The 72,089-nt window shown below is 42.1% G+C and overlaps 4 protein-coding genes across 5 annotated transcripts; all 4 read right to left on the bottom strand.

The window, feature by feature from the left end:
- Positions 1-1,938: 1,938 nt before the first annotated feature.
- Positions 1,939-4,353, bottom strand: LOC123191435 (2-oxoglutarate-dependent dioxygenase 11-like). Its single transcript, XM_044604174.1, has 4 exons — positions 3,979-4,353; positions 3,342-3,589; positions 2,397-2,718; positions 1,939-2,184 (listed from the first exon to the last, which is right to left on the bottom strand). The coding sequence occupies exons 1-4, from the start codon at positions 4,351-4,353 to the stop codon at positions 1,939-1,941; spliced, it is 1,191 nt and encodes a 396-aa protein (XP_044460109.1).
- A 13,163-nt stretch (positions 4,354-17,516) lies between these two features.
- On the bottom strand, positions 17,517-20,400 carry LOC123184496 (2-oxoglutarate-dependent dioxygenase 11-like). Its single transcript, XM_044596596.1, has 4 exons — positions 20,051-20,400; positions 18,906-19,153; positions 17,989-18,310; positions 17,517-17,778 (listed from the first exon to the last, which is right to left on the bottom strand). The coding sequence occupies exons 1-4, from the start codon at positions 20,339-20,341 to the stop codon at positions 17,533-17,535; spliced, it is 1,107 nt and encodes a 368-aa protein (XP_044452531.1). The 5' UTR covers positions 20,342-20,400; the 3' UTR covers positions 17,517-17,532.
- Positions 20,401-26,584: 6,184 nt separating this feature from the next.
- LOC123184495 (RING-H2 finger protein ATL66-like) lies at positions 26,585-27,192 on the bottom strand. Its single transcript, XM_044596594.1, has one exon. The coding sequence runs from the start codon at positions 27,163-27,165 to the stop codon at positions 26,830-26,832; it is 336 nt and encodes a 111-aa protein (XP_044452529.1). The 5' UTR covers positions 27,166-27,192; the 3' UTR covers positions 26,585-26,829.
- Positions 27,193-28,347: 1,155 nt separating this feature from the next.
- Positions 28,348-41,708, bottom strand: LOC123187213 (mRNA-capping enzyme). Of its 2 annotated transcripts, none has more exons than XM_044599012.1 (18): positions 41,401-41,708; positions 40,979-41,145; positions 40,008-40,146; positions 39,639-39,790; positions 38,418-38,501; positions 38,267-38,329; positions 36,589-36,726; positions 36,307-36,510; positions 35,592-35,708; positions 34,908-34,957; positions 32,720-32,882; positions 32,500-32,622; positions 31,969-32,097; positions 31,774-31,872; positions 30,444-30,533; positions 30,225-30,309; positions 29,814-29,944; positions 28,348-28,764 (listed from the first exon to the last, which is right to left on the bottom strand). In XM_044599012.1, exons 2-18 carry the CDS (start codon positions 41,093-41,095, stop codon positions 28,609-28,611), a joined length of 2,040 nt encoding a protein of 679 aa, XP_044454947.1. In that variant the 5' UTR covers positions 41,096-41,145; positions 41,401-41,708; the 3' UTR covers positions 28,348-28,608. The 2 variants fall into 2 exon arrangements, with proteins under 2 accessions (XP_044454947.1, XP_044454946.1); XM_044599011.1 differs by lacking the exon at positions 28,348-28,764 and adding an exon at positions 29,208-29,722.
- Positions 41,709-72,089: the final 30,381 nt, after the last annotated feature.

Here is a 72,089-nt window from a genome sequence, read left to right as displayed (position 1 = left end):
TGGATCGGAGTCCGGGGATCGTCATCGAGCTGAACGTGTGCTAGAACTCGGAGGTGTCGTAGTTTCGGTGCTTGATCGGTCGGGCCGTGGAGACGTACGACTACATCAACCAAACGCTTCCGTTGTCGATCTACAAGGGTACGTAGATCATACTCTCCCCTCTCGTTGCTATGCATCACCATGATCTTGCGTGAGCGTAGGAAATTTTTTGAAATTACTACGAAACCCAACACTACCGTCGCAGGGCTTCGCCTAAGCACCGCTACAATATAATCGAGGACTATGGTGGAAGGGGGCACCGCACACGGCTAAGAATATGATCACGTGGATCAACTTGTGTCTCTAGGGGTGCCCCTGCCTCCGTATATAAAGGTTCAAGGGAGGGGGGCCGGCCGGCCAAGGTGTGGCGCGCCAGGAGGAGTCCTACTCCTTCTGGGAGTAGGACTCCCCCTCTTTCCTAGTTGGAATAGGATTCGTGGAGGGGGGGGGGGGAAGAGGAGAGAGAGGAGGAAGGGGGGCCGGCCCCCTCTCCTTGTCCAATTCGGACCAAGGAGGGAGGGGCGCGCGGCCCATCTCTGGCCACCTCTCCTCTCTTCCACTAAGGCCCACTAAGGCCCATATACCTCCCGGGGGGTCCCGGTAACCTCCCGGTACTCCGGTAAAATCCCGATTTCACCCGGAACACTTCCGATATCCAAACATAGGCTTCCAATATATCAATCTTTATGTCTCGACCATTTCAAGACTCCTCGTCATGTCCGTGATCACATCCGGGACTCCGAACAACCTTCGGTACATCAAAATGCATAAACTCATAATATAACTGTCATCGTAACCTTAAGCGTGCGAACCCTACGGGTTCGAGAACAATGTAGACATGACCGAGACACGTCTCCGGTCAATAACCAATAGAGGAACCTGGATGCTCATATTGGATCCTACATATTCTATGAAGATCTTTTATCGGTCAGACCGCATAACAACATACGTTGTTCCCTTTGTCATCGGTATGTTACTTGCCCGAGATTCGATCGTCGGTATCCTATACCTAGTTCAATCTCGTTACCGGCAAGTCTCTTTACTTGTTCTGTAATACATCATCCCGCAACTAACTCATTAGTTGCAATGCTTGCAAGTCTTAAGTGATGTGCGTTACCGAGAGGGCCCAGAGATACCCCTCCGACAATCGGAGTGACAAATCCTAATCTCGAAATACGCCAACCCAACATGTACCTTTGGAGACACTTATAGAGCTCCTTTATAATCACCCAGTTACGTTGTGACGTTTGGTAGCACACAAAGTGTTCCTCTGGCAAACGGGAGTTGCATAATCTCATAGTCATAGGAACATGTATAAGTCATGAAGAAAGCAATAGCAACATACTAAACGATCGGGTGCTAAGCTAATGGAATGGGTCATGTCAATCAGATCATTCAACTAATGATGTGATCCCGTTAATCAAATAACAACTCTTTGTCCATGGTTAGGAAACATAACCATCTTTGATTAACGAGCTAGTCAAGTAGAGGCATACTAGTGACACTCTGTTTCTCTATGTATTCACACATGTATTATGTTTCCGGTTAATACAATTCTAGCATGAATAATAAACTTTTATCATGATATAAGGAAATAAATAATAACTTTATTATTGCCTCTAGGGCATATTTCCTTCACAAATAATCATGAACAAATCTTCAAAAGAAAAATCATCGGCGACATCTAGCAGAACTGAAGTAGTAGAAGAAGAATTTTAGAATACATATATATTATGATAAAACGAATGGAGAGATTTAAATGAAGTAACAGATGTCTCAGTGCTTATAAATATATCTGCTTATTACATTGAGGATCAAACTTCCCTCGAAAGAGTAAAGGAAGCATCAAAATTCATTTGACGATAGATTATCTAGTAAATGAAGTAGAGTACATACGCCTTATATTTGGGATAACTTAGCATAATCAAGGGTTCTCTTTCCATCTGGTTTGTTTGACAAATAAAGTCTTGCATACTCTTCTACTCTCATTGTCTTGTATAACACCTTCTCTTCGGTACTGCCCAAGACTGGTGAAATTATTCCATCGTACTTTGGAACTTGAAATGCTGATATGGATAGTCGCTCCTTCTGGGCATTTATGGTGACCCTATGCTCAATGCTCTTATACTTCCCATTTGCCATAATCTGTAACCAATGATTAATTTTAATTAGATAAAATATGAAATTCCTCCCTTATATAAGGCGAAAATAGTTTGAAACTAGTGTAATATGTGCATATTGTTTATGAAACATCTCCCACTACACTACTCAATTGTCTCTCGGGTCAATAAAACACTCTCAATTCTAAATTGTTTGTGTTTCATTCCTAGAATCCAAAATTAGGTTTAAAACCATACCTCAAGGAAGTCACCCACATTTACCAACAATGCATCACCCCGTGGTTTTACTAGGATCCATGCACCATGCCTTCTAATTTGTAGGCCTTGAACTGCATTCACTTCTAGCAGGATAGTTATAAAAGATCCATCAGAATGCGGTGAGAAACCTAAAACCTTTTCGGGTGTGGTTGTGCATGGAGGGTAGTAGTTCATTCTCAGAAACTGGCCCACATGCTTGTCTTCCATTAATTCAGGATCAACACCTATTGTTTTGGCAATAAAGGTGGCAAGAGAATGACTGAGTTTCATCAACTCGGAAGAGTAGTCTTCAATAGAATTCCTGGGATTAAAAAATGTATGTGTTATTTTTAGATATTTGTAGAAATTTAAATAGTTACAGACTTTTAGTGACCTCACTTGGCATTAATTTTTGGGGGATATATTTTGCTAGTGTAAAGTATAAATAGAACAAGCAGACCACATTTTGTTGTTTGTTTAGCCATTGGCGTGCTTGTACTTTGTTGGCCACACCATGAACACTATCAAATCAATTGATAGATACTTATACGAAAATATTACCCTGGAAAAGTAGTTCATTTTATTTTGCAGAAAAGTTTAATGTCATTAGTTTCTCTCTTTTTCATATTTCAGTAAATTGCTCAACATATATGTTTGATCAAGAAATTATTGAATTAAACCAAATGTCCCACTCACAAACATGCCAAATTATGGCAATGAAAGCAACATGTCCCGTTCATTTAAAGACTTAGCATGTTCTTTGTTAACCAAATGATTACGTGTTACAAACCGGAACTTTTAGGAATCCAATTTTGATTCCATTCTCGGGTCGGACATATTTAAATAATTTTCTTAATTTGATGATTTGATTAGAAGGAAATAGTTTTAATTTACCTTTATTATCCATCTAGAAATATAAGATGTTTCAAACACAAACAAACTAACCTGAAATTAGGAGGCTGGTTTGGCCAGTAACTCATATCTCGGGCCTGAGGTGGCTGCGAAAAGAGGCCAAACATGTCTGACCAATCTAGCTTTTGATCATCCGAGAGAACAAACGCTTGACCATAACCTTGAAGATCTCCTACTCGTTGCGCATATGCATTCTTAACTTCAAGGGGCAGCTGAAAGAACTTCTGAATGTCGTGCTTTATACCCGCGATGACCTCAATTGGTATTCCATGATTTACGACCTATAGATTGTAGAGGTTAGACAAGTAGTCTTGCGTCACACATGGACTTCTGTTTTTAGCAATGGAATGGCTGGATCTAGTAATAAATATCTACAAAATTAAGTATACTGTTGAAATTAGAAAAGTTTAAATCCACAAACAGTCAAACACAGTCAAAGTTGTGTGACCACTTTTACATATTTCAACGTATTTCATACTGAACATTTACACACATACACCTCACCTCCTTGCTTACTTGTACAAAAAAATTCAGATATTTTTTAAACCAAATTTTGAATTATGAATTTTTCAGAAAATCAGCCTCCATGGAAGCCGAGATCCAAAAGGCCACACTTGAAAAAGAAGACATACTAAATTATTTAGACTGCTTGGTTAATACGAGACCGTACCTGGAAGAAGCCCCAGTCCTCACAGGCAAATCTGAGCTTGGCGGCCTCCGCTTCCACGGACTCGGCGTCCAGGAGCTTGCCGAGGTCGATCACCGGAACCTCATCAGAGTGCTCGGCGAGAACCGTGTCCCCGTCGACGCCCGGCTGGATGTACCGTTGGATGGTGTCGGCCGTCAGCTCGGCGGCCGACCCCGCCAGAGCCTGGACGTTCCTGACAGGGAGCGACGTTCCAGACTGCGACCATCTGCCCTCGCTGGCGCTGCTGCCACCACTCCTCGTCTCCACCTCCATGATCACTAGCAAGTTACTTCTCTGCCACACGTCTACACTGCACACTCTACTCCAGTTACTCTGCCTGCTTATCTGACCAGGCATTGAGCCGTCCAGGCTACTTATATAGAGTGCAAGATTGTTAGTGCTCGCAACTTGCAGTAATCTTTTTTCTTGGATCTGATCGAGCTCAATGATTCCTCGATCGGCTCGTCTGAGGTTCTCCGATCCATGCAGTTGGACGCACCGATCAATGCTAAAACATGGCCGGCGGCTAACGGCCGAATTTTACGGGGATAGAATACTTTTGCAGCCCACATGCATGACATCAGTGTCCCCTCCAACTCTAAACGGCCTGGTTTACAGTGTTTCAAACGGCAGCAGAAATGCAGTACAGACCACGTCTGCACGCCGGCCCGGATTACAGTGTAAACAAAATGAGATGGAACGGACGTACATAACCCCGGCTTGGAACAAGTGAATGGCAGAGGGCGAAGTTGGAGCGAGCAAATAACCTATGGGTCGGTTCGATTCAGAGTTTCAGACGAACGCATTTGGAGCATACGGCGATTACACCCACGACACTAGGACGCGCGGGCGTGAAGAAAGGATTTTCTACCATGCACCGAACCGGATAGAGATCAGGTGACATGCAAATGGCATGTCACCGTGTGCCTCGCGGCCTCTCATCCACCGCCCAGCCTGCATCCAACGGACAGCAGCTTTCCAAAGCAAAAACAACATTCAGACTTCACAGTTTTCAGCCTAGACACTCTGAAACTTCACAGTTTTAAACTTTATATGATACAGATACAAATCTTTTATATTCAACAGTACAAACCGCCTCTTTTATATTCAACAGTACAAACAAATTTTCAGCCCAAACACGCGACTCATTTATATTCAATAGTACAACCAAGTGTTTTGAACAAAACACAATACAAACATCAACCTTTTAGTCCGGAAACAGTGCAAGCAACAGTCAAAATACTGTTTGCACTCAGATTCACAAGAAATTCAGTTTTGAAATTCAGACATGCCATTCATCACTATTTAGATTCAGACAACCCACTTCATCACAAGTAATTCAGAAGTACATGATTTGAAGTTTCAGTACCACTTGCCAGTGAATTCAGTGAGCTCTTAACAGCCATTTAGTGCCATTTGATTTGTACACTTAGGCCCCAAAAGACGACTATAGTTAGCCCAAAATCTTATACTTAACTATGTCCAAAATACTTCTAGCGAGCTTGCACGCTAGAACAGATCATCATCACCACAAGGCGGAGCCGTCAAGAGCTGGGTGAAACTCATGATACATTGCACTCTTGGGGCTCCATATTTACTCCTTTGGTGTTGTCACACTTCTCCACTAGTACTTGAGGCTGTACATGATCCTTCTTCTTTTGTTGCACACCATCCTTCTTCTTTTTTTGCACACCATCCTTCTTTTTTTGCACACCATCCTTCTTCTTTTTTGGCTGCCAATGAAAAGTATAGTAATTAGTTTACAAATGAAGAATAAAAACATATCATGTACCAATTGCAACATACATTTTCTCCCGTTTTGGTCGGCGCGGTAGATTTCAATGGTATACGCTTCCCCTTGAGTAACTTATCAAGCCAAGTTTTCTTTCTCCTTAATTTTGTGGCCGGAACCTCTTTTTTCTTCAGTCGTGCAGCTCTAAGCAATTCGTCTATTTGATGCACATTTGGGTCAACATTCTCTTTGTCTTTATATGGTTCATCCATAGCACTAGTGGCATTCTCTTTGTCTTTATATGCTAGGTGCAACGGAGGCAAGTGCATTGGCCAATAGCAAACAACACTGTGGGAGCTGGCTGCTTTATGTGCCACATTGTGAAATTGATGAGACAAATCCCTGTACCGAAGTTGAGCTTCAAGTTTTGGATTTTCTACCACTTTCCTTCCTTCCTTATCTTGTATACTTCCATTGCGAGCTTCTCTAGTCCATCTCTTCAAGACATAATGTGTCGGCAATGTCTTTATATTCATCAAATCAAGGACTTTTAGACCATGTCCACACAATATTCCCGTCCTATTGAACATTCCACAACTACATGAAACCGTTTTGGTCAAAGGATCACCTATCACTATGCGCTCCTCCTCAAACTCTAAATCACCATGCAAACTCGCAATAGCAACGGCAAATCTGTTCTTTCCATCCAATACTCTACAATTCTGCTTTTGATGGTATTTCTTTTCCTCACATCAAAGCCTATGTGACCTCCATATTGCACCTAGAACTCCCAAGCCTCATCCGAATTTCTGAACCGCATACCAACTTCGGGTATCCTGTTGCCAATCGATCCCATCGCACAACGCACAATTCTGCCAAATTCCATATTTATTGCTGACAAAAGTTATGAATTATAGAAGTATACTGCTGTACTGTAGTGAACAGAGAAAATAGAAGTACAATACTCGCTGCAAGTCTCCATATTTATTCAGAGTGTGGATAGTGCTGACTGATATTTTCAGAGTGTAGTGCTGCAAGTCTCCATATTTATTCAGAGTGTGGATAGTGCTGACTGATATTTTTAGAGTGTAGTGCTGCAAGTCTTCATATTTATTCAGAGTGTAGTGCTGACTGATATTTTCAAAGTGTAGTGCTGCAAGTCTCCATATTATTCAGAGTATAATTTGTCACTATTAGTATAGTTCTACCAATATACTTTGTTTCCTGCATCCGATCGAGTGCACAAATCATAGCGGAGCGAGACAGCGCGAGGAGCCTGGGCAAAGCTCGTGCATAGCGATGTCAGCTAGCTTTGCCCCAACAAAAATCACTACTAAGCGCACAACAAAAATCACTACTAAGGACAGAGATCAGCTAGCTCCGCCTCTGCACTAATGGAATAAGAGAGAGAGAGAGGGGACCTGAGAAGAGGTCGTTGACGATGATGAACCAGCTCGCGGTGGCGCTCGTCCCGGCTCGCGGCGGCGCTCGTCCCCAGCTCCCGCGGCGGACGACCCTCGTCCCCGACCCGCAGCGGTGTTCGGCCTTGGTTCCCGCGGCGGACGGCGCTTGTCCCCGCCAGATTTTTCCCCTGACCCGCGCTGACCTGGGCATGCCTGATTTAGTCAAAGTCTGAATGTTGTTTTTGCCTTGGGAAGCTGCTGTCCATTGGATGCGGGATGGACGGTGGATAGGAGGCCGCGAGGCACACGGTGACATGCCGTTTGCATGTCACCTGATCTCTATCCGCACCGAACCTCCCGTGCATGCATGCATGCATCACATTTTTTTATGAGCCTGTCTATGCATCAGTCGACGAGACTTCGGCTGACGTCATGCATGCATGTGTAGGCGCTGTATGTTTTCCTTGGTCTCGTTCGTGGTCAGTCCATGCTAGGCTAGAATCGGTGTTCCTTTTCTTTTTCCTTTTTTTTGCTTGCTATAAGCCCACAAGTGTGGTCGCTTAGGGGCTAATCGCGGTGTCCTGCATGCTGGATCCTCTACTATTATATGTTCTCTCCGAAGGCGTGCCAATCCCTATGTTGTGCGGAGCTGACCATCTTCTAGGATTCAGCCCCTTTTTCTTTCTTTGCTCCTTCGCAGAGTAATGCCTTCTCTTTTGGTCCATTTTCCTACCCTTTATTTATCTATTTTTAATACATTTTCAAAAATATTTTGTATTGTTGATATAAAATGAAAATAAATAAAAATAGAAAATTGAACTTGCACAAGTAGCAGTCGCGTTGCACCCCTTGCAGTTAATGACGGCTTGCGATACAACCAGTTGCAACGCTAGTGATGGACATGCAACTGGCCAGTATCTTTGCCGCCTCAGTTACTTGCAACTGGCCATCATCCCCCCCCCCCTTTCCAGTTGCAATCGTGTTGTACTCCTTGCAGTTCCAGTCGGGTTGCGACACATGCAATTGCAACTCTAGTAATGGACATGCAACTGGCTAACATTCATCTCCCCTTCACTTGCAGTCATGTTGTACCCCTTGCAGCTGTAGGAGGGTTGCGACACATGCAGTTGCCACTCTTTTTTTTTTGAATATGTACTGCAAGGCAACAGCCTCACAGCTCTTTATTGAAAACAACAAAGTAACACAGTCCTGTTACAAGTCAAATACAAGAAAAAAAGAAGAAGACAAAAATACTTACAACCCAAGCAAGGTAGAACACACTAACTAAGGGAGGTTAGAGATCCAGGTTAGAAGGCTATCCTTGTATTTACATTTTATCCTATGAGAAAGAAGAGTTATGTCATGGATAAAGTTGTGCCTCTAGGCTCTGAAAGAAGGTCTCTCATTCCTGAAAACCTTGCCATTCCTCAAGAACCAAATGTTCCAAGCTGCTGTAAAGACCACTTCAGTGAAGAAAAGATGCCCAAAATCCTTCCTAGCCTTTACAGCCATGTTGTAGGTTGTCATCCCAGGCTGGGGATCCCAGTGAATCTGCAAGTAATTCCAGACTCTAACACTAAAATTACAAGAGAAGAACAAATGTGCACAGTCTTCATGGATGAGATATGGACATAGGACACAAGTATGATCCTCCACATGCCAATGCCTCCTCTGTAACATGTCTCTGGTGTTTAAACGATCCCTCAGCAGAAGCCATCCAAACATTTTGATTTTCAAGGTGCATGAAGATTTCCAAATCCATTGGAAAATTGGATCTACAACAATATGTTGATGCTCATGCACATAAAAGGATTTAGGTCTAAAGCAGCCTTTATGAAAAGGCCATATCCATGTATCATGATTTCCAGAGCAAGTATAAGCATTTGTTAATTGTTGGAGACATTCAAGTTCAGCAAAGGCTTGTGTAGAGAGGGGCAGATGCAAATTTGACAGAAACTCCTGGGAAAGCACATCAGACACTGAAAGTTGTTCATCAATAACAAAAGAGAAGAGCCTGGGAAATTTTTCACTGAGGCAAGAACCCTTAAGCTCAACCACCCATCTGTCAGTCCAAAAGAGAATAGACCTGCCATCTCCCAACAATGGATTAGCCAGCTGACAATATTTATGAGCCAATTTGAACACATCACGCCACCAAAAGGACCCACAGAGGCTGGTAGTATGAGGGACAGAGCTACCATAATAGGCATTCCAGATGAGACCAACCCAGGGGATGTCATGATGATTATAAAACTTGTGCAAGAACTTCATAAGTAAGGCCTCATTCTGCACCCTGAGGTTTAGCACACCAAGACCCCCTTTATTTTTTGGTAGGCATACCAAGTCCCAAGCGGCCAGAGATTGTCTTGGGGTATCAGAGTTCCCTCTCCATAGGCATTGTCTCTGGATCCTTTCAATTTGTTTCAGAATTCCAGGTGGGATGACAAGTGTGCACAGGAAATATATGGGCATTGAAGTTAAAACAGACTGGAGCAACTGCAACCTACTACCTTGGTTCAGAAAGCATGAAGTGGCAGACAATCTTCTTTCAATCATATGCACAAGAGGCATGAGATCTTGAATTGAGGGCCTGGTAGTCCCCATGGGCAGACCCAAATAAGTAAAAGGCATTACTCCCACACTGCATCCAAGAATTGAGGCCAACCTGTTAGCTTCATCAGTTGACATGTTCATAGGCACCATAAGGGGTTTTGCAAAATTCACAGATAATCCTGTTGTAGCAGCAAAAACATCAAGCATGTCTTTAAGAGCAAGCAGCTGATGATCAATAGCAGGCAACACAATTAGTGTATCATCAGCATACTGAACTATGGGAAAATCCTGGCTGTGAGAAGGGATTGGGAGAGTCAAAATTCCTTTACTGCACATATCATTCACTACAGACTGAAGCAGGTCAGCAGCAAGGACAAAAAGTAGAGGTGACATTGGGTCTCCTTGTATAACTCCCCTCTTACATTTAAAATGGTTGCCAGGTACACCATTAAGAAGCACAGAAGATGAGCCAGATGACAGAATAGATTGCATCCAAGAAATCCATTTGTCATTAAAACCCTTGTATCTTAAAATTCTAAGAATGGCATCATGCTCAATAGTGTCAAAGGCCTTAGTAAAATCCAATTTCAGCAAGACAATTGGTCTTTTTGAAGCTTTACACTGGTGGATGTACTCAAAACACCAAGCTAGACAATCCTGAATAGACCTGGATTTAATAGATCCATGTTGGTTTTTATGAATACAGGAAAGAATAACTTTCTGCAGCCTATTTGCCAGAAGTTTAGTGAGAAATTTCAAGCAGGTATTTGTCAAAGAGATTGGCCTGTAGTCATTCAAACCCTCAGGTGAAAGCTTTTTTTGGGATCAAGGTTATGAGAGAACTGTTGATACACTCCAGATCAAGGTGTCCCTCAGAAAACTCTTTGACCAATTGATGAAAATCATCCTTAATTATGTGCCAACACTTCTTAAGAAAAAGACCAGTGAAACATCTAGCCCAGGAGCTCTGTCAGGAGGCATCTCTTTAATAACACAATCAATTTCCTGCTCAGAAAAAGGCTTGGTCAAATCATCAAGTCCCTGAACCTTCTTGATAATATTTGGCATATCAAAACCCATTTGGGTATTATTAGTGCATCCCATCCTCTGTTTGAACTCCTGCAAAAATAGTCCAGCAATTGATGCATGATCAGAGGTCACTTGCCCATTATCAGAAGTTATACTGGAAATAGAGTTATTCCTATATCTCTCAGTGGCCATGGCATGGAAAAATTTAGTATTTTCCTCTCCCACTTTAATGCTCCTAATAGTACACCTCTGCTTCCAGTAAATGTATTGCAATCTTAGAGTTTCCTCCAAATGTAAGTTAACAGTTTTCCTGAAAGTTTCCTCTGGCCCAGACAAAGGCCTCAACTCCTCTAGGCCATCCAGACAAAGTATGACTTTGTTGCAGTTGGAGATTAGAGCCTTAACCTTAGAGAGACTAATGTGCCAATGTTTGAGTGCCTGCCTGAGAGCTTTAAATTTTGCAGAGATAACAGCAGCAGAAGATCTCTTATGAACTGGCCTACTCCAAGAGTCACTGACACAATCAAGAAAACCAGGCAAATTAGTCCAGTAATTTTCAAATCTAAAAAGTTTGGCCTTGGGAATAGAAGTTTTGATTTGCACCACACAGGGCACATGATCTGAAGCAGTTCTGGCTAGAGGTAAGACCATAGTGTTAGGATAAGAACATGTCCATGAGGGAGTTGTAAAGAACCAATCAATCTGTTCAAGCAAAGGAACAATTTGCATATTTGTCTCCAAATGTAAGTTAACAATTTTCCTAAAAGTTTCCTCTGGCCCAGACAAAGGCCTCAACTCATCTAGGCCATCCAGACAAAGTATGACTTTGTTGCAGTTGGAGATTAGAGCCTTAACCTTAGAGAGACTAATGTGCCAATGTTTGAGTGCATGTCTGAGAGCTTTAAATTTTGCAGAGATAACAGCAGCAGAAGATCTCTTATGAACTGGCCTACTCCAAGAGTCACTGACACAATCAAGAAAACCAGGCAAATTAGTCCAGTAATTTTCAAATCTAAAAAGTTTGGCCTTGGGAATAGAAGTTTTTATTTGCACCACACAGGGCACATGATCTGAAGCAGTTCTGGCTAGAGGTAAGACCATAGTGTTAGGATAAGAACATGTCCATGAGGGAGTTGTAAAGAACCAATCAATCTGTTCAAGCAAAGGAACAGTTTGCATATTTGTCCATGTTTACTTTCTGCCCTTGAGAGGTAGCTCGATTAAGCCCAGGTGCCCAATAACCTCATTAAAAATAAACATGTCATTAATTTCACCACCTAGTTTGTTCCTATTGTCCATCGTGCGCATGAAGTTGAAATCACCCAATAACAGCCAGTTAGCATCAACAGGGATAATTAGATCATGCAACCAATTAATAAAATTATCCCTAGCTGGGTTTTGACAGGGTCCATAGACTGTGACCAGTGTCCAGGTTTGAGAATTATGAACAGAAGTGAACTCCACCACAATACCAAAACTATTGGACTCAATCAATTTACCAGCAAACATAGCAGTATTCCATACTACCAACAACCCACCCGAAGCTCCAGACGACGGCACATGAATAAATTGATCAAAACATCATGGACAACACTTGCGAATGAAATGCTGATCAATGATCTCACATTTTGTTTCTTGGAGGCAAGCAATGGAACAGGCACTTTCGTCGATTTTTTGACGAACTGCACGCTATCTGTCATCCGAATTCAGCCCACGCACATTCCAGCATAGTACTTTCCAATCTCTAACATCATACTGATTCATTACAGACCATAATAAAGCAACAACAAAAGACTGCCACATAATGACAGTACAAGTTCAGCCAAGTGATAGCATAAAAGTTCAGATAAAGCCTAAAATATAAGAGCAGATAGATGGTTTTCACAAGGGTTAACCATAAACCCCACCATTTGAAAAATTCAGCTATCATTAGAGCTAGAAGAATCAGAAGAAGTCTTGCAAGAAGAAGCCTCAAGCTTTCTCCTTAGTGAGCTTCTCAGGTCCAATGCCGAGGCGAAGGCCAACCTGCTGTAGCACATTGATTGGCGTGGGCGGTGGGACAACTCTAGTGATAGACATGCAACTAGTCGACATCCCTCTTCTTCTAGTTGCAGTCATGTTCACTAGTAGAAAACAGGGCTTTCGTTCGGCCCAGATAAGCCCATTAGTCCCGGTTCAATCATGAACCGGGACTAATGTGAGCATTGGTTCCGGTTCGTGCGGCTAAAGGCATTAGTCCCAGTTCAAATGAGCCCTTTAGTCCCGGTTTGAGACACGAACCGGGACTAAAGGATGCGATGCCCTTTAGTCCCGGTTCGTATCTCAAACCGGGACTAAAGATTAGACCATTAGTCCCGGTTTAGACACGAACCCGGACTAAAGGGTACAATGCCCTTTAGTCCCTGTTCGTGTCTCAAACCGGGACTAAAGATCCCATTTTCAAACTCTGCACCCCCCCCTGGATCGCATTTTCAGTTTTGTAAAAACAAAAGAAAATGATAAAAACTTAAAAAAATAAAATTCTTCGAGGTGCAGTTATATTACTACATCTACTAGTTAGGAAAATTAAAAAACTTAAATTTGGACATGTTTTGCAAAAAAGTGTCATGAAAACGTAAAACGGCTATAACTTTTGCATACGATGTCGAAAAAAAACGTATAATATATCAAAATGTTCAGCACGAAAATCCGCATCCGATTTTGACCGCCTATGGCCTGTTTGCAAATTTTTAGAATCCTCAAAATCTAAAAGGAAAAAAGTTATGCTCAAATTTCAGTTTTTTTTGAATTTTGGTTAAATCGGGTCAAACTTTGGTCAAACTACTTATTCAAGAAGTATTAGTGTTACTAAATAATTATTCAAGAATATTAGTGTTACTAAATAATTATTGCAGTTTTTTTGAATTTTGGTCAAATCTGGTTAAACTGTGGTCAAACTATGGTCAAACTACTTATTCAAGAAATATTAGTGTTACTACATAATCATTCAAGAATATTAGTGTTACTAAATAATTATTTCAATTTTTTGAATTTTGGTCAAATCTGGTCAAATTGTAGTCAAACTACTTATTTAAGAAATATTAGTGTTACTAAATAATTATTGTTTTTTAGAATAATAGTTTCAAACTCAAACAGTGAAACGTGTGACTTCATGCTCAAGCTAAACTCCTGAGGGTTAATAGGATTGACATCTTACTATTGTCAGGAAAACAATAGGTGCAGACTTGGAAACGAGGGGGAATAGAACCTGGAAGTTAAGCGTGCTCAGGCTGGAGTAGTGAGAGGATGGGTGACTGGCCGAGAAGTTAGATGATTTGGAATGATGAATGATGATTAGAGATTAGAGGTTAAATGGAGCACTGATGAGGGGTGTTTAGAGATTAAATTGGAAAATAATTCAGAAATTTGAAAAACAAAAAAATTCAAATTTAAAAAAAATCGTAAAAATACGTTCAGTCCCGGTTGGTGTTACCAACCGGGACTAAAGGTGGAGCTCCAGACAATGGCCACGTGGACGGCCTTTAGTCCCGGTTCGTGTAAAAACCAGGACTAAAGGGGAAGGCTTTAGTAACGACCCTTTAGTCCCAGTTCCAGAACCGGGACAAATGGCCCTTTTTCTACTAGTGGTTGTACCCCTTGCAATTGCAGTCGGGTTGCGACACATGCAATTGCAACTCTAGTAATGGACATGCAACTGGCCAACCATCCCTCCCCTTCAAGTTGTTGTCGTGTTGTACCCCTTGCAGTGTAGACAGGTTGCGACACGTGTAGTTGCAATTCCAGTGATGACATGCAAGTGGCCTACATCCCGTCCAATTGCAGTTGTGTTGTACTCCTTGTAATTGTAGATGGGGTTGCAACAAGTGCTATTGCTGGTTGCGCACGGATATTCACAACTTAAGTCATATACACAAAAGGCAATGCAACATGATGTATACAAAGATTAACAAAATATAGAGGAAAAATAAAAATAAAAATAAATTATCAGAAAAAGGAAAATAACTAAAAAGTTAATGATACAAAAAAAGGAAGAAACAAACATAGACAAAAGAGTGAAATAAAAAATAAAAAATGGCAGCCAACAAAAAAAAGGCCACAACCCCTGGTCAGCCCCCACGCAAACCCCAGACCCGACAGAGAAAACGAAGAGAGCAGCCCAGCAGCCCAATCCCAAACTTCGTACGCAGGCTGTTCACACGAAAGCAGCAAACAAATGTAACGATCTGTTTGGTCGACTGAGACTTGGACCCCTCTTTTATTGTTGTGTGGGGCCACTGCTATAGTGTTTTCTCTCTCTCCTAACATACATTTACATGATATTCTCTACTGACTAAGTTTCATTCAAATAATAGATGCCTAATGCATGTTAAAATAAAAGTTTGATTTACATTATGCTTGCACATTTGTATTTTTTCTGACAAGGTCTTTAAAACAAGACCGATATTGAATATATTTTCAGAAGTTAATATTTTGACAACTAAATCACCATGGTTCAAACTTGTTCCATACAAATATATTAATTCCATGTGAAAGAATTAATAATGTTTCATTGTGTTTCGCAAAAAAGAATCTTATTATTTCACTATGGTTGCCCTTGTTCGGTTGCATTTCATAATGTTGCATTGTGTGCCAATGAGTATCAAACTGATTCTTAGTAATCTAAAAGTTTGTAAATATTAATAGATTTTATTGGAACAAAACTTTGAACTTATCTAATTTCTAACAAAACATAGCATAGTTATGTGTACTTTTATAGTGTTTCACCACGTTTCATAATTTAAATTTTAAAATTTATTGAAATATAAAGCGGTCTCATTTCAAAGGTCCCATCATCAAAAACACAAATATGAAAATGGGTCATAAATTATACTTTTGGTTCAAAATATAAAATAGATTCAAACTCGGAAATAAAATGAAAAAGCATGGGATGGTGGAGCATAGGTGGAACAGTGCGCTTGCATGTGGTGAGAGAAAGATCTACCTACTGTGAGCAGTATAAATGCATGGCATCGGATCTCCAAGCAAAACCAACGCGCATGCATGCACGGTGGGAGGTGAGCTTTTCTCCGCGGGCGTGCCCATGCCAAATCAACCCCTATGGTTTTCAGAGTGGGTTCATGCAATTCAACCACGGCTAACAGATTGAAATTCTCGGCATCATTTATTTTCCTTTTGAGAATATGCCCTTTCAGCTTTTTTTCACGGGTGTTGCATTTCTGTACCAATGCAAGTCCAGAACTATGAGCCCAACCCTAGGCTCCATATTGTCATGAAGTCTAGCCAGGTCTAAACCCGACTAGCTCCGGACAAGCACAACTCAAATTTGAAATGTGTAGGTGATAGGTTAGGAGAAGAGGATGGAGGATAAGAAGCAGGTCACGTCTATAATAGTAGCCAACTCCTAATGTCCGAGGAAAGTGGCCAAACCCCTAGGTGTAGCCACTCGTCTCCCCCATCTACCTCACCATGCGCGACAGGTTGTGGCCTCCACCACAAGCTATTCACCCTAGATCTCTTTGATGAAGCACAAGGGTACCGCTTCCCATCGTCAGAAGGTTGTCGGACCAGCCAGTCTTTGGAGCGCCTAACTGACAAGCACGAGTGTGCCACACACTCACTCAAGATCGGGATGAGGAGAAGCATTGCCGAAACCATCTAGAGAAACCACACAAGTTCTCTCCAGGAGCAAGGATGATAGGAAAGAAGTGGCAACATTTGGTTGGTTTGGGCGTCACCGAAGTTACTCCAGGGAGCAACATGGTGGTTGAGATGGGAATGGTTGAAATATTGGTTACTGCAAAGTGCAAACTCTATTGTTAATTGGTTTGAAGTTTGTATCCAAAATTGGCAAAAAGTTGCAAAAACAGCCCAAACTTTTGGATGGCTAGGCAAAATGATTCCCAAGATATTCACAAACCTATACCAAATTGCTGAAAGTTTTATAATTTCATTTAAAGATCAAACTTTATAAAAAAACAGGTGAGGCGTAATAATAATTGAGATTGAAATGAGTTGAGCAACTCCCATAATCAATGATGTGTGGGTTGTCTGTCAACTTTGACTTCCCATGTTGCTACGATACCCAAAATATACATGTTTTTGTTATGTGTAAAGTATATTCCAAAACATATTATCATGTTCATCGGTGAAAACACATGTATATCTAGACGATGCAGCCATTTTTATACCCAAAATATCAAATTTCACACGTTGCTACGTTAAAAAATCCACCAAAAAAAGGAATAGCCAACTTATCTTTGAAATGGGAGAAAACAAAGGTAACTTATGAAGTGACTCGGTCATGAAAGTTGTGAGTTATGACTCTAGCACGGGGAAAATAGAGGTGGCAAGCACAACGAATGCAAACACCTATTCGGGGTATATAACAGTAGGAGAAATCCTCTTTTATGACAATGATTGAAGTTTGAATTCACACTATTTCTGTTATCTTTCAAATGTCATGCCAACAAATAGTTAGCCTACACAGGTTTAGAAGTACTAGCAGGCTTACATGTGGTTGCGCCTCTCATGTCAAGGGATTCACTTGCAAGCAAATAATCATGAACGCATCTTGAAAAGAAAAATCATCAGCAACATCTAGCAGAACCAGAGTAGTAGAAGAATTTTAGAATACATATATATTATGGAACAATGAATTGAGAGATTCAAAGGAAGTAACAAACATCTCACTGATTACTCCCAATGATAAATATATCTGCTTATTACATTGAGGATGAAACTTCCCTCAAAAGAGTAAAGGAAGCATCAAAATTCATTTGATGATAAATTATCTAGTAGATGAAGTAAAGAAAATAAGCCTTATATTTGGGATAACTTAGCATAATCAAGGGTTCTCTTTCCATCTCGTTTGCTTGACAAATAAATTCTTGCATACTCTTCTACTCTAATTGTCTTGTATAACACCTTCTCCTCGGTACTGCCCAAAACTGGTGAAATTATTCCATCGTACTTTGGAACTTGAAATGCTGATATAGATAGTCGCTCCTTCTTGGCATTTATGGTGACCCTGTGCTCAATGCTCTTATACTTCCCATTTGTCATAATCTGTAACCAATGATGAATTTTAGTTAAATAAAATACCAAATTCCTCCCTTATACAAGGTGAAAATTGTTTGAAACTAGTGTAATATGTTCATACTGTTTATGAAACATCTCCCACTACACTACTCAATTATCACTCAGGTCAATAAAACACTCCCAACTCAAAATTGTTTGTGTTTCATTTGTAATGCAAAATTAGGTTTAACACCATACCTCAAGAAAGTCACCCACATTTACCAATAATGCATCACCCCGTGGTTTTACTGGGATCCATGCACAATGCCTTCTAATTTGTAGGCCTTGAACTGCATTCACTTCTAGCAGGATAGTGAGAAAAGATCCATCAGAATGCGGTGAGAAGCCTAAAACCTTTTCGGGAGTGGTTGTGCATGGAGGGTAGTAGTTCATTCTCAGAAATTGGCCCACATGCTTGTCTTCCATTAATTCGGGATCAACATCTATTGTTTTGGCAATAAAGGTGGCAAGAGAATGAGTGAATTTCATCAACTCGGAAGAGTACTCTTTGATAGAATTCCTGGGATTAAAACAAGAATAATGTATTTGTTACTGTTAGATATTGGTACAAATTAAAATTCTTACGAACTTTTAGTGACCACACTTGGCATTCATTTTTTTAGGGGATATCATTTGCTAGTGTAAAGTATAAATAGAACGTTCAAAGCACATTATATTGTTTGTTTAGCCATTGGCATACTTGTACTTTGTTGGGCGCACAATGAACACTTACAAATCAATTGATAGATATTTATACAAAATATTACCCTGTAAAAGTAGTTCATTTTATTTTGTAGAAAAGTTTGATGTCATATTTCAGTAAATTGCTCAACATATATGTTTGATCAAGAAATTATTGAATTCAACTGAATGTCCCACTCACAAACATGCAAATTATGGCAATGAAAGCACCATGTCCGCTTCATTTAAAACGTGGCATGTTCTTTCTTAACCAAATGATTACGTGTGACTAACTAGAATCTTTAAGAATCCAACTTTGATTCAACTCTCGTGACGGCCATATTTAAATAATTTTCTTAATTTAATGCTTTGATCAGAAGGAAATAGTTTTAATGCCATATAGAAATAAGATGTTTCAAACACACAAATCTAACCTGAAATTAGGAGGCTGGTTTGGCCAGAAACTCATGTCACGGGCCTGAGGTGGCTGTGAAAAAAGGCCAAACATGTCTGACCAGTCTAGCTTTTGATCATCCGAGAGAACAAATGATTGACCATAACCTTGAAGGTCTCCTACTCGTTGCGCATATGTATTCTTAACTTCAAGGGGGAGTTGAAAGAACTTCTGAATGTCGTGCTTCATACCCGTGATGACCTCAACTGGTATTCCATGATTTACAACCTATAGATTGTAGAGGTTAGATAAGTAGTCTTGCTGTACATATGGAATTCTGTTTTTAGCAATGGAATGGTTGCATCTAGAAATAAATCTCTAGAAAATTAAGTACACTGTTCAAATTAGAAAAGTTTAATAAATCCACAAACTGTCAAACACAATCAAAGTTGTGTGACCACTAAAATGATGGCGATTTCATGCATGTGACAGCTCCATAAGCATAACAGAGAAACAAAATAAAAAAAACTTAAGATAATAAAAATAAAAAATATAGAAAAACTAAAGGGAAGAAAGTCCGAAAATTATAAAAATAAAGACAATAGAATATCTAAAATATGGTAAGTAATATAATTAAAAATCTAAATATTATAAGTTATTGATAATAATAGAAAATTGTAATATTGAAAATTCTAAAGATGGAAATAAATAAAACACCCGAAGAATTCAATAAATCTCTCCTTGTAACTTTCTGTGCGAGATCTCCTAGTAATTCAATAAATTACTCTCCTGGTAATTTATGAACAGTCATAGCTATCACCATATTTTAGTTGTTCAGTACTGTTACTGCATTATTTGTGAGTTATGTTGATTCCCATTTTGGGGGATATTGATGTGACTTTACCTTCTAAAAATTCTGAAACACTTTAACATTGTCTAATTCCTTGTTTTATATTTTCTACCTTCTTTCATTTTGGACCAACTTATTTTATTTTTCTTAAATTATTTACTATTTATACTTATGTAACTTTCCTTGATGACACAACGAAACCATTAGCAGCTATAATATTTTCTCCAAAAAAGAAGACATACTAAAAAATTTAGACTGCTTGGTTAATACGAGAGGTTGCTTTACAATATATATAAAGTAGGGGAAACCCTTTGTCGTCGAATACGAGACCGCACCTGGAAGAAGCCCCAGTCCTCACAGGCAAATCTGAGCTTGGCGGCCTCGGCTTCCACGGACTCGGCGTCCAGGAGCTTGGCGAGGTCGATCACCGGAACCTCATCGGAGTGCTCGGCGAGAACCGTGTCCCCGTCGACGCCCGGCTGGATGTACCGTTGGATGGTGTCGGCCGTCAGCTCGGCGGCCGACCCCGCCAGAGCCTGGACGTTCCTGACAGGGAGCGACGTTCCAGACTGCGACCATCTGCCCTCGCTGGCGCTGCTGCCACCACTCCTCGTCTCCACCTCCATGATCACTAGCAAGTTACTTCTCTGCCACACGTCTACACTGCACACTCTACTCCAGTTACTCTGCCTGCTTATCTGACCAGGCATTGAGCCGTCCAGTCTATTTATAGTACTATAAGATTGTTAGTTCTCGCAACTTGCTGACTAAAAGTTTTTCCTGGATCAAGCTGAATGATTCCTCGATCGGCTCTTCCGAGGTCCTCTGATCCATGCAGTTGGACGCACCGATCCATGCTGAAGCATGGCCGGCGGCTAACGGCCGAATTTTGCGGGGATAGAATACTTTTGCACCCCACATGCATGACATCATCAGTGTCCCCTCCAACTGTAAACCGGCCTAGTTTAGGGCGCGCTTGGTATAGGTGTAATTCAATACAGAGGTGTAAGATTTACAAGTGTATTTTACTGGGCATGACTGCTTTCCGGCTGAAAATGAAACCGACCGGTGGAGAAGTGTATTTCTTTTACAGGTGTATTACAAAGAAAACGCTAATCCAAACGGGACCTTATAGTGTTTCAGACGAACGCATTTGGAGCATACGCGCACAAGCAGGGGCGTGCCCATGCCGATGCAACGAGCAATGCTACATCAACGGACTGGTTACGGGATTTTATGGGGCTGGGAATACGTAGCAGTTTTTAGTTGGCCCACTCCTGAAAATCAGGGGGCGGAGGGTTAGTATTATGGGATAGGTCCGTACTATTTTCTCCGTAATCATCCGTTGATGTAGCATTTTTTGCGATGCAACCCCTGTGGAGTGGGTTCATGCAATTCAATCACGGTTAACAGATTGGACTTCTCGGCATCATTTTTTTTGTTTTGAGAATCAGTCCTCTCAGCACTTTTTTTTACGAGTGCTGATTTTCTGTACCAATGCGAGTCGCCGCCAGACTATTTTGGCCCATTTGCGAGACGGGAGTCTGTCTCGCCTTCAGCTATCCCACTAATAGGCCAGCCTAGCTTGTGGTTTTTTTACGTGCACCGGAAAATATCGTTCTTCTTTTGCGCACTGTTTTTTTTTGTTTGGTGCGCGCACTGGTTTTATTCTATTCTTTTTTTTTCAGTTTTGTTTTTTCTGCAAGGGTTCTCTATTTTTATTTTATCCCTTTTTCATTTCTCTTCTCTCCTCTCTACGGTCTTTACCTGTTTTCTTTGGTTTCTTATATTTATGTTAATTTAAAAATGCATGTCAACTTTTCAGTACATGTTGTTATGCATACACGCATAATATAGTTTTAAATACACATTGAATGTTTTTCAGAAACATGTTTGGAACATTCCCATAGAATGAATGTTTTACCTTTTAAATAAACATTGAATATATTTTTGAATGGTATGGAATATTTTTTTCAAATTTCATGAACATTTTTCTACATTGTAAAAACTTTTTATAAATGTCACGAACATTGTTTTGAAACACATCAATTTTTTTATAAATGTCATGAATTGTTTTTTTAATGGTGTAAAATATTTACAGGTATAAATAATTTTTAAATGCGACGAAAATTTATGAATAGTCCAAAACAAATTGGGGGGTGGGGGTACCAATTTTGTCATTAGTTTTGTCATATTACTCAGTTGTGCCACTGGAAATTTTAACTACTCAAAAATGTCACCATTTTATTTAGTTGTGTTAAAAATGACACTCTGCAATGTTACTGTCCAGTCAAAAGCCATTGACTGCGGTGAAGTGACCAAAATATCCCTGGACCCCACTTGTCAGCATCCTCTCTATAGCTCATTGTAACCTATGAGTGCTAGTTTTCAGCACACATAAAATAAAATTAGAAGGAAAAATAGCTTTGCACGCGGGTGATCGAATCCCTGTGTGTTGTTATTTTTTCTTCTAATTTAGTTCTCTGGGTGCTGACAACTAGAGCCCACGGGTTATAAGGGAGCGCTAACAAGTGGGGTACAAGCATATTTCGATCACTCAACCAGGTCAATGGCATTTTGACCGAATGCTAACGGTGATGAGTGGCCTTTAAGTGCATACGCTTAACGGAAGAATGGCATTCTTGAGTAGTTTAACCTTCTAGTGGCAAAATTGACTAGTGTGACAAAACTAGTGGCAAAACTTATAAAAATCCCTTTTTCTAAACCATGCAAACATTATTTTACTTTGTATAAACAATTATTTATATGGCTTAGAATTATGTATACATAAAAGATACTATTGTGTATACATAAGTATTTTGTACATTTCATGAACATTTTCCAATGCGATATGAATAGTCTGAAAAAAACTACTAAGTTTAAAAAATATGCGCCTCCAATTAAAAAGTGTTCATAATGTAAATATTGTTCAGAAGTTTTCAAAAAATGTTTGTGCACTACAAAAACATGTTTGTGACATTCTACAAATATTTTTATGACATTTATAAAAAATTCAGTAAAATAAAAAAGTTCGCATTATTCGTGAAAATATCCATACCTTTAAGTTTTTGTCATGACATAAGGTTTATGTGATTTTAAACAAATACTTTAATACCTCACTATAAATTTTCATGCAATTCTAAAAATACTTTGTGTAATTTTCCGAACATGTTCATGTGATATAAATAAATTTTGATGACATTCAAAATATTCATAACACAAACAAATATCCGCACATTTCAGAAAAACATTTCTGCATTTTTGAAAAAAATCAACGTGTGTATAAAATGTTCACCGTGTATTTTAAGAAATGATCTATGTGCATTTGAAAAATCTAAACACGCATTCAGATAAGTGTTAACATGTAATAAAAATGTTAAACATATATCTAAAAAATGTTCGACCTGTATATAAAAAAAATGTTCAGCGTGTATTCATAAAATAGGTATGTATTGAAATAGAAAAATAAAAAATCCGAAAAAAGAAAAGGGAAAAGAAAAACTGAAATGGAATAGATATAATAAAATAAAACCAATGAAAAAGTAGATAAAACCCTGAAGAAAAAACAGTCGAACATTCCCAAAATCGAGGGAAATGTTTATAAAACCACTGCGACCCTACCCGAACCAATGCTATTGAGCTGACCCATCAGAACGAGCTCTATAGGTGAGTCGCGCTTCTATCTCGCATTAAGCGAGACATAGCACCACGCTTTTTCTTTGTCTTCTGCCGATGCATACATGGGAAATCACACTCGCTTATTTGCTTGCTGCTTCCAATCGTACATGAAAGAAAACAAAATGCGATCATTGACTCCTGACTACGAAAACGAATAGCCTGAGGGAAAAAAATCAGCTAACAAGTTTTGTTGAGAAATTTAGAAAATGAATTGTCTTTTTTTTGTCGGAATAGGACATGTGTTGTTGCAAAAGAATATGTTTGCTAATTTATTTATTTTTACACAATTTAAAAGGCAATCAAGATATTTTTAAAATATCTCATGAATAAAGTTTAGAAAATCACAAATAAAATATAAAATGGAAAAATAATAAAAAGGAATAAAAAGCTAGACACAAAACCTGAAGAAAAAGAAAGGGAGGATAAACGACAAAACCATAAAAGTGTCAAAGAGATCAATTGGAAAAAAAGTAAAGTCGAAAGAAAAACAACTGACATGTTAGAAAACCGGTAGAGAAAAATGTATGATACTAAATTGCATGAAAATTGGAAGAAAAATAGCCCAGTGTGAGGCAAAGTAAAGATAATTGGGGCAAGGCTCAAACTATGTCGTGGTGTGCCATTTTTACCACAAAAAACTACTATTCTTCATATAAGCGAAGAATGGAAAATTCATATCGATGCGTGAATTTGGTAATCCCTATTTGACCATGTGGCATTAAACTATCCTTGTAACTCACATCCCCACACACAACTTCGATCCGTCCAGTTCAAATTTTCATCCATTTTCTTTCCCTTTTTTCTTGTTTGCTTATTGTGTTGTATTTCTCTTAAATTATTATTTTTTAGCTTCCTTTCGATCTTTTTACTTTTCCTTGACTTAAGTTTTTGTTTTTACTTAATTTTAGACTAGGACATTCTTTTTATACTATATGAATATACATTCATACACATGTGAAGATATTTTCTAATAAAATATATACACTTTTTTATAAAACAATATGTTTTTTGTATACACAATTATTTTTCAAATACACAGTGAACATTTTGTTTCACCTAAATATCTTTTTCTCATCTAGTACATGAATATACATTTTTGTAATGTACAATTCTTTTTTTTCATGTGCGTAATGTACAGTTCTCTCTTTCTTGAAACTTCCTTTTGACAATACTTTTAACCTATTAAGAAAAAAATTATAAAAATAAAAAAGGCATGGACTTTAGTGGACTGAGCCATGGGCCGGTCGGTCCATGTACAGTCTCTCTAGGCATCACGTTGATAATTTGACGGAGCGAGCCGACATCAAGCAACGGAGTTTGGCCAGCTAAAGAGCTATCATACATGAAAGATGAAACCATAGACTATAGTAGTTCTTTTATTATCTGTAAAATTTTCCACGAGTTTAGGAGACTTGCAAAGTGAAGCATACTTTACGGTTACGGGTGGGCTGCCATGTTTCCCCGATGATCTTTTGTTCATTCCTATAAACATTGTGACGGGTTAAATAAAGCTTCACGAGATTGACTAAAAAATAATTAACAGAGCGAGCATCAAATAAAAGTATTGTGTTCGCTCAAAAAGAAGTCGCCGCCTCCAACGTAGCCAGCCGCCGCCTCCCCAAAACTAGGGTTCTTTGCCTCCCATCGGCGCCGGCACCGGTCCATCCCGTCTCCGGTGGCCTTAGGGCCATGGAGGCGGAGTGGATCTCGGCCCTTGCCGATGGGAGGGCTCCGCTTTCATATCTTTTTTCAAGCTTTGTTAGGGTTTGTGTCCTGCTCAGGACGGCAAGACGGCGGCGGCTCCCTGAAGATGGAATAAAGGTCTCCCCGTCTAGTCCCCGTTCCAGTGATGTGTGTAGCATCATCGGTGGGCGTGTGGAGGTGTGTCTCCGGCGGATCTGTCTTTGGTGGATTTGCTCGGATCTGTTCGTTGTTCGTCTTCGTTCGTGTGTCTTCAGGTTGGATCCTTTTGATCTACATTCTTCATCTGCGGCGGTTGCTGTTCTGGTGCGTCGGTTCCATGGGGCCTTAGCACGACGACTTCCCGACTGTCTACTACAACAATGTTTGCCCGGCTCTGGCGAGGGAGGGGCGATGACAGCGGCGTGCCTTCGGCTCACTTCAGTGCTTGTAGTCGTTGCTAGGTGGTCTACAGTTCTGGATGTAATTTTTATTATTTATAGTGTCCGTTGTACTACCATGATTAAAGATGAATAGATTGAAAGTTTTTCCGAAAAAAAAAGAAGTCTCACTGTGTATCCAGCCATCCGACCTCAAGACATGTAGCTGTTTCGTGGGGTTGGCTTGGGTGAAAGTGTGTGTACAGGTCAAATTTTTTCGCCTCATTCATTAATTAAGAGAAAACAAAGTTTGTTACATAGTCCCAAATTACAAGTTGTTACTCTCTGGGCATAGTTGTCCCCAAATTTTTCACACCTGCGACCATCCAAGGTAAAGCTTCATTCTTTTTTGTTCTCTCTTGCTAACACAACTTCTTTTTGCGGGTACTTGCTAACACAAGTATGTATTGCTATTTCGACCCGTCACAAAACTGTTTTTTTTTAGGATCTTTTGCCTCTCAACTATAACTCTATGGTTTTTTTAAACACCTCTCCATAGAGTGCTTAAATAAAATGTCATTACAACCGTTCATAACAGCAAGTGTCACACACAACTATTAAAAGAAGACCGTCCGATCTACTATCAAAAGTGAACTTAGCAATCCCCTCGCAAAAAAAAAAAGCAATCTCATGCGTCGCTACATTGGCCTTCCTATTAATTTTAGACAACTTGAAGTTGTTCAGACACTTGATGATGCCAAACACTTCCTTCTTGAGGTCAAACAGCGGCGAACTGTCAAACTTTCTTTTGCAAGGAAAGAAGACATAAATGCACAATCAGTTTCAAGATAATTGGAATGTTAACTTTTTTAGCCCCCTAAAAAAACTAGTGTCAAAAACGTCCTTATATTATGGGACAGAGGGAGTACTTGTTACAAAAAAAAAAGAATTTTCTCATGACTTTCGGAAAGATTAGAGTATATGGTCGAATTGGTCATGGGCTAACCACCGCTAGCTAATATTTTTGTGCTCCAAAAGGCGGGACTAAAAATTAGGAACGTGCAAAAGTTTCTGTTTCTTTATCTCTAAAGGCGACGCGTTAGTCGCGGCGCTGAGCTTTACAGCGAGAGATACAGTTTGAAATATTTTTTCCAATCTTCCATGCAGTGAGTAATACACATCTATAGCATGCATATGTATCCAAAATTAAGGTTAGTAGAAGGTCGATCTGCTTCTTATTTACACCCACATTCGTAGAGGGATAAACCTCAAATACAAAACTTGCAAGAACGTTTGCTACCTAGAGCCCTAGCTACATGTGTCATGAGAAAACACGAGGAGCGAAGAGCGAAAAGAAACATCGTCGTCGATCTGTCTCAGAACCCTGGGACGAGCATGGTGGAGAACCAGATGACGAGGTCGTCGGCCAGGGCGCCCTCGCCGGCGTGCTTGGCCGCGGCTTGCCTGCCGTTGCCGTCGGCGACGTACACCCGGCAGAGCGGGCACGTCCGCTTGCAGAGCGCGAGCCACCGGTCGACGCAGTCCCGGTGGAAGGCGTGCTCGCACGGGAGCCGCCTGGTGGCCTCGCCGGCGCGGATCCTCGAGAGGCAGACGCAGCACTCCTCGCCGGCCGCCGGATGCTTCGCCGCCTCCTCCGACGACGGCGTCTTGATGCAGAGCATCTTGGAGATGTAGGAGAGGAGGTAGCTCATGATGCGAGAGGGAGTGAGATCGAGATGGTGTTGGGTAGAGGAGGGCATATGTAATGGGGTCTTAGGTCGGGGGTCAGGTGGGCTGCTGCGGACGCTTTGTTGGTGAGGGTGGTTGCTACGCTACTTGCCACTGTCCGAGTGTGTTGGGAGATCCCCGTTGGAGAGGGTGCACCTACACTACACTTCAACTTTATTTTCTTTAGCACCACCAAACCCTGGATAAAGCAAGTGATTTTGCACACACACAAGACATGGACGGACGGACGGAGGTTCGTACGTTCGTTCACGGCCGGGAGCATGTCGCTCTCAGGGGAGAAAAGCAATGTAGGAATCAAGAAATGAACAGCATTAGGGTTTTTTTGTGTTGCAGGGACAAGCATTAGTTGCTGTGTCCATTTCCATTGCAGGGCCCGCATATTTTTTTCCTTGACATAAAGTTGACACCGATATCGCCTGATAACACAAGGCAATGTTCGTGTACATGAGTCAAAACAAGTAGCACACCAATGTAGAGCACCAACATATGGCGCGTCCCCTAGCACTAAGCCAAAGCATAACGACCTCAAAATGTTTTTCTTTTGTGTGTGAAACTCCCGTGGAGAAGTATAATAATGGGTTGATCCTTATTCATTTTTCTTTCACTTGTGCTTATTACATTTCTTTACACATAATATTACATCATGAATATTATGTCTTTTAACATATGATTCATATAACAATACAAAGAACAGACACACCAAATAAAGCTTAGCTAGATGCAGTTATTATACATCTAAGTGACTTAATCAAATTAAAAAGAAAAAGAAAAGGGCAAAGAAAATGTCCGCATGAATCTTCACATAAAATCAATGACATGAGACTTAGATGTGCAATACTTAGAGAACATCTAGATGTACTTTAGCAAAACTTTTTAAAAATGCATTTTTAGGGCGTTACATATGTTTGGCTTATTATTATGTACTTGAGCGAAAATATAATGAATAACTCTTGCCTCACAAGCTATATGACGTCTTCAACAAGTGCTAAACAACTGCAATTTCTAGATGGCCATGCTGTTACCATTCTGAACACATTCCCCACCACTGCGTACTTGCGATAGTCAATGCAACTATGATGTGTGTTCTTAACTTTATTAAAGAACGTGACGTTCATATAAGGATAGGGCAAATAAAACAGACCCCATTGAAAAAAGTGCCAATAAAGCCATGCATTCAGAAGTATAGACCAAATGATAATGATATCAAGCATTGATGACACACAATAAGAGATATACAGGACTCTGGAACGATGCATGTACAATGGCCAATATGACAAAGCATTGAAAAACTTGTGTAGTGACCGCTATTGTTTAATTGAAGTCAAAAATTGATTATTGCTAAATACACAGGCTACAGTGGCCAGCCGGCATTGTTGATTCTAGTTCAGAAGCCAAGATTATTCGCCTTATCCCCTCCTTCTGTGCTGGTGAGCCATCTTCTCGGCATGGGCCTTCCTGTCAGCATGGGCCTTCCTGTCGGCGTACATTGGAAGGCTACTGATCTCATTCATCTCGCCCAGGAGCTTGTCTTCAGTAATGTTATCCGTGATGCTCCTCATCACCTGTCCATATGTATCACAATGGAAATTGTCAGATGGTATGGCGATTATGTTTCTCATACTCTTGACGTCTACACAGCAGGAGATGGGAGTCAAATTGCACGGTAGATTCTATGGCTCTATGGCATGCAAAGAATAGCGATGGTCTGCAATAGGAAGAAGGTAAAATGCAATGGCAATAAATGTACTCCCTCCATTCCAAAATGTAGTGTCTATAGATTTTTGTGGAAGTCAAACTTTGCCAACTTTGACCCAGTGTATAGAGAAAACTGTCTACATCTACAATACCAAACATGTACATTCTGAAAATATAACTCATGATGTATCCAATGATGTGCATTTGGTATTCTAGATGTACCTACTTTTCTCTATAAATATAGTCAAAGTTTGTAATGTTTGACTTTTAAAAAAATCTATAGGCACTACATTATGGAACGGAGGGAGTATTAAATTGGAGAGCTCAAAATTTATCAACCATCGCAAGTCAACATCATTTGACTACTATTAAACATTACAAATTGTGTACCTGATTGCAAATTAACGACCTAACCATGAACCGACCATGAAAGATTAACTCAGCACACAAAATGTACGTTTTGATTAATTTAGTGATCACATGATTCTCATGAATGCAAAATCACAATCTGTCAGTCAGGATGTAGCCTGCAACAATCAGGACTGGGTATGGTCACTAGCCAGTATAGGGAAGGCTACTGATCTCCGTCCCATAATCTTGTTGAATTATGAAGACAATGTACTACTCCCTCCGTCCCATAATATAAGATCATTTTGCAAGCTAAAACAGCTTACAAAACGATCTTATTATGGGACGGAGGGAGTACAAAACCATGATTAATGTGCAAAACGGGGCCTGTAGCCTGCGCCACTCGTCCAATCTCTCTATACTGTGGATCACCGAGATACTGAACTTTGTAGGTGTGCATAACATGTACTGAACGACCTGGATATTGACACTAGTTTTCAGCATGATTTGGTTCAGGAAATCAAGCATGGCCATAGAGAGGGAGGGAGGCAGGGAGGAAGGGAAGTGCCTTTCTGTAAGTATTGATATCATTAGGAGTTGATTTATCTGCTCGGATTCGCATGCAGAACCAGCAGTCCTCCTGTTTATTCCAAGAGCACTCAACAATTTTCCCTGATATTGAAGATGGATCTACATCATCTGCAGAAGCTCCAGCATAAAACCCACATTTAGACCAAAAAATGAAATCACATTACAGCAAAATTGTCTGCTCCAAGAATTGAGACATGATGCCTCAAGAAAAAACTGTAGTGGCAGATTCTATTTGAAAACAACATCATACAAGAGCCATAGTTGAAGACTTAAAGTTACCAGGTATCTCAAGATTTTGAAACACTTAAATCAATGTATTACAAATATAGTAACACTGCACGATTGTGCTAGGGAACGGTTGAAAAAGGTATTACAAAAACATCCTTACCAGGAAATACCACCCGGGTACCATCCATAAGTTTCTTTTTGCCTCTCTCGTACAGAAAAATAAGCTGGCGGTTTTCACTACCAGTCTGCAGCATTTAGAAATTAGAACGATGATAAATTGGAAAAAAACTCAGCAGGACACATCCGCACGAACAGATTCCACACCAAAAGTAGTTCTGTTTTAATATTTAATATTCAAGAATATGACAAGCATACAAACCTCAAACAAAAAGTCAACTGAATTCATCTCTGGGTACTTCCATTTTAGCAGACCTTCGTGTGTACGATTCACGTATGGATCATCCCAGCCCTATATTGAGAATAACAGAAACACTTAACATATGAAGAAAATGGAAGGGAAAAAAGCATCGTTAAGCATATAACTTGAAATGCATGAAGAAATACATGGACTGATAAATAACAGCTGCATGGAGGCAGCTTTAGCTAGGTTTTCTCAAGTGACACAAAAGTTCATTTTAGCCAATATGTCACTAGTGACTCATCAAAAAGTCAAACATAGTCTTGTTATGAAAATCAGGGCTGGGGTTCCTAACTGCATGTCATTAGCATGCTATAGGGCAAGATTTATATGGATGATAAAGGATGATTGCTCTCAGTAGAGATCGAGTCCTTTGTTACTTACATGTCACCGAAACATTGTTATTAGTATGCAAGGAAGTTAAACTTGGAACACGACCACTTCTAGAACCAGTCCAGCGATAAGAGCCGGACGGTCAGACATACGCGCGGATACAGGTATTCCGCAGCATCCCATATTTTCTCAATCGAAAAAGAAGGGGAAACAAATTGGGATAAGGCAGATACGGTGAGGACACAGTGGGGACTCGGAACCGGCCTCCAGCGACCGCGCTGGCGCCGCCTAGACTCGACGACGCCGCTGCCGCCTGGACTCGCTTCTCTAGTTGCCGGCTCGCCGCCGCCGTTTCCCCCAAGCCCAGCTCTCCCCCTGACAAAGAACATCCAGGCAGAGAGGAAGGTGGCAAGGCATCTAAGGACGAGGAAGACGCTATGGGCAGGGAGAAAGATGGGGAATGTAGCCGCCAGTGAGGAAGAAGATACAGGCGGCGGCGCGGTCTTTTCATCTGCTCTCAGGCGGCTGGAGGAAAAGAGAACGGTTGGAGGAGCTGACTAGTCTAGGGTTTTCAGAAGCTGGGTCTTATATGGGCTCTGAGTGGAGCTACATGAGCCTGAGTGGAGGGTTCGTATGGACTGCCCAAAGACTTTTACCAATAGAAATGAGGCAACATACATCCAGTCTACTAACAACAAAGTCTATCATCTAAAAACTATCATTAATTATTATATGCTGTTTATTTTTTAAGTACCTATATACCCTGCCGTATCCCTGGATGGCTGTTTTTGGAGAAGTATCCCGTGTCCCCGTACTCCTATCCCCGTGTCCGTAACTAACCCCGTATTGGTGCTTCTTAAGTACTACAAAATTGTTCTTAATTTACAATTTCTACATTCCAATTTCCATGGACGTAGACCATCACGTATCAAAGCCAGAAACGACAAGACCACCCTACCTGAAATATAAGCCCATCAGATTCATGTGAAAGTGCTGGAATAAACTCCTTGAGTAATTTCTTCACCGTGGAAAGCAGCCAAAAATCCTTTCTCCTTACCTGATAAAAACCAAATATCAGAGAACTGTTTATGGTTATCCACTGAAAATCGTACTACAATGAAATAAACAAAATAATCCATCCAGATTTAGTTACCGAAAAAAGTTCCAGGTCATATCTGTATGATGGATTGCCTTTCAGACCAGTTTCAAACTGCTTTCTCTCATAGATGCGTGGACGAATAATTTCATCCTCAAGTAGCTTCCACCTGTCAGAAAAGGGCAACTGCATCCGAAGATTAAATAAAATGCGGTCACTACAGTACAGAGTAACGCAAATGCTTAAACTTCAGAATCACCATATATTCATATATCTACTTAGATTAAAATCATTTACAAACAAAATATTGCATCAGTGATTATCCAGAAATTAAGAGCTTACTTCTATCAATCAAAATAATATAGCTATATTCTTATCAATCACTTCTGATTAACTTCTAGTGCATTATACTGTATTATTATCCCAACAACAATGATTTCCTGTGAAAGGTCAATGAGATCTCTGGTACTCATGCCACAACCCCAAAATAGATGAAATACCAACACAAAAAAGGTGTACAGACGTCATCAATTGGGAAGGTGATAAAATGGCAACTTAAGTTAATGATGACAGATTTAAAGTTTCTACCTTGACTTTGGAGGAGAAATTAATTGCCATTAGATCATACGCTAAGTACCTCCGCTTCAATCCACCACCTGGTATGGTGTCTACAACCATTTCTCCATCGATCAATGTAAAGTTGTGGAAACCCTTGAGTTAGGAAAACAGAGGTGAAGTAAAATTCTGCAATATAATGAAAGAAAAATATGCACTACGCCTGTTATCCAAACCAAAAGTGAGGTCTTACATCATTAACATTCCTAATAGGAAAACGCATCTGAACTCTTCTAAAGCAGAAGTTCCGGTCTATTAAGAAACAGCCATCCCGCATTATAAGCATCATGTATCGTGTTCCATCAGCTTTCCATGTAGCATAATAATATCTTTGCCTCAGAAGTTGCAGGTTCTCACTTTAAATTGAGACACAAAAGAACACGAGTTAGAGTAAGGGCCAAAAGGCCAAAACAGAAGCAAGAACACTATAACAGCTATTATTTCTTAAAGGGCGAGACTCTTGTATTATTTTTCTAATTAAAGAATGACTGCTTCCGTTCAACCTAGCTGAAACTAGTTGATGGCGGACCAACCTTTTCTTTTATTATAATTACATCGACACGCGTAACATTTTTCTTCTCCATTTTTCACTTTCAAGCAAAAAAAAAATACAAATACGGCAAACTAGTTGGCCGTAACAGTATAGAGTGGAACGGCAGAAGGCAATTGTAAGACCTAACGTTCAGTGCTTAGGGAGGGTATTACATTAAGCATGCATGGTGTATGTATGTATTTCGATGACATAGGCACTCTCTTGAATGCTGCCACATATGCTATATAAGGATGTGCACCAAAGGCAACATTATTAAACATTAAACGTGCAGTAGAATGCATCAACACGCAGTAGAATGCATCAACTACACCACAAGAGGAATACTCTTCGCCATGGAAAAAGTACCAGTCGGAGCAGCAAAAGGAGGTGGCTAGGCATTAAGATTGTTTTTTAGGAATGCACGGCACAAAAGGATGAAGCAACATGACCTTGGACCAGGAGGAGGAACTTAAGTAGGGTGTCATCTCATCAACTCGCCATTGGGTTGTTAGGCGACAGAGAGCGGTGGATATGAGATAAGATAGCAAGAACACAAAATGGAGAGCAAGAGGAACTGATGAGAAAGGTAGGGAGTTTATGCAAGTTTTACCCAAGGATATGAGGCTATAGTACTGGACTATCCATACTCCAGTTCCAGTAAAAGGTTGGACTTGGTTCCTGATTCTAATTATGTTTATCCTTTCCTCTAGCTTCATTCACCTGTTTTTTGTTCAACAAAGCCTTAGAGGCTTATGACCATGAGGTCATGGGTTCAAGTCCTGGAAACAGCCTCTTACAGAAATGTAGGGAAAGGCTGCGTACTATAGACCCAAAGTGGTCGGACCCTTCCCTGGACCCTGCGCAAGCGGGAGCTACATGCACCAGGTTGCCCTTTTAAAGCCTTAGAGGCTTATAAATTAGAGCTATATGGTCAAACGATACTTGCATGTGCCATACTTTAGGATTTGCATGCCATAGTTGGAATGCGCTCTGTGTAGAATTACATTCTCTTTCTCTACTATCTATTCGGCACATCAACCATTCTTGACTGCAGAAAATTGCCTCAAACAATGCTTCTGTCATCAAATTATAGCCAGTCAACTAATCCCGATTCCCGAATCAAATTTGACAGATGAGAGGTAAGAGACAGAGAGATACATCTAAACAGAAGATACATCTCAAGGAGCAAAATGAACATCAAGGTTATTCCAGGCATAAGTGTTGTTCTCTGAACCTTAAAAAGACAAAGGGTGTCAATCGACATGTTTACTTATATAAATAGTACACAGAAGGGTGTAATTGGGTTATTCAATATGAGGTGAGTACTGACTATTATTGCTTGACAAAACGAACAAACAGCATCTGCATTGGGTTAGAGTCATGTAACCATATTATTCCATCAAAGAAAAATAACCACTGCATGCTAAAGCAAATTCTACAGCTATCACCTAGACATATTTATTCCTTATATGGCAGCCATCTGTAGCTTTACTCATAAGAATTATTCCAGGGGCAAACATGCAACTCCCTTAGTATATAATATAATGTTACTATATGCACAAGGCATATTGCCTATTGGCTTCTACAAAGTACAAAGAAATATAAGTGACCACAACAAAGTAGAACAAATTTATGTAAAATGCCTCCGATGCATGCACAATTGCATACATAATAAGAAGCTAATGCCTTAACTTGGGGTATATGCTTGCCCTTAATTGTGTGCTCATCTCCAGTACGACATGATTTAGCATATAGTGGGGATATTTGGTAGGAAACTCCCTAAGAGAACATGCATTTGTACAGCAAGACCACTTTGCACAAACAGCATTTAAATTGGATTAAGTGCTACCTGTTGAGGGAAACTGGATGAGATCCTGGAAATTGAGCATTAGCTCTACCCTGGAAAGCAAAAGGGTAGCAGAACACTGTAAGAAGCTTGCTTTTGTGGGCACAACGCTTATACAGGGACAGTGTGGTAAGTTCAAAATAAAGGGATGGCTACAGTTAAAATAGAAGGATACGAAAGAAAACAAGACAGTGAAACACAATGGATATGCACATAAAAACAAACTTCAGTGAAATGATCTCCAACACCAGCAGAAGAAGTTCTCATTGTCACACCAATTCATCGAAGCTACAGCCACTAATAAATTAAAAATGGATGTTCATAGATTCTTCTGTGTCAAATTTCAAAAATTACTTGATACGAGACGAGTTAACCATCTGTGTTTGCAACAAGTTAACTGAATTCAGATTTTGATCAAATAAGATTCTTGAAACCATAGTAATCAAAATAGAGCGTAACTTTGTAAACTGGTTTGAGAAAATGAAAGTAGTGATCGTATAATCAGCATAGCTATGAGTACATACATAGTGGCACAGTGACAAGCCCAAACTACGCAAATGGAAGTGCTGATAACATTTTTCTGTCAGCATACAGCAAAGGGAACTACGTCATTAACAATTTTAGGGGTGGGGAAGACTGGGTATGTGAAAGATGTGACTAAGAGCAAAAGACAGGTTTGAAACTTACATTGGGTACAAAATCAAGCAACTTGAAACATATGCCACGCAAGATATCTTGCTGGTCAAAAGGTACAGCATCCCCTAAGACATCATCATTAGTAATGGCCTTGTCATCTACGGGATCCTACAATAAGCAGGAATATTTTGACAAACATTAGCAATATAAGAAAATGTTGTACGGAACTATTGATACTTGAGTAGAACCCTGGACCTATCTAGTAAAAAGGATAACAGATTCACAAGGAAACAACATATGAGATGGCATTGTAGGTGTTATCCAAATTGAATGTGACCCATGCAAACTTTGTAAGCTTCCAAAAACATCCTAAAATACTGTTTCATTGGCTAATAAATGTGTTAGTGATTGGTGGATGTAGGGGGAAATGTATTATTTTGCTTGGCTAAACATTTCCGTAATATTTCATGTCATATACAACAGTATATGAAAGGACCTTACTTCTCCAAAGTACAATCAAAATCCCTTAAAATGTTGCTGGCATATAGAAAATATCTAACCAGCAGTTTTGATCATGTTCTAAATTTTGCATGCAAAGTTCACAGGAATACAAATGCTAGTTTACACCTTACACTACATGCACCCCATATGCAATTATTCTTTTAAAACAAATTTATTAGCTGTAGATTGTCAAATCATCTTATAATGTCGACCTGAGTAGCATTAACACAGAATTGTCCAAACATGTACTGGAATTAACACCTACTGGTGATGGTGCAGGCTCGCCATTGTCGTCATCGTCGTCCTGCTTAGCTTCACCATTCAAATCAAGATCAGAAGGCCTCTTCCATTCCGGTGTCGGTGGACATGTGATACTTTCAGGAATTTCATGATAAAATGTATACAGTGCTTGAATGTAGTCGGTTTTATATATTCCTGGAGGCCGTCTTTGAGCAAATATATTTAAAGCCTAGCAAACAAAAGATTTAGCCAAGGAAACAAAAGGAAATATTACAATAAATTACATTTGAAGCATAAGTTGTCTCACCTCAGTAACACTAGACAGTTGTGTGCGCATTAGGTAATGAACAATCATAAAGCCAGTACGGTTATGCCCATGAGTACAATGAACAAGTACGTATTTGGGATTTCTTGATGGCTTCTGGCGCTCATGAAACGCCAACACCTAAAATTTAGCATCGATAGAGCTTCATCAGCTAATAAATTAGGTTAAAGGAAATTTAGCATAGATTGTTTAAAGAAAATTTGCTGCAATTAGGTTATCAATATTCTGGTCTACGTGTTCCAACTGGAGAGACTAGAAGTGTACACACTGAGTGTAGCCAGAGAAAGTTGTTTCAGTATGAATACTCAAAATATATATAATAAAATAATCATGGATCATCTTACATCATTGCAGTGATGCTCCAGTATTATTTCATGATTTTTTAGAACTTTTAAACTGTTAAAAACTTAACTAGTTCCCCTGACACGAGTGATAGCCACATTCTTGCCTAGGGAACACAACACAGCACTTATGAAATTTCACATACAGATAAGTATTTCTACAAACTACATAAAAAAGCCATTGATAAGTTCAGACAATATCTATATCTACTAGCATTTCTAAAATGCACGAGTTGGTTGGGATACTTTTGATTTGAGCCGTCCAAAAGACTAGGGGAGGATATATAACATGTCCACAACCATCGGGTGGGTAATTCTGAGATTAGATTAAAGTTTTTGGACGGCTCATATCAGAAGTATCTCAACCAACTCATGTATATTGGTATGGATATGGATATTGTACTTGCGGTCTTCCGAGTACAATGATCCAATGGATGTGGGCAAGAACTTTTGCTTACTGGTTCTTTATGAGATATTTCTTTTAAAAAAATGAGTTCCATGTTTTTGCTCTGAAGAAAATTCTGAACAATGTCTCTTGATTCAACATAATTACAATGATCAATATATATGGACTTATTTTCTTTTGTGCCTGTCATATGTTGCCATCTAATATCTACTAGCATTTCTAAACAAGTTTTCTGAACTACATGTTTTTTATAGTTTTCTTCCACATAACAATATGGAATGTAAGAAAGCATCCAAAAAATAAGACAATATACTTATAGGTGTTAAGATAGCTAGTTTATTTCATGTTTCGACTTTCGACTAAGGTCATGCTTTTCACGTGTGTGGTTACTAGTATTTTAACAATTGTGGATGGCTGAATGAAGAACCGCAGGTGCAAGCATACACTTGATCTGGTATCATTATTAATTTATTAGACTTCCATTATTTTATACTAACAACACATAGGCACTTAACCTAACTATCAAGTGCGACACATACGCAACATATGTTATGTAACAAATTTGTGGATGGCTGAATGAAAAACAGCAGGTGCAAGCATGGACTTGATCTGGTATCATTATTAATTTATTAGATTTCTGTTCTTTTATACTAACAACACATAGGCAATAACCTATCTATCAAGTGTGACATATACGCAACATATGTTATGTAGCAACTACAGTATAGAGCACCATGTTCAAAACCTTGACAACAGATGTTCACCATTTTTTCCAGCAGTCCATTTCAATAACCAACAATTAAAAAAATGCCCAGAAAATTAAAAGAAGATTTGAAGTTTACATATTCATGTCTAACCAAAAATACATCAAAAAGCATAGTGGCAAGGTCATCAAACTAGGAATATAGGTTACCTCATACACAAACGTGTTTACAGCTTCATTTTCTGGTACAGCATCTCTACCCCTGCAAGCAATCTGAAATGAACAGAAATGTCACAGGAATTATTATTTTATTAATGCTGGAATATACATATTACTATGTAAACTGAGGTCTCACTCTCACCTTGACATGTTTAGTACCTTGCTTCGTCCACTCTGCTGGTGAATAGTACCGAGAGGTATTTGTCAAGTCAATCACCAAACCTATCTGATAAAATAGCAGGGGGGTATAGTTAATACAAGCAACAAGCTATAATGTGTTCCAAATTGATCAAATCAAATACTCATTATGGATTGTATAGCTCTCTAAAATAGCAAATAGCTAGAAGATAAGAAAAGAGACAATCAGCAGAAAGTATGTCAATTGAGAATTGAGATACTTCAAGCAACTGTTACAACTCCACTAGTACAAGTGTACTGTAAATTGCATTTATGAAATAATAAGTTTACCTTTACTGTGGCCAGAAAGACAGGCCTTTCAGCACAAATGACAAAAATAAATTCACCTCCAATTTTAAGAAACAAGAAAATCAATTTACCTCTGTTCAGTTATGATTGCAAATGCCAACTAACTAGTGGTAGCGGAATAGCATAGCAGTGGAGTCACAGGATCGCACTAAGAATTTGAGCAAAAGCACATCTTACAAAGAAACTGGTATAGAAGTCCAAAATATCACTAAAACGTCACTGCCAGAAGCTATTTAGCTTTTCACCCGTAAGGGACCATACAGAGTGCTTGGTATATTTTCTCTAGCTCCAGTACTTGCTAACTAGTCAATCAAGACATGCAAGCATGTCGGTATTATCTTTGTTCCCTGCCATATACTATGCTCTTTTCAGAAGATTTATTTTTTGCTTCAACAAGTACTTCAAAACGTCCATACTTTAGATCACCTCCTCAAGTGTGCTTAAGGAGTCGACATATTTGAGAAACATGTTAGCGATCCCTCTGGCCTAATATAAGCCAGCTAATCATGGATCATAGCAAACCATCGTCTTTGAAGCCTTGTTATCAATAAAGTGAAAGTTTGTAACACAAATCAAACCAAATGAATATGGAACTGAGATATATAATTCACTCAAGCAATAGGTGACATGACCATCAGTGCATAAGTGGGGGAAGTAGCACAAACATCATACACTCATACAAGAGAACAGGCAGCAATAACGACAATCATGAGTACAAACAGAGCATGTATAAAGAAATGCATGTATTCTGTGTCATAAAAACTATGCATGCTTCAAAGTAGGGCCAGATAACAGGAAAAAAACACAATATCCAGCCTATAACATAAGAAGTAATGGAATGTGCATTAGTGTCATGTGAGTAGAAAACTGTACTTACGTCCCTGCCAGCCTTTCTTTGTTTATTAACAACTTGTTTGGAAGAATATCTTTTTCCAGGAGGAATCGACTCATTGAATGTTTCATCCAGCGGAACTTTAGACGGTATGATTTTGTCTATTGGTTGACCAGATGCAGGGCAATCCAACCAACCTGAAAATAAGGACAATGTCAGATGCAAGGGTGAAAAATATCAAAAATCTATTTTTTTAGGCTAAGCATAAGTACTTTTTGTGATTTACTTACGATATGTATATAGGATAGTAATAGTTTAATTAAGAACCGACAAACAAGAATACAAGAACAAGACATAACCACGGGACAATTCGACATGATTCACAAGAATATGACTTTCAGATACAACACATACCCTGAGGTGTCTCTTTAACTCGTTTGTATCCGCCAATCTTGTTTTGGGTCACATGATCATTCCTAACCTGTTGTGGTCGCGGCCTTGGTCCATCATCCGGTTGATCTCTCTTCAACTTTCTGCGTCGTTCTTCTCGTTCCTATGAAATCCGGTAAGCGCAACATAAAAAAGGGTACCAAAGAGAGTATGAGACCATAATTAATTATATTCCACTTTGCAGCTTTCCTGTTCTATAGAACGCCAAACAACTTATAATTCAGTAACAAATAGAGCCACATGAGATTTTTAAGGGAAAATACAAAGAGGGGCACAAACAGCACAACCCACAACCACCACTCAGACCATCTGATCACCACATGCACACACACACACACACGTTGACATCTGGTACACACAACAAGAAAATACTGGACACCCCACTTGACGTGACCACACGCTGTTCCACTTAACATGCATGAATGTGTAGTCAAATTAAATATGACAGACTGTGCCGGTCCTAGAGACCGAATACAGGTGATAGAAAGAACACCTTCTCTCTTGCCATAGGCCACAACCAGATCCCAGAACTACATAAGCTGAAAGAAACATAACCGAAAGCATGAAAACAAATGTCGCATGGCTACCAATAGAAGTGACATGATGACATAGTTATCTTCAGAAGAGACAATACCATGGTCCTTACACTGAGAGTAATTATAACCTAATAACACACCTCTTAAAAGGTAAAAGTCACATGTAGCATAGTTACAAACGACAGAGTTCAAAACCATGCCCTCGACTCAAGGAGGACCTTCAACTAATGCTGCTAAATACACCATCAATTATATTATATTATATATGCATATCTTGCAGTTTACGATTATCACCACCGAAGTAGAAAAGCAATCAGCTGATGACACTAAGCTCCATCTATACAGATCAGATGCATGTGCGTGATTCATTTTATGGCCAGAAGAGATGATTTTATTTACCCTTCTCATAATCTCAACAGCAGACTCGACATGATCTTCATCGTCCTGTCCAAAATCAAGCTCAACTGGCTCTTCATGGTCATCTTCCTCGGGCAACGGCGATGCATTCAAATCCATTGAGGACCCTTCAATGTATCTGTCTCTAGATAACCATTAGGAACTGACACCTGATAAGAGGTGGCAGAAAGGGCGTCTTGTGTCAGACAGACTAACCAGCATAATACGCACTGGACGAACATGGTCACCTCTAAATCAGAACTAATTTTAACTGCAGTTGACGAGTGCGATGCAGTGAAGTCACGGGTGCTCATCCAATGCAAAAATCAGGAAAAAAAATGAAGGAACAGAGGATGCGAGAGGAGGGGGGAGGGGGGTTGAGGGGAGAGGGGAGAGGGGGAGAAGGAGGGGGGAGTGGTGGCTACCTGCCGATGGACTGGTCGCCGGCGTAGCTCCGGGGCGGCGGCTGCTCCAGGGAGGGAGGGATTGAGGGAGGCGCTGCTGGCGGGAGCGGCTGCTCGGCGGAGGGAGGGAGGCGCTGGCTGAGATCCTGTACTGGCGGCGGGCAGCGGGGGCTTGGGCCGGCTACGCGCGCCGCGGCGGAGGACCGGCGGTGGTGGCGGAGGGGCGGTCGGTCGGCGGCGGCTAGTAACCCTAGCTGTCGCGCTCGGGGAGGAGGCCCTCTCTGGTGGTTCGCTCGGGAGTCGGGAGGGAGGCGCTCTCTTGGGGGCGTCCGCTCGCTTGGGGAATAGGACGTGCTCCCCAGAGACACGTGGCAAGCATCCGTCAAGTCCAGCCCCAGCTTTTTTTCTTCCTGCATCCCCGTTTTTCTTGCCAAAAAAATAATCCACAAATACAGCGTACGTGGTACGGAACGATAACAACAATACTGAGCTTGAGATGTCAAAAGAAAAAAAGAATACTGAGCTTGAAGCACTTCAGCCACTTAGCCAGCTGGGTGTAGCTCGGATGGTTAGGGTTTTTTTTGGGTCAACTCAGGGTTTAAATCATAGACTTGGCATTAATGATCGTATTTTCTAAAAAAAAAATCATGTAGGGTGTAGGGTGTAGGGTGTGTGTGGACGCCCTAAAGTCAAGCCACCGACTAGTGTTGGACTGACGCATCAACCAAATTCAGGTTATTGATTATTTATACATAGCCTTTGGGGTGCATATTGACTCGCTTGTCTCTAATTACGGTAGCGATTTGACGTGTGTTTCTATAAGTACTTTTTTGTTCTGCTGAAGAATAATTTCTACAAGTGTTGAACTAGGAAGGAGAAAATGTGCCTCCCATATTATGCTATCTTATATTCCTGTTCGAGTATCATGATGATCGTATGTGCAGTTGTTTCTCACGAGAAGAAAATACCCGCGCCGCATAAAAGGCTCAGATTCGTTATTTGCTCGGCACGTGCCCATGGAGCACGCATGGAGTAGGCAAGCCCCTCGAAAGGGGCACCTCCTGGTGTGTCCAACTACGTCGGACACTCGATGCATAGATTTTCTTGGTAACATGGCATGAGACATAAAAAAAAGGTATTGAGAAGGCATTCATCATGTATCGCCAACAAAAAAGAGTTTTTTAGTGTTTGTTTAATCATTCATAATATCTGGATACATATCATGAATCTCTATTGAATACGGTATTCGGTATGGACACGCAGGGTCTCAGACATATCCATATTTGTTAGCTTCATACATGTAATAAGTTCTTTTACTACATCTCAAGTAATGGTTTGTTTGTATGCAATCAATATGTGTGAGCCATTGATATTCACTACTACCTTTTTCTCTCTTTCCCTCTTTTGGTGGACGTGTAGACGTGTCTTTGTAGCATCAAGCTAAGCTAGCTAAGAGTATCAAACGAGAGTTATCAAATTCGGGTCTATACATCCTTGGACATGTCCGGATGCATCCACGGATAGTGACCGGCCGGCCCTCAAATGACCTCATTTGTAACCACAACTCCTATTTTCAAGACATCAAATACATGCAAACACATGGATGTCGATCATCACAGCCAAACAATGAGTAGTGCACATAAATACAAATTATTCGTACTTAAGAATACATAATCGAAACGTAGTGAAAACATAAAGTTGTTCATAGTGCATAACTGAAACATTAAAAGAAAAGTTTACCGATTTCCAGTGTGGATCCACATATGCTCCACGGGATCATTGAGAAGTTGCATATGCACCTGTTGATCTCGCAGTTGTCGATGCATCTCTAGAAGGTTGGCAATATGCTTCGCCTATTGTTCCGGAAGGCGGACCTGAACACCGCTTCTCAAAATTATGCGTGTGGGCTACCCCTTCACCGTCATCCTCGACAATCATATTGTGCAAGATTACACAACATGTCAGGAGCTTCCAAAGTCTCTCCGCTTCCCACGCCATTGTTGCTCCACGAACAAGACCCGAACGAACTTGGAGTACACCGAATACCCCATCCACATCCTCACCACCTTCTTGCGCTTGTGCGAAGAGACATTGTTTCCTACCATGAGGATCTGATGATATAGCCTTCACAAATGCCGCTCATTGAGGATAGATACAATCGGCAAGATAGTACCATATGTTGTAGTTGCGACTGTTGATGGTGTAGTTTCACGGCCGAGCTTCCCCATCGCAAAGTCTCTTGAACAAAGGAGATCGTCGGACCATATTGATGTCATTGTTAGAACCAGGCGTGCCAAAGAAAGCACGCCAAATCCACAAGTCCTTCGATGTCACTGCATCAAGTATGACGGTGGCTTCTTTGACATGACATTGGTATTGCCCACGCAAACCTTTTCGGTGGTTCTTTCATTGCCAATGCATGTAATCAACTGAAATAGCATACTTGGGAATCCTCTTGATGCTCCAATTGACAACATTTTTTCTGTGTCCTCCACAGTTGGCTCTCTCGGCTACTCTGCTCTAAACCCCTTCACCAGAGTGCGTGCAAATTGCATCGAGGTGTTCAAGACCACGGTCTCTCCCATTCGGATTCTAGTATCAATTGCATATATGGCCTTACTGTAAGCAAATATCCTGAGAGCATACATGCATTTCTGTAGAGGATAGGAAGAAAGTTTTTGGTAACAATCCTTCATTAACTTGAAGTTGTTATCAACCTTCTCTACAGCAGTCACTACACACAAGAACAAACATCTGCCCATCTGGAAGCGACGTCGAAAGAAACCTTCACGGCATGTTGAGTCCAGTGTGAAATAGTCTGTACGCGGAAGTTGTGCACCGGCAATCCTATCCAGGCAATAACTCTTCGACCCTTTTATGGAACCCTTGAACTTCAGTATATACCCCTCTACCTTCTCCATTTCCTCTTGGATGCTTATCATCATCATCATTCCAACATCTTCATCGTCTGAATTTGACAAATCGATGAACTCATCGAAAAAAATCGTCAAGGTCCGTGTTGACCAAAAGAATAAAAAACCTACTTGGACATTTCATCGAACACATAGAGTGCAAGGTGTATATCCTGTGGAGTTGGACGTACCGGGACAATGTCCTTGACCGGTTGCGGCATGATCAGAGGCGGTGTGGGTTCGGGCCTCCGGTGGCAAAGTTGTGGGTTGGGGACGACCGCAGAGCAACGCTGGTGGTTGTGCGAACCAGGGAGAGAAGACAAAACAAGACTGGTCGGACAAGGAGGGGGATGTCTTCAAGTGAATTGGCGCAGGCCCTTGTGCCCAATCCTATGTGGCAAGTACATCCGGGCAACCCCATATCCATTCCAGATATGGGCATGGTATGAGCAGTGCCGGTCAGCCTGGGCATTTGGCCGGATTTTGCGTTGTGTGGCACTTCCTGTCCTGGCAGGCCGCCCAGACTTTTGGGGCGGATGTGAGGACTCCGGTTATAGATGCTCTAACGACGCAATTGAGTGTAGGTAACCACCAAACTAATATCCTAGCAACGGTACGCGCTGGACTAGCCTGGCGCTATGCTAACACCGACAACCCAAACTAACAACACCCAGAAACCCTTGTATTGTTTTTCTTTCTTTCCCTTTTTTGTTGGTTTTCTTTTAGTTTTAAGTCTTCTTCTATTTTTTATTTTTTTCAAAATTTTGTTTTCACCTTTTCCATCTTTCTTTGTTTATTTTTGTTTTCCCACTTTAAATTCATGAATATTATTTAAAATTTCAATGTTTTTCATTTATGTACACCTTTTAAAATGTGTGAACATTTTTTGAATCCATGAATATTATTTTAATTTCCAAATATTTTCCAACTTGTATTTTTTAGAATTCATGAACTTTTTTCAAATTAACTATCTTTTTTGTATTTTAAAAAAAATTGAATTAGTGAATTTACTTAAATTTTTTGAACATTTTTAGAATTTATGATAATTTTCACATTTTGGGAACATTTTTCAAATACCTGAACATTTTTTAGTTTGCAATTTTTTTCCAAAATTGTGAATAGTTTTGAAGTGATTTTGTTTTTAATTTGCAAACATTTTTAGACTCCACAAATATTTTTTCAAATTTGTGAACATCTCTTCAATTCTAGGAATATTTTTGAATTTAAAACATCTTTTCAAATTTGCAAAAAGTAAATCACTTCCATTTTTTTAAAATTCATGAATTTTTCGAATTTGCGATTTTTTTAAAAATTTACAAAACCTTTTTGAATTCATGAACATTATTTAATCAGGGAACAATTTTATAATTTTGTAAAAAAAATAAAACACAAAGCTAAATTAAAAAGAAAAAAACGTTTGTGCCCCGCACTAGGTACTGGTTGACCCAAATCTTGTAGGTGTTCGTGTTACCTGTCTATCTAGGGCATAGGTGTGGAAAATAGGAGGTCCCTCAATACCCCGGCGAAGATATCCTGGGCAAGAGTCGTGTCCAAAATCTACCCATCATTTATTTATCTATTTATCACTACCAGATTTAATCCTTGTAATTAACCACTAAGGGATTGACAACCACATGCTTGCGTTGGGTGCAAGTATTTTGTTATTTTGTGTGTAGGTACTGCTAACGAGTTGTTGAGATTGGGTGCAAGTATTTGTTATTTTGTGTGTAGGTACTGCTAACGAGTTGTTGAGATAGATAGATAGATAGATAGATAGATAGATAGATAGATAGATAGAGAGAGAGAGAGAGAAGGCATCTAGCTATTGTTATGGACATGTAAGTCCTGAAGGAACTACTCACACATCATCATGGAGGCAGCAAGGTTGATGAAGAGGCCTCCCGTGGTGGCTTCCCCCTCCAGCAGAGCGCCGAAATAGGGCTCCAGATGGGATCGCTTCGGAACAGAGACTTGTGACGGCAATAAAATTCTATCGGGTTCCACTTCTGAAGGTTTTGGAACTTATAGGAGTTATAGGCGTTGGAATTAGGTCAAACGGTGGCTCAAGGGCCCCACGTGGGCATGTGTGTTGGAAATATGCCCTAGAAGCAATAATATTTATATCATTATATTTCTATATTCATAATTAAAGAGTTTATATTCTATGCTATAACTGCTATGATTCTGGAATACGCGATTATGTGGAAAACTCATATGCACACGTGGAATGATAAACGGTTAAATAAAAGATTCCTAGTCTTGCCTCTAGGACTAGCTCAAGTGTTGTTGGTGATCATGTTTCTCGGATCTTAGGATATTGTTTAAAGTGTTAAACGGTAGTCCTAAAACAACATTGAGATTATGACATTGGAAGAACGATCATGTTGAATCGACCCAAATTTGTCTATTATGAATTGAGTAATATCGTCTATAATCAATTATAATAACTGATATGTCTCCAACTTATCTATGATTTTTAATTGTTCTATGCTATTATAATATCGATCTTGGATGTTTATTAAGAAATTATATGCAATTATATATCTTTTTTGGGACTAACCTATTTGCTCAGTGCCCAGTGCCAGTTGCTGTTTTTGGCTTTTCAAAATATCCATATAAAAAGAGTCCAAATGAAAAAAAACTTTCGATTAATTTTTTCTGTACCAGAGGGGACCCTAGAAGCTTCGGGAGAAGACCTGAAGAGCCACGAGAAGGCGACAAGCCTGCCAGGCACACCCTAGGGGGGCGCCCCAGGCTTGTGGGCCCCTCATGGCACCTCTTGAGCTAATCTCAGCTCTATAAATACCCAAATATTCCTCCTACATTAGAGAGCCACCCAAAATACTTTTTCCGCCGCCACAAATTTCTATTCTCGCGAGATCCCATCTGGAGGCCTTCCCCGACACTCTACCAGAGGGAGGATCGATCATGGAGGGGCTCTACATCAACCTTGTTGCCCTTCTGATGATGTGTGAGTAGTATACCACGGACCTACAGGCTACAGGTCCATAGCTAGTTGCTAGATGACTTCTTCTTTCTATTTGATCTTCAATACAATGTTCTCCTTGATGTTCTTGGAGATCTATTCGATGTAATCACTCTTTGTGGGATAATTGTTGGGATCCGATGAATTGTGACTTTATGATCAGATTATCTATGCATATTATTTGAGTCTTCTCTGAACTCTTTTATGCATGATTATTATAGCTTTGTATTTCTCTCTGATATATTGATTTGGTTTGGCCAACTAGATTGATTTTTCTTGCAATGGGTGAGGTGCTTTGTGATGGTTTTGATCTTGCGGTGCTCAATCCCAGTGACAGAAAGGGACATGACACGTATTTGTATCATAGCCATTAATGATAAAAAGATGGGGTTTATTCATATTAATTGAGTTTACTTTGTCTACATCATGTCATCTTGCTTAAGGCGTTACTCCGTTCTTTATGAACTTAATACTCTAGATGCATATTAGATAGCGGTCGATGTGTGGAGTAATAGTAGTAGATGCTGGGAGGAGTCGATGTACTTGTCTCAGATGATGCCTATATACATAATCATTGCCTTAGATATCACCATGATCATTCGCTTTTCTATCAATTTCCCAACAGTAATTTGTTTACCCACCATATGCTATTTTCAAGAGAGAAGCCTCTAGTGAAAACTATCCCCCCCCCGGGTCTATCTAAATCATATATTAAATTCCAAAAATACCTTTCTGCACTTTTCTTTACTTATTTTTATTTTGTGTTTTTATTTATCTATTTATCACTACCAGATTTATCCTTGTAATTAACCACTAAGGGATTGACAACCACATGCTTGTGTTGGGTGCAAGTATTTGTTATTTTGTGTGTAGGTACTGCTAACGAGTTGTTGCGTGGTTCTTCTACTGGATTGATAACCTTGGTTTCTAACAGAGGGAAATACTTATCTCTACTGTACTGCATCATCCTCTCCTCTCCAGGAAATCTCAATGCAGCTCACAAGTAGCAGGAAGAATTTTTGGCGTCATTGCCGGGGAGACATCACCAACATCTATCAAGTACCTACGCATACACTTTCATCTCCTTGCATTTACTTTATTTGCCCTTTGCCTCTCATTTTCATCTCCCCCACTTCTAAAACCTTTTTACAGAAAAATATACAAAAATATTTTCTGTTTGCCTTTTTTGTGTTTACTTGTTCGTTTTGCTTTGTCGTTATGGCTAGTTCTTCTCTTGTTACATGTACCCCTAAAAATTAAGTTCTCAATTTTAAACAAAGGGGAGGAGAAAATTTAAAAGATGCTTGGCATAGGATTTGTGATGCTCATAATAGATTAACTCATAAGCAATCCACTACCATTCTTCTTCGCAATTTTTATGTGGGTATTACAGGAGGGACTTTCCTGAGTAGTCACCCTATGGATGCTTTTAATGCTATGGGAAATTTAGTGGGATCACCACCTATTGCTATTAATGAAATTGCATTGACTTTGGAACACGTTATGCAAAGGCTAGAAGTTGGATTTTCCCGATGAGGAAGGGTGATGTAGCATAGCAGCAGAAAGTATTTCACTCAGTTAAGAACAAAGGTTTAATCAAACCAGTAGGAGTCTACAAGCTAACAAGATAAGCAGCACATGCACACAAACAAAGAATGCTTGCACCCAACTTGACAAGGGGGTTGTCAATCCCCTCGTCTTGCTAGTTGCAAGGTTAAAAGCAAATAGTGATAGATAGTGATATGACACAAATGAAAAAATAGTAAAAGTAAATAAAATAAAAATAGAGCAACACGAGTATTAATAGAGCAACATATGTTCACTAATGGCTTCTCTCTTGAAAGCAGGCAGTGGCATGGTAAACAAATTATTGTTAGGAAATTGGCAGGTAAGCAGCATCGATCATAACTAAGATCATTCACGACATAATCTTGCATAGGCATCATGTCCATGACAAGTAGACCGTAATCCAACTGTATCTAATACTATTACTCCAGCTCAAAACCGCTACCCAACATGCATCTCAAGGTATTAAGTTTAAAGAAAAATAGTAATGCAATAAGTAATATGACACGATATAGGCAGAAAGAAACCTATCAATAAGATCAATCTCTGTAGTTTTATCCTTAGTAACAACAACACATCATGTGCCTTCTTCCCATTATGTCACTGGGATATAGATCAACGTGAGGTTGAACCCACTACTATGCACTGTTCACTTTGAAGAATTACCCATCTATCTTGTACAGAGAAGACAAATAACTCGGAAAGTATAGATAGCTACTCAATTATACATCAAAGAAACTTCCAAAGATTCAATTATATTCAATGAACAATCTAATCACAAATCCACAAATCATCGACTCCCAACAAATACACCACAAGAGTTACATCAGATTGATCTCAAAGGAGATCATTGTATTGAAGATCAAAAGGAGAGAGAGAGAAGAGAGAGATCACAAGTAGTAGGAAGAATTTTTGGCGTCGTTGCTGGGGAGACGTCACCAACATCTATCAAGTACCTACGCATAAACTTTCATCTCCTTGCATTTACTTTATTTGCCCTTTGCCTCTCGTTTTCATCGCCCACTTCTAAAACCTTTTACAAAAAATATACAAAAATATTTTCTATTTGCCTTTTTTGTGTTTACTTGTTCGTTTTGCTTTGTCGTTATGGATAGTTCTTCTCTTGTTACATGTACCCCTGAAAATGAAGTTCTCAATTTTAAACAAAGGGGAGGAGAAAATCTAAACGATGCTTGGCATAGGATTTGTGATGCTCATAATAGATTAACTCGTAAGGAATCCACTACCGTTCTTCTTCGCAATTTTTATGTGGGTATTACAGGAGGGACTTTCCTGAGTAGTCACCCTATGGATGCTTTTAATGCTATGGAAAATTTAGTGGGATCACCACCTATTGCTATTAATGAAACTGCATTGACTTTGGAACACGTTATGCAAAGGCTAGAAGCTATTGAGAATAAAATGGCCACTATAGAGCACATTGAAAATTTGGATAAAAAGATTAATAATCATACTCCCTCCATTCCTTTATCTAAGGTGTATTATTCTCGGCATAGTGACCAAGGCACATAATTATAGACTATTTAGGACGAAATTACCCTTGTCTAATTCATTGATCAGCGGCAAGTAAACTATTTAGGCTAGGAAAGGAAGAGATACACGCAATCAGGAGAGAGATAGTTATTTGGTGTTTGCGTTGAGCACTAATACAATTAGATCACATTTATTACAATACAATTATACATTTAAGTCAGTGAATAATTGTTGTTCTATTTATATGAATAAAACCTTCTATGGTCATACACCCAGTGTGAATGGTTTGTTGAATCTCGATCGTGGTGATACACATATTCATAATATTGATGCCAAAAGATGCAAAGTTGATAATGATAGTGCAACATATTTGTGGGACTGCCGTTTAGGTCATATTGGTGTAAAGCGCATGAAGAAACTCCATGCGGATGGACTTTTGAAATCACTTGATTATGAATCATTTGATGCTTGCGAACCATGCCTCATGGGCAAGATTACTAAAACTCCATTCTCCAGAACAATGGAGCGAGCCACTGACTTACTGAAAATAATACATACCGATGCATGCGGTCCGATGAGTGTAGAGGCTCGCAGTGGGTATCATTATTTTCTGACCTTCACAAATCATTTGAGTAGATATGGGTATATCTACTTAATGAAACACAAGTCTGAAACATTTGAAAAGTTCAAAGAATTTCAGAGTGAAGTGGAGAATCATCGTAACAAGAAAATAAAGTTTCTATGATCTGATCGTGGAGGCGAATATGTGAGTTACGAGTTTGGCCTTCATTTAAAACAATGTGGAATGGTTTCACAACTCACGCCACCTGGAACACCATAGCGTAATGGTGTGCCCGCACGTCGTAACCGTACTTTATTAGATATGGTGCGATCTATGATGTCTCCTACTGATTTACCACTATCATTTTGGGGTTATGCATTAGAGACAGCTGCATTCACTTTAAGTAGGACACCGTCTAAATCCGTTGAGACAACACCGTATGAATTGTGGTTTGGCAAGAAACCTAAGCTGTCGTTTCTTAAAGTTTGGGGTTGCGATGCTTATGTGAAAAAGCTTAAGCCTGATAAGCTCGAACCCAAATCGGAGAAGTGCGTCTTCATAGGATACCCAAAAGCGACTGTTGGGTACACCTTCTATCATAGATCCGAAGGCAAGATCTTTGTTGCTAAGAATGGATCCTTTCTAGAGAAGGAGTTTCTCTCGAAAGAAGTGAGTGGTAGGAAAGTAGAACTTGATGAGGTAATTGTACCTTCTCTCAAATTGGAAAGTAGCTCATCACAGAAAACCATTCCCGTGATGCCTACACCAACTAGTGAGGAAGCTAATGATAATGATCATGAAACTTCAGATCAAGTTACTACCGAACCTCATAAGTCAACCAGAGCACGTTCCGCACCAGAGTGGTACGACAATCCTGTTCTGGAAGTCATGTTACTAGACCATGACGAACCTACGAACTATGAGGAAGCGATGATAAGCCCAGATTCCGCAAAATGGCTTGAGGCCATGAAATCTGAGATGGGATCCATGTATGAGAACAAAGTATGGACTTTGGTGGACTCGCCCGATGATCGGCAAGCCACGGATAATAAATGGATCTTCAAGAAGAAGTCTGACACTGATTGTAATGTTACTGACTACAAAGCTCAACTTGTCACGAAAGGTTTTCGACAAGTTCAAGGAGTTGATTACGATGAGACCTTCTCATCCGTAGCGATGCTTAAGTCTGTCCGAATCATGTTAGCGCGCATTTTATGATTATGAAATCTAGCAAATGGACGTCAAAACTGCATTCCTTAATGGATTCATTAAAGAAGAGTTGTATATGATACGACCAGAAGGTTTTGTCAATCCTAAAGGTGCTAACAAAATGTGCAAGCTCCAACGATCCATCTATGGACTCGTGCAAGCTTCTCGGAGTTGGAATATACGCTTTGATGAGTTGATCAAAGCATATAGTTTTATACAGACTTGTGGTGAAGCCTGTATTTACAAGAAAGTGAGTGGGAGCACTACAACATTTCTGATAAGTATACGTGAATGAAAAATTGTTGATCGGAAATGATATAAAATTTTCTAGAAAACACAAAGGAGTGCTTGAAATGAGTTTTTTCAAAGGAAGACCTCGGTGAAGCTACTTACATGTTGGACATCAAGACCTATAGAGATAGATCAAGATGTTTGATAAAATTTTTGACGAGTACATACCTTGATAAGATTTTATGACAGCCTGGTTTTTGCCCCCTCTTCTTTTTCTGATTTTGTTTGCCTTTTATTTGAATTTGGGTTTTTGAATCTTTTCAGTTGGACTTAAACCCTTGGGCATACCCATGATTTTCACCCAAGTGGCTCATCTCTCCTCAAGCCATCATTTCTTCTCTGGTTAATCCCAAAATAATCTTAGCAATATTGTTCTTAAATGAAAAATATTCATTTTCCCTTCTAAAACCCTAATCAGCAACATATGCTCCAAAGCAACCCCCATTTTCTTTGCCCACAAGAATCTAAGAAAATTCCCAAATATTCTTGGAACCCTAGGGCACCTCCCTGAGCAAAAATATTGCATCACTTTTTGGAATATTTTTGCTACAGAAAATCTGTTCTGTTCTGGTCAGAAAAGCCAGTTTCTACAGCAAGTACCATTTTCCTTGATCCTATGAGGCTGATTTTTCTTGAGCATCATTACCTTCCTAAGAAACTACTAACCACCAAAAATCAGCCCTAAACTCTCTCTGGTTTGATCATAGTCAACTCCACAAGTTTCCACCGGAAACTTAACATGAAGAAACCAACTTCCACAACGCACCTGTGATCAAATCGAACCCATGGAGTGACTGAGCTCATCAAGGAAAAAAAATGCCAAACATGAATTTATGGCAAGCCGTGGCTCTATTCTAGAGTTCGCGCCGTGACCACGTGTGTGCACAATGCCAATGTGCTAGTCGACGCGCTCTGGCTGCCGCCGCGCGCCTCTGTTCAGCGCGTGCTCGTTGTCCCGGCCGCCGCACCTTGCCAAACCACGCCCCATCCTCGTCTGCACCTCCTTAACTCCGCCCTGGCGCTCGCCAATGCCGGAGCTCGCCACAACGAGCACGCGCATGGCGTGACCAAGCAAACAGTGCGCCCGTGCCCCTGTGCTCGTCGCGTACCGCGCTCCTGTGCTCGTCGCTGCCTGCCCACAATCCCCGTGTGATCCCCAGCGCCTTCTCCCCCTCTCACTGACATCATTCATCGCCGGGCGCCACTCCAGAGAGTTCCGACGAGCTCTTGATCCCCGCCTCGGCCTTGCCTATAAATAGAGCCCCCCTGAGCTTGTTTCTCTCCACGCACACTCTCAACACGCCTCCACAACACCGTAGGAAGCCGCAGCCTGGCCGGACAGGCCTCTGGCCGCCGCCCCGCCCCGAGCTCACCAGCAATCCCCGTCCACTGCCCCCTCCCTCTCCAGAGCCGCTCGAGCTCTACTGACTTCTCTGGAGTGTCCGTGGTGGTACACTGGTGCATGCTGGTGCTGTTGGAGCTGCTGGAGTGGCTGTGCCTCGCCGGAATCACCATCTCCGACGAGATCTGCCCGCCGCCGCCGTTGGAGAGCTTCGTTCCAACCCCATCCGACCACCCCTAGCCACGCTACGGGGTACCAGCAGGTGCACCTCGATCTCCTCTCCATTCCTATCCTCTCAAATCTCGTCGCCGGGCACTCCTCGCCGGAGTAAGCACCGCCGCCGCACTGCCCGACTCTGCTTCCCCCCTCCCCCTCCGACCTGACCGCTGGGGCCCGCTGTCAGTCACTCAGGCCGCGCCCAAAGCAGTATGAGTGGTGGCGCCCTGCTGGTTTACGCCTTCGACGTCACCCCTCCCCTGGTTTTTCTTTTATTCAAATTTAATTCAAATTATCCAGAGAACTTCAAACAGCCACAACTTTTTAACTTTAAGTCCAAATGAAGTGATTCTTTTTGCATTGTGTTCTTTATGAAAAGATCTAGCAGCTCACTAAAAATGAGAATTTTCTGTGCTATCTAGGTATTCTGGTGATTTTTAGAGTGTTTCTTGATAGTTTCTTTCTTTGTTTTTAATTATTTTCAGAAAGTGAAGCTTGTCTTGAGGATCACTAGGAGGAGTGTGAACCTCATCTGCAGTAAGGCAAGCCACATCAACAATTTCATGGTGCCATTTCAATATTTGTGATTTTCCAACTTGAATAATGATTTAGTTCATGCATTTAAATCACTTAAATAAATATTTATTTCTCTTGAATGCTTGTTTTGTTTGGTATGCTTAGTTTATAGTAGTTTGAGATTAACTAAGTTAGTTTAAGTTAGTAGAAGTAACATTTGGTTATGTAGAAATAAAATGACTATGAAAAATACTAGTTTGGTTAATATTTCCTTCAGTGAGGAAAGGGATTATTTTAAGTTAATATCATGGTTAGGTTTGTTGAATAATAATAATCAGAGAAGTGGTATGAGTTTGCTGGCAATTATGGTTAGTGAAATACTTGACGAGGTTGATCCATTTATTTCCGATAATATGTGATGCATAATGTATGGTTGCATTTTCATGGCATATCATGACACCGGTTATTTTTTCTTTGAGTTAAACCTGATAATAACTCAACTTGAACATATCGTTGATCGGGTCATGGTGCCACTGAATCGAGTTTTTCCCAGTGCAACCACATTTGCCTTTATGGGAAGGCCTTTATTCGGTCCTTTGTCATGCCTCTGGTCGGTGCCTCCAATGAGGGAAGGTTATGGGCGTGCGTTACCCTGGCCCGGTAAGCAGACATAACCTTGTGTGCCCGTTGTTGTTATGGTACCTTGTCCCCGTTGGGACCGGTTATGTTTTGCCACGACGGTGGCCATTTTGCCTCTGGTAGGCATAGGGCCACCCAGGACTTAGCCCAGTGGGGAGTAAGTTGGAGTGGCCGGAAGAGTGTCATGGCAATGGGGGGGGGTTCGTCGAAATGCCGTTGGTCCACCCGAATGGGAGTGCGAGGCCATGGATTCCATGGTGTGGGTAAAGTGCGCTACCTCTGCAGAGTGTATTTAATCTATCGATAGCCGCATCCTCGGTTAGGGACACTATTCGGAAGTAGGTCACACCATGGATCAACATTTAAATAATCTTGCACACTAATGTTTATCACATGGCACTGTTGGAAAGATGATGGTTGATGGAACTATGTTGGTGATGTGAACCAAAGTGTTGGTTCCGTTTGTTGATGATGGGAACCAAAGAGTTGGTTCCGTTTGTTGATGATGGAGACCAAAGTGTTGGTCTGGTTGTGATCCGAGAAAGATCACCGCTTGGTTACGAGGTAACCCGTTTGGTAAGCAAGTCCGAGGGACTTGAGGCACGAGATCATGTTCGCTGCATCCCTAATATGATTTGCATTGATAATTTGGTTAAATATCATGATATCATTTGTCATTATGTTTATGCTTGTTGTGAGCTTGCAAGTACATTCAATGTACTAACCTGACGTGTCATGCCAGATTTCAGGAAAGTTTCATTGGATCGGAGTGTTGTCCGAGTCTAGATCGTGTCCACATCGGTGTCCCTATGCTATGGAGTCCCGCTTCGTCATCGTTCCACTGCCGTGTAGTTGTCGTTATCGAGGCCCCTTTATGTTCACTAAATAATGTACATATTGTTCAGCCGCACCGTGTGTGCCTCTTGGCCTTGCAACTTGATGTAATGTCGAACTATGTTCCGCTAGTATCAATAAAGCAGTTGTTTTCCATACCAAGATGTTGTGTGTTGCCAGAAGACATGATCTCTGGGCTGGCAATGTAAGGTAAACCGGTTGCTTTGATCCGGGGTGCCACAACGCTTCGTATCAGAGCCGCGCTGATTGTAGGACACGCTAGGCCTCGACCCGCGAAGTAAATGCTAGTTAGTTTGCTAATTGAGTGCCGTTAGTGTTTGCATTTGGGTGTTGCATTACATCCATTAGACTTATTGTTATTACTAACTAGTTAATGGTTGTGAGTGTAGATGGCTCCGGTGCCGTATCCGTGTCAATTGGGGCTGATGCCATACACTTCACCGCATCTTCTTCATAACGTGTGGCGTCGACTGTACCCTCACGGTGACGACCCAGCATATCGGGTGTACCGGGAGCGTCTAGCCGACTCCGTGTATGAGTATCACGCCGTGGTTACTCTAGGCACCAGTTCGCCCACAGGCTCTTACACTCGTACCTCTCGGAGTGGTTATGCATCCACCGCCGCTCAGGCCGTCTAGTATGCTGCATTCGAGATTCTTGTTGAGTTACGCTATACAGAGGCTCGGATGCAGAACCACCCAGGTTTTCGCTTCTACCCATCTTTGCACGAGGATGGTCGTGTTCGTTTTCATTCTGTTGATCCGGCGTTTGATAGTGACACTAGCCATCTTTCTCGATATATCACTGCTAGTTATCTTCTGATTCACAAGTTGGCTTGAGAGCTGCATCGTGCTCGTTCTGCTTTAGCCGCCGCTAGATCCTACCCTACCCCACCTTCTATGGGATTTACTCCTTATGTTGTGACCAGTTCTAGCTCACCCATTTCCCCAGTTACTCCCCCAAGTAGCTCGGGCACCTCGACTGTGAACCCACATAGTGCTCCTTCTGAGTGGGCATCTCTTCTTGCTACCCCCGTAGCTCCCATGATCCCTTCTCATCTCGCGCCTACCCCTGAGGGAGAGGCCTCGAGGCAACGTCGTCATGTTACCTTTAACCCGGAGGTCTTGGTTGGCGTCGTCAGTTCAAAATCTGGGTCTGACTCAGGAGAGGATCCGACAGCACCGGCAGAGTCCTAGAGCGTTCAAGTATCCGCAGTTGTCATGTTGATGTGTGGATGTAGTCGTACGAGTCATGATGTCCCGTTTCATGTATGAGAGTAGTCGAACTTATCATGGTGTTTATCTTTCATTGTATGAGTCTATGTATAATTATGCTGGAACTTTTTATTATTCGTCGTGCTTTTTCTTTGATGTTTCGTTTTCTTTTCTTTCGGGTTTTGTCGCTGGCTTTTCCCCACTATTTTGGATGTTGCTCATCACGGTTGTGTTACCTTGGGAAAACAAATAATAGGATGACGCGGGGAGGCAACAACAGTCACGCTTGTGAGGATGTCCATGTTTGCCGCTCAGCACAACAGGCAGGGCATTCCCCTGAGACGTATGATCCACCTCTGCCTCCACCGCCACATATGCCCTCCACCGAGCAAATTTTGCGTATGTTTGAGGAAAGAAGGAATAATGATCTGGTTGAATTATTAAAAAGTGTACAAGCTATGGTTGGGCAGAATGGACATCAGAACGGTCACCACTCCAAACTGTCAGATTTTTAGAGAACCAAACCTCCTAGTTTCAGTCAAGTTATTGATCCCTTGGAAGCAGACAATTGGTTATGAACTATTGAGAAAAAGCTTGAGATTGCTCGTACTGAAGAAGATGACAAGGTTCCGTTTGCTACGCATTATATCGAAGGAGCTGCCGCTATATGGTGGGATAATGCGAAAGCCATGTGGCTTGCAGATGAAGAAATCACTTGTACAAATTCAAGGATCATTTCCGCAAATACCATATTCCTGCTAGTATTATGAAGGTCAAGCAGCGTGAATTCCTCGCGCTCATCCAAGGAAGCCTATCTGTTAGTGAGTATCTCCATAAGTTCAATCATTTGGCCCGCTATTCCTTCTATGATGTGGCCACAAAAGAAAGAAATATCGACAGATTTCTTGGAGGACTAAACCAGCACCTCAGATGCACTCTCAGCATGTTTGATATCACAGACTTCCAAACTCTGGTCAACAAGGCCCTCATTGCTGAAAGGGAGCACTGCTACCTCTTTTAGCACTGCGTTGGTTTTCCCCGAAGAGGAAGGGATGATGCAGCAAAGTAGCATAAGTATTTCCCTCAGTTTTTGAGAACCAAGGTATCAATTCAGTAGGAGGCTACGCGCGAGTCCCTCGTACCTGCACAAAACAAATAAATCCTCGCAACCAACGCAAATAGGGGTTGTCAATCCCTATAGGGCCACTTACGAGAGTGAGATCTAATAGATATGATAAGATAATATTTTTGGTATTTTATGATAAAGATGCAAAGTAAAATAAAGGCAAAGTAAATAGCAAAGTAAATAACTAAGTAGTAGGAGATTGATATGATAAAGATAGACCCCGGGGCCATAGGTTTCACTAGTGGCTTCTCTCGAGAGCATAAGTATTCTACGGTGGGTTAACAAATTACTGTTGAGCAATTGATAGAATTGAGCATAGTTATGAGAATATCTAGGTACGATCATGTATATAGGCATCACGTCCGAGACAAGTAGACCGACTCCTGCCTGCATCTACTACTATTACTCCACTCATCGACCGCTATCTAGCATGCATCTAGAGTATTAAGTAAAAACAGAGTAACGCCTTAAGCAAGATGACATGATGTAGAGGGATAGACTCATGCAATATGAAGAAAACCCCATCTTGTTATCCTCGATGGCAACAATACAATATGTGCCTTGCTGCCCTTACTGTCACGGGGAAAGGACACCGCAAGATTGAACCCAAAGCTAAGCACTTCTCCCATTGCAAGAAAGATCAATCTAGTAGGCCAAACCAAACTGATAATTTGAAGAGACTTGCAAAGATAACCAATCATACATAAAAGAATTCAAAGAAGATTCAAATATTATTCATAGATAGACTTGATCATAAACCCACAATTCATCGATCTCAACAAACACACCACAAGAAGAAGATTACATCGAATAGATCTCCACAAGAGAGGGGGAGAACATTGTATTGAGATCCAAAAAGAGAGAAGAAGCTATCTAGCCACTAACTATGGACCCGTAGGTCTGAAGTAAACTACTCACACTTCATCGGAGAGGCTATGGTGTTGATGTAGAAGCCCTCCGTGATTGATGCCCCCTCTGGCGGAGCTCTGGAACAGGCCCCAAGATGGGATCTCGTGGATACAGAAAGTTGCGGCAGTGGAATTAGGGTTTTGGCTCCGTATCTGATCGTTTGGGGGTACGTGGGTATATATATGAGGAAGAAGTACGTCGATGGAGCAACATGGGGCCCATGAGGGTGGGGGCGCGCCTGGTAGGGTAGGGCATGCCCCCTACCTCGTGGCCTCCTGTTACGTGCCTTGACGTAGGGTCCAAGTCTCCTGAGTTGTATTTAGTGAGAAAATCACGTTCCCGAAGGTTTCATTCCGTTTGGACTCCGTTTGATATTCCTTTTCTTCGAAACCCTAAAACAGGTAAAAAACAACAATTCTGGGCTGGGCCTCTGGTTAATAGGTTAGTCCCAAAAATAATATAAAAGTGGATAATAAAGCCCAATAATGTCCAAAACAGTAGATAATATAGCATGGAGCAATCAAAAATTATAGATACGTTGGAGACGTATCAAGCATCTCCAAGCTTAATTCCTGCTCGTCCTCGAGTAGGTAAATGATAAAAACAGAATTTTTGATGCGGAGTGCTACATGGCATAATTTTAATGTAATTCTTCTTAATTGCGGTATGAATATTCAGATCCGAAAGATTCAAGACAAAAGTTCATATTGACATAGAAAATAATAATACTTCAAGCATACTAACAAAGCAATTATGTCTTCTCAAAATAACATGACTAAAGAAAGTTATCCCTACAAAATCATATAGTCTGGCTATGCTCTATCTTCACCACATGAAATATTTAAATCATGCACAACCCCGATGACAAGCCAAGCAATTGTTTCATACTTTTGACATTCTCAAAACTTTTTCAATTTTCACGCAATACATGAGCGTGAGACATGGATATAGCACTATAGGTGGAATAGAGTGGTGGTTGTGGAGAAGACAAAAAGGGAGAAGATAGTCTCACATCAACTAGGCGTATCGACGTGCTATGGAGATGCGCATCAATAGATATTAATGTGAGTGAGTAGGGATTGCCATGCAACGGATGCACTAGAGCTATAAGTATATGAAAGCTCAAAAAGAAACTAAGTGGGTGTGCATCCAACTTGCTTGCTCATGAAGACCTAGGGCATTTTGAGGAAGCCCATCATTGGAATATACAAGCCAAGTTCTATAATGAAAGATTCCCACTAGTATATGAAAGTGATAACATGAGAGGCTCTCTACTATGAAGACCATGGTGCTACTTTGAAGCACAAGTGTGGTAAAAGGATAGTAACATTGTCCCTTCTCTCTTTTTCTCTCATTTTTTATTTATTTGGGCCTTTTCTCTTTTTATGGCCTCTTTTTTTTAATTTTTCGTCCGGAGTCTCATCCCTACTTGTGGGGGAATCATAGTCTCCATCATCCTTTTCTCACCGGGACAATGCTCTAATAATAATGATCATCACACTTTTATTTTTCTTACAACTCAACAATTACAACTCGATACTTAGAACAAAATATGACTCTATGTGAATGCCTCCAGCGGTGTACCGGGATATGCAATGATGCATGAGTGACAAGTATGAAAGAATTATGAACGGTGGCTTTGCCACAAATACTATGTCAACTACATGATCATGCTAAGCAATATGACAATGATGGAGTGTGTCATAATAAATTGAACGGTGGAAAGTTGCATGGCAATATATCTCGGAATGGCTATGGAAATGCCATGATAGGTAGGTATGGTGGCTGTTTTGAGGAAGGTATATGGTGGGTGTATGATACCGGCGAAAGGTGCGCGGTATTAATGAGGCTAGCAAAGGTGGAATGGTGAGAGTGCGTATAATCCATGGACTCAACATTAGTCATAAAGAACTCATATACTTATTGCAAAAATCTATAAGTTACCATAACGGTTCACCATACATGCATGCTACGGGAATCACAAACTTCAACACAAGTATTTCTCAAATTCACAGCTACTCGACTAGCATGACTTCAATATCACCATCTCCATATCTCAAAACAATTATCAAGTATCAAACTTATCATAGTATTCAACACACTCATAAGAAAGCTTTATTATTAATCTTGCATACCAAGCATATTAGGATTTTAAGCAAATTACCATGCTATTTAAGACTCTCAAAATAATCTAAGTAAAGCATGAGAGATCAATAGTTTCTATAAAACAAATCCACCATTGTGCTCTAAAAGATATAAGTGAAGCACTAGAGCAAAATTATATAACTCAAAAGATATAAGCGAAGCACATAGAGTATTCTAACAAATTCCAAATCATGTATGGCTCTCACAAAAGGTGTGTACAACAAGGATGATTGTGGTTGTCAGTGTCAAAACCGGCGGATCTCGGGTAGGGGGTCCCGAACTGTGCGTCTAGGCCGGATGGTAACAGGAGGCAAGGGACACGAAGTTTTACCCAGGTTTGGGCCCTCTCGATGGAGGTAAAACCCTACGTCCTGCTTGATTAATATTGATGATATGGGTAGTACAAGAGTAGATCTACCACGATATTAGAGAGGCTAAACCCTAGAAGCTAGCCTATGGTATTATTGTTGATGTGTATGTTGTCCTACGGACTAAAACCCTCCGGTTTATATAGACACCGGATAGGGTTAGGGTTACATAGAGTCGGTTACAATGGTAGAAGATCTAAATATCCGTATCGCCAAGCTTGCCTTCCACACCAAGGAAAGTCCCTCCCGGACACGGGACGGAGTCTTCAATATTGTATCTTCATAGTCCAGGAGTTCGGCTGAAGGTATAGTTCGGCTATCCGAACACCCCCTAATTCAGGACTCCCTCAGTAGCCCCTGAACCAGGCTTCAATGACGACGAGTCCGACGCACAAATTGTCTTCGGCATTGCAAGGTGGGTTCCTCCTCCAAGTACTTCATAGAAGATTTTGAACACAAAGATAGTGTCCGGCTCTGCAAAATAAGTTTCCACATATTGCCATAGAGAGAATAATATTTACACAAATCTAATCTGCTGACGTACTCCATAGTGTGACATCACACCACGACCAAGCTTTTATTCGAACCGTTTTACTGTGCCATCTTAGCACGTTATGCGAGGCGGTTTCCTTGGCACGTCTTGTTAAAGCAGAGATCGTGTCCCCTTATTCCGGGATTCTCATTAATACCGGCGTGGGTAACCCAACCGCTTCTAGGACTCCTAGATCATAGGCAAGTCCAAACGGACACAGGGAGGACGCTCGATATCCACCCTCTTTATAAAGGGACGAGGCCTTTTATTTTCCCTCCCGTGCTCAATCGAATCCTTCCCCCACCTCAAGCTCAAGCGCCCAAAGTTCAGGTCAGGTGCTCCGAACCTTCAGTCATGTCCGGATCTAGCCTTCAAGGTCGATGGGTGCCTTCTTCCGTCACGGAAGAAGACGTCAAAAAGTTGAGGGAGGCCAGATATCTGACCGCCGAGATTCTGCATCGTCTGCCTCCCCCGGGGCAGGCCGTCCCCTCCCCCAAACCCAACGAGAGCATCGTGTTCGTCTCTCACTTCCTCCGAGGTCTAGGCCTTGCACTGGATCCTTTTGTCAGGGGCTTGATGTTTTACTACGGGCTAGATTTCCATGATCTAGCTCCAGACTCCTTTCTTCATATCACGACATTTATTGTCATGTGCGAGGCCTTCCTCCGGGTTACCCCTCACTTTGGCCTATGGCTCAAGACCTTTGAAGTAAAACCGAAGATGATCGAGGGGCAACATGCGGAGTGTGGAGGTGCCTCAATATGCAAGATGACGGGAGCTGCATGGCCCAAAGGTTCCATTCCAGAGGTGTCTGAATTGTGGCAACAGGAGTGGTTCTACATCACGGCTCCTAGAAGTGCCAAGTGGGCGGCCGCCCCTGTCTTCCGCCCGGGCCCTCCACCACAACTGATGTCATGGATTAGCAGAGGATTGAGCTGGGGTCCGGCCAAGGACGTGCCTATACTGCAGAGCCGCATTCAAGATCTCTTTAATGGAGATTTCAGTTTGGTTGCGGTAGCACAAGTTATGCTGGTTCGCCAAGTCCAGCCTTGCAAACACCGGCCTCTTCGCTTGTGGGAGTTTAATCCCGAGGGACCACGCGCCATTCAAAATTTCCTCGGCCTGATGCATGAGGAGATGTACAAGTCGTTCTTCGGACCTCAGGTGGAGTGTCCGGAAATCACCGAGGACGCGGGCCTGAGTAGCAACCGCGCCGCCGAACAGGTAAGGCATCTTCCGGCCGAACATACTATCTCTCCTTTGTTACGAAGTTATTTCTGAGAGTTCGCTTTTTGACCAGGACTAGCTAACAAAGGCGAAGTTGATTCGGTGTTCGGCCCCCCTCCCTGAGGGTTTGGAAAATCCGGTATTGGAGAAGATGCTCCAGACCGCACCCTGCCCGGAGCCTTTAAAGGAAAATACTATGGATGGTAATGCGGGCGGACGCGGGCCCTCAACACTGCCCATTCTAGCCGAGGGAGCGAGCGTCTCCATGAAGGAAGACGACCAGAAGAGGAAAAGAACTGCGTCCGGGGATTCGGAAGCCGAAACTTCCAAACGTGGGAAGAAGTCTCCCACAGAGGGTCCTACCTCGGGGGGCGCTGTTGCCGCACAAAGTCCGCGAGGGGATCAATTCTCCCACGAGTCGTAAGTGACCCAAAATACCTTAATAGTACAGATATGTCGTCTTTTCTTCTGAGAAGATAACCGCTGCATGTATCTTTGCAGTTCGGGCCTTAGCCCCTCTCAAATGAGCTCGTCTTCGGGGGATCTTCTTCCAGAGATGATGGAGAGCGAAATGCCCCTTCCAGACTCCTCCGCTCCGGAAGCGGGCGACCCTGAAGTGTCGTCGCGGAGGGACTCTCCGAGTCCGGCGAGGCCAGAAGATAATCCTGTCGACCCCGAAGTTCCCAGTGTCCGGCTCCCGAAGAGAGCAGACAAACGAGTCCGACACCGTCTAGTGTGCGGTCAGATGTTTTGAGGGAGTTGGTGGGGCGAGCGGCCATCTCAGATGAACACCGTGTGCTGATGAATACGGTGATGGAGAGAATCTCGTCCGCCGAAAGCGGATTGCATAAAGCTTTTATGAGTCTACTAACAGGGTTTGAGGTACGTAAAATAATGTATGGTAGTCCTGCACATACTAGGTGTGCCCTGTGTAGATAGTAGCCCCTGAGACTCTGGTTGTCGTCGGAAATGGCGATGAACAGAGGATCATATTCCCAGGTAATAACCATACTGCCTCGATGTGCAGGTGATGGAAGCTTCGGTGGCTAGCCGGACTAGTGACTTTGCCCATTTAGAACGGCAGTTGGATGCGGCAGACACTGACATCGAGCTTGTTAACAAAAGGCTTGACGAGGCACAGGGTAAGTGTCATTATCTGGTGAACGTCACATAGGAAGAGTAGCATGATGCCAATATCTTTAATATGTTGTGACTGCAGATGGGGCTGCCAATGTTGAAGCCTTGCGGGCAGAACTTGCCCGAGCCAAGGAACAAGCGAGGTTGGGTAATGCGGCTGCTTTAAAGGCGGCCGAAGAGTTGCAAGCCGAGAAGGCCGCACATGGCGAGAGCCGAGATAAGATGGCCGAGATGGCTATAGAATTAAAAGCCGCCGCCGACCGTTGCCGGGTTCTTGAAAAGGAAAACCAGGCGAAGGCATCAGACCTTGAGAAGGCTGCTGCGACGAGGAAGGACCTCCGCTCTGCTATGAGGGCAAAGAAGGAGGAGCTGCGGGAAGCCAAGGATGTTGTAGCTGGGAAATCCTTTATGTTGCGGAGGAAGTTCGGAGATCCACGGTATGCCCCCTGGATCGGCTGTGGAGCTCGGAATATGTGTATATGGATTTGGCGGCGAGCACTGTCGATGCGGCCAAGTACTTCCAGGGTCAGACGGACCATGGAGTAGACCAGCTGTTTTGGAGACAATTCCATACTCCCGAGCGTCCACTTTCATTGACTGACCAATTAGCTGAATGGGCCGAACTAAATAGGTTGTCCGGACTCTCCATGAGGTCTGTTGTGGATCAGTTATGGCCGGAAGGGTCAAAACCGAACATCTATTTCAGCTTGGTGCAGCAGTTACTCGATGTGATGCCGTGCATTGATGCGATGAAGAGGTCGGCGTGCATAGAGGGCGCATGGATGGCCTTTGCCTGTGTCAAGGCATACTGGGCGGAGATGGATGCTACCAATGTTGCAGCACGGGATTCGGCCATAGGTCGAAAGGCTGCTGAGCACTACTTTGAAGAAGTTCTTAAGGGTGCCCGTTTGATAGAGACCCAGTGCTCAAAAAAATATTATGTTTGAGCGATATGTAATCTCATTGTAAGCGAAATGCTTTTATAGAGTTTTATAAAGCTATTTTTATACTTTTGCCTGGAAGTAATATGATGCCTCCTGGGCGGCCATTTTTGTACACGTGTGTATAACCTAAAAGATTGCAGTCGTCAGCTTCAACCCCCACGCATATAATGCGGAGGTGCTAGCAAAAACACGCGTTCACACTTGACCCAACGTCTTGGTCCTATTAAGGAGGTGATAGCGGAGCGAGCGAGGCAACCGGACTATAATGCTTTAACACTTTCACTTAGCCATAGGAGTTTGACAGTGGGGCTACTAGATAGCCCCTGGTGGCTCCACACTCTCCCGATCTCGAGGTGCGTATATGCCTGGCCGGAAAACGACCCTTCATTAAGGCGGAGGAATTCTAACATTCCCACAGGTCATTGAGTGGTTGACCAGTCTCACGCTATATCATGACATTCAGTTTTGGGCTTTCTCTACTGAGGTGCTCATCCGGATGAACCAGGGCACAATCGCAGTAGTTCTCCTGGTGCTACCTTAGCCGGTAAAGCGGAACGTAAGGCACCAAAACACAGGAGCCGGGCAAACCCAACATTTGACCAAAGACAATGATTCGGAGCTTATGCATATAGGGCCAAACTCGCGACGCCGAACACTCCCTAAGGTATTCGGTCTTTGTGGTATAAACCGGGCCTAAATAATGGCCTTTGTAAGAAGCCCCTTGTGTCCAGGTACGTGCATTGTTCTGGCGTGGCCACATGCCAAGACGTCAGCATCCTTCACAACGGTGGATATGTATCAACAAGAGACAGTAAAAAAGGTTTATGCAGGGTCTTAATCTAAAAAGAATCCTTTAAGCGGGCCCCTGCTGCACGTCTGCGCCTGTGTCTCCGTTGTGCCGTATCCTGGACGGGTGTAGCACGATGATCGTCTGTAAAAGAGAGGAAGTTAAGTGAAAGAGTTGTCGTGCAAAAAGATAGTTTTTAAAGAAACCATGTATAATTGAAGATGATAAGAAATTGCCACTTGTCTGCGCGCGTTGAGCCCCTTGTATTGACGAATAGGGTGTGATCACTTATTCGGTGTAAATAGCGGCGCCGGACTCGATCGCTGGTCCGGACGTCTTTAATCTTCGGCTGCCAAGGCAGCCTCACTCTCTTCGGCGTGCAGAGAGCGCTTGATATCTCCGTGCACTGTAATGATGCCACGTGGACCGGGCATCTTGAGTGTGAGGGAGGCGTAGTGTGGTATTGCATTAAAGCGAGCGAAAGCTTCGCGTCCTAGCAGTGCTTGATAGCCACTTTGAAACGGAGTGATGTGGAAAGTTAAATGCTCGTGACGAAAGTTATCGGGGGAGCCGAATATAACTTGTAGTAGGAGGGATCCCGTACAATGAGCCCCTGGGCCTAGCATTACTCCTTTAAAGGTAGTACTGCTATGGTGAATTTGTGTTGGGTCTAACCCCATCCCGCGGATTGTATCCTGGTATATTAGGTTTAGGCTGCTGCCGCCGTCCATCAAGACTCGTGTGAAGTGATATCGGCCAATTACTGGGTCTACTACCAAGCAGCCCATCCTGCATGTCGGATACTTGCTGAGTAATCACGATGGTCGGAAGTGATCGGTTGAGACGACCATTGGCAGGACTTCGAGGTGACAAGCACTTGGGTATATTTTCCTGGGGGTGCCGCATTGTTTTTTCCCTTGATCATGTGTAGTACGTTTACTGTTTTGACTTTTGGTGGGAATTTCTTTTGTTCCCCCGTGTCTTGCTTGGGGGCTCGTCCTCATCTTCACTTGGTGTGTCCTCCCCTTTGTGTACGGCGTTGAGCTTGCCGGACTGCTTGAAGGCCCAACATTCTCTGTGGGTATGATTAGCAGGTTTACCCGGGGTACTGTGGATCTGACATACTTGGTCCAGAATTTTGTTGAGGCTGGACAGTTCATCCCTGGTGCCTTTAGTGGGCGGCTTTTGACCTGGCCGAGAGCTTTTGAATCCGGCGTTTACTGCCGTGCCCTTCGTGCTGTCTTCTTTATTCCGGCGTTTGTTATTGCTGTTGCGCCGTGATTTCCCGTTTCCATCTCTAACTTCCGATGTACTGGGTCGCTGGTGCTGCATCTGGCTAGCCAGCTGTCCTCACCCGCGCAAAAGCGGGTCATGAGGTTTGTTAATGCAGCCATCGTTCGCGGCTTATTTTGGCTAAGGTGTCTGGCGAGCCATTCGTCACGGACGCTATGCTTGAAAGCCGCTAAGGCTTCGGCGTCCGGACAGTCGACAATCTGGTTCTTTTTAGTAAGAAACCTATTCCAAAGCTTTCGGGCTGACTCTCCGGGCTGCTGAGTTATATGGCTCAGATCATCCGCATCCGGAGGTCGGACATAAGTCCCTTGAAAATTTGCCCGAAAGGCGTCTTCTAGCTCTTCCCAACTTCCAATGGAGCTTTTGGGGAGGCCTTTGAGCCAGTGACGAGCTGGCCCTTTGAGCTTGAGGGGTAAGTATTTGATTGCGTGGAGATCATCTCCTCGAGCCATATGGATATGAAGGATATAGTCCTCAATCCAAACCCCAGGGTCTGTTGTTCCGTCGTATGCCTCTATGTTTACTGGTTTGAATCCCTCTGGAAATTCATGGCCCAGCACCTCATCGGTGAAACACAGGGGGTGTGCGGCACCCCTGTAGCTGGGTGCGCCGCGTTGTTCGGATACTTGTTGTGTTGCATTGTATGCTGGGGGGCGCTTGCGTGGTCCATAGATGGATCTTGTTGCGCCGTCCTTTAGGTACGAACCCTCGCCTGGGTCGCGTGTTGTATTGTGAGCGGCGTTGTATGCCGCTCTGTGTTGGTAGAGGGGTCGTCTATCCGACCAGGTGGCTGCTTTGATATTTGGTTGTGGGGGTCTGCGGCCTCCTCATCGAATTCGGGTAGCAGCTTCCGCTTTGGGTAGCTCTTGGAGGGGCGATTGTCGCCGTACCTCGCTGTTGTGTTGAGTATTTTGCTCCATCTAATGTGGAGTGTGTCTTGCGCAGCCTTGAGCCTTTGCTTCTGTTTTTTCAGACTCCTCGCGGTGGCAACAAACCTTTTACGGGCAGTCTACTGCTCCGGGTGTCTATCCGGCGTTATGTCGCCCGGACCATTATCCTTGACAGGATTTGTTTGTTCGGTTTGGTTATTCGGATTGTCGTTGTCCGGCAGCGGTTCGCCCTGCTCCAATGCTGGGTCTGTGTGATCGCTATTTCTGTCGAGGCGGGATTTGGGGCGGCACTTGCGTCGCCGCTTTGACTGCTTTTCGAGGGAACAAGCCTTCGGTGCGTCCTTCCGCTCCTCGTCGTCATCTTTTGGTGCGTCCACCATGTATACGACATATGACGAGGTGGCGTTCCAGGGCCCAATAGGTGCTGGTTCTTCACCGTCTCCTTCATCGGCGTCCATACCGTCGATGTCTTCTGAGCCGAAGTCGAGCATGTCGGTTAAATCATCGACAGTGGCTACAAAGCGGGTGGCGGGTGGGCTTTGAATTTCTTCATCGTCCGAATCCCCTCCTTGCTGGCCGCAATCCGGCCAGGGCTTTCCTGATAAAGAGAGAGACTTCAGTGACTTCAGAATATCGCCAAAAGGCGAGTGCTGAAAGATGTCCGTGGCAGTAAACTCCACGATCGGCGCCGAATCGGATTCGATTGGCCGGGGCGCGGAGGGCTCGGAGTCCGGAAAGGGGTCCGGCTCCTTGTAGTCATGAGTCCCGCGGAGTGCGGGGCTTATGTTCGGCTCAATCGCCGTTGGGATCGCAGCCCCCGAGGTGGCGTCCAACCGCCCATCCTCGATCGGCGCAGTTGGCTCCGAATTAAGGATCGGAGCCGATGCGGGTGCAGCCTCCAGGGCACTGTTCGGCGGCAGAGCTGGATCATGCTTGTCGGGACAGTGCGGCGCGCTCGGCAGTGGCTCGAATCCGCCGAGGATCAAGTCCCCGCGGATGTCAGCCGTGTAGTTTAAACTTCCAAATCTGACCTGACGGCTAGGGGTGTAGCTTTCGATCTGCTCCAGGTGGCCAAGTGAATTGGCCCGTAGTGCGAAGCTGCCGAAGACGAAGATCTGTCCGGGAAGGAAGGTCTTACCTTGGACTGCATCACTATCGATGATCGTAGGAGCCATCAAGCCTGACGGCGACGACACAGAGGAACTCTCAATGAAAGCACCAATGTCGGTGTCAAAACCGGCGGATCTCGGGTAGGGGGTCCCAAACTATGTGTCTAGGCCGGATGGTAACAGGAGGCAAGGGACACAAAGTTTTACCCAGGTTCGGGCCCTCTCGATGGAGGTAAAACCCTACGTCCTGCTTGATTAATATTGATGATATGGGTAGTACAAGAGTAGATCTACCACGAGATCAGAGAGGCTAAACCCTAGAAGCTAGCCTATGGTATGATTGTTGATGTGTATGTTGTCCTACGGACTAAAACCCTCCGGTTTATATAGACACCAGATAGGGCTAGGGTTACATAGAGTCGGTTACAATGGTAGGAGATCTGAATATCCGTATCGCCAAGCTTGCCTTCCACGCCAAGGAAAGTCCCTCCCGGACACGGGACGGAGTCTTCAATCTTGTATCTTCATAGTCCAGGAGTCCGGCTGAAGGTATAGTTCGGCTATCCGAACACCCCCTAATCTAGGACTCCCTCAGTAGTAAACTAACAAGCAAAGACTCAAATCATACAAGATGCTCCAAGCAAAACACATATCATGTGGCGAATAAAAATATAGCTCCAAGTAAAGTTATCGATAGAAGTAGACGAAAGAGGGGATGCCTTCCAGGGCATCCCCAAGCTTTGGCTTTTAGGTGTCCTTAGATTATCTTGGGGGTGCCATGGGCATCCCCAAGCTTAGGCTCTTTGTCGGTGTCAAAACCGGCGGATCTCGGGTAGGGGGTCCCGAACTGTGCGTCTAGGCGGATGGTAACAGGAGACGAGGGACACGATGTTTTTACCCAGGTTCGGGCCCTCTCGATGGAGGTAAAACCCTACTCCTGCTTGATTGATCTTGATGATATGAGTATTACAAGAGTTGATCTACCACGAGATCGAAGAGGCTAAACCCTAGAAGCTAGCCTATGGTATGATTGTTGTTGTTGGTCCTACGGACTAAACCCTCCGGTTTATATAGACACCAGAGGGGGCTAGGGTTACATAGAGTCGGTTACAAGGAAGGAGATCTACATATCCGTATTGTCAAGCTTGCCTTCCACGCCAAGGAGAGTCCCATCCGGACACGGGATGAAGTCTTCAATCTTGTATCTTCATAGTCCAACAGTCCGGCTAAAGGATATAATCCGGCTGTCCGGATACCCCCTAATCCAGGACTCCCTCAGTAGCCCCTGAACCAGGCTTCAATGACGATGAGTCCGGCGCGCAAATTGTCTTCGGCATTGCAAGGCGGGTTCCTCCTCCGAATACTTCATGGAAGATTTTGAACACGAGGATCGTGTCCGGCTCTGCAAAACAAGTTCCACACACCACCGTAGAGAGAATATTATTTCCACAAATCTAATCTGCTGACGTATCCCGTAGTGTGGCATCATGCCACAGCTAGGTCTTTATTCGAATCATTTTTCATATCCCATCTCAGCGTGTTTCGCGAGGCGGTTTCCTTGGCACATCTTGTCGAAGCAGAGATCATGTCCCCTTTATCACGGGATTCTCATCAATACGGACGTGGGTAACCCAACCGTGCCTATGGGTAGGACTCGTAGATCTTAGGCAAGTCCCAAACGGCCACGAGGAGGATGCTTGATATTCACCCTCTTTATAAAGGGGACAAGGCTTTTTCTTTTTTTCCTCTCGTGCTTAATCAAATCCTTCCCCCGCCTCGAGTTCTAACATCCAAAACTCAGGTCAGGTGCTTCGGACCTTCAACTATGTCCGGATCCAACCTTCAAGGTCGGTGGATGCCTTCCTCCGTCACGGAGGAGGACATCAAGAAGTTGAGAGGGGACAAATATCTGACCGCCAAAATTTCGCATCGGCTGCCTGCCCGAGGGCAGGTCGTCCCTACTCCCGAACCCAACGAGAGCGTCGTGTTCGTCTCCCACTTCCTCCGAGGACTAGGCCTCGCTCTGGATACCTTTGTTAGGGGTCTTATGTTCTATTATGGGCTAGATTTTCACGATCTAGCCCCAGATTCCCTTCTTCGCATCTCGACATTTATTGTCGTATGTGAGGCCTTCCTCCGCATTACCCCTCACTTCGGCTTGTGGCTCAAGACCTTCGATGTGAAGCCGAAGATGATCGAGGGGCAGCACGCAGCGTGCGGAGGTGCTTTAATAAGCAAAATCGCTGGCGCTCCATGGCCTGAGGGTTGCTTCCCAGAGGTGTCCGGATTGTGGCAGCGGGAGTGGTTCTACATCACAGCTCCCCGAAGTGCCAAGTGGGTAGCTGCCCCCACCTTTCGCTCAGGACCCCACCACAACTGATGTCATGGATCAGCAGGGGGCTGAGCTGGGGTCCAGCCAAGGACGTTCCAATACTGCAAAG

The sequence above is a fragment of the Triticum aestivum genome, chromosome 2A (genome assembly GCF_018294505.1).
Source record: "Triticum aestivum cultivar Chinese Spring chromosome 2A, IWGSC CS RefSeq v2.1, whole genome shotgun sequence".
NCBI classification, from domain to species: domain Eukaryota; kingdom Viridiplantae; phylum Streptophyta; class Magnoliopsida; order Poales; family Poaceae; genus Triticum; species Triticum aestivum.
The sequence above is the reverse complement of the archived record's forward strand: the minus strand, read 5'-3'. Positions and strand labels throughout refer to the sequence as shown.

Excerpts from the sequence above, each read along its gene's own strand:
- LOC123187213 (XM_044599011.1), bottom strand. The coding sequence starts at position 41,095 with ATGGATTTGAATGCATCGCCGTTGCCCGAGGAAGATGACCATGAAGAG. Across the intron at positions 39,791-40,007 it reads AGTTAAAGAGACACCTCAGG|GTTGGTTGGATTGCCCTGCA; the intron begins GTATGTGTTGTA and ends CCTTATTTTCAG. Across the intron at positions 38,502-39,638 it reads AAAGAAAGGCTGGCAGGGAC|ATAGGTTTGGTGATTGACTT; the intron begins GTAAGTACAGTT and ends CTATTTTATCAG.
- LOC123184495 (XM_044596594.1), bottom strand. The coding sequence starts at position 27,165 with ATGAGCTACCTCCTCTCCTACATCTCCAAGATGCTCTGCATCAAGACG.
- LOC123184496 (XM_044596596.1), bottom strand. The coding sequence starts at position 20,341 with ATGGAGGTGGAGACGAGGAGTGGTGGCAGCAGCGCCAGCGAGGGCAGA. Across the intron at positions 19,154-20,050 it reads AGGACTGGGGCTTCTTCCAG|GTTGTAAATCATGGAATACC; the intron begins GTGCGGTCTCGT and ends TACAATCTATAG. Across the intron at positions 17,779-17,988 it reads ATGTGGGTGACTTTCTTGAG|ATTATGACAAATGGGAAGTA; the intron begins GTATGGTGTTAA and ends CATTGGTTACAG.
- LOC123191435 (XM_044604174.1), bottom strand. The coding sequence starts at position 4,353 with ATGCCTGGTCAGATAAGCAGGCAGAGTAACTGGAGTAGAGTGTGCAGT. Across the intron at positions 2,719-3,341 it reads AACCAGCCTCCTAATTTCAG|GAATTCTATTGAAGACTACT; the intron begins GTTAGTTTGTTT and ends TTTTAATCCCAG. Across the intron at positions 2,185-2,396 it reads ATGTGGGTGACTTCCTTGAG|ATTATGGCAAATGGGAAGTA; the intron begins GTATGGTTTTAA and ends CATTGGTTACAG.